The sequence below is a fragment of the Medicago truncatula genome, chromosome 2 (assembly GCF_003473485.1).
Source record: "Medicago truncatula cultivar Jemalong A17 chromosome 2, MtrunA17r5.0-ANR, whole genome shotgun sequence".
Lineage (NCBI taxonomy): Eukaryota > Viridiplantae > Streptophyta > Magnoliopsida > Fabales > Fabaceae > Medicago > Medicago truncatula.
Window position 1 is genome coordinate 45,918,043 of NC_053043.1, and position 55,921 is coordinate 45,973,963.

Sequence of the window (55,921 nt, forward strand, 5' to 3'; positions counted from 1 at the left end):
TGTTGATCGTTTGTTTTCTTATTGTTATTGGTTTTAAATTGGTTTAGCATTTATAGCATTCTCTCTAATTATGCTTCTGATCATGCTACCCAGTTTGGTGGCTCAGTGTTGTGCTCTAAAGAGATACATGCAAGTCTTCATCTTAATTGACTTGCTCATGTTTGAAGTATTTGGACGGAGAAAAATGCTTGTGTTTTTCGTGATAAAGGGCTTTTGATTCATATTGATAAGGTGAAAATGTTAGTCTTTTGGTGGCTTAAACCTAATTATTCTAATTTATCTTTATCTTTTGATTTGCATGTCTGATGGATAAATCCCTTAGTTTATCTTGAGCTGCCCACTTAGCACATCAATTATTTTTGTTTAACCGGTTTAGATTTCTGGTACTTTTGTATCACTTTTTGTTGATATTGGCTTCAAATTTGTGGTCTGGAAGAACAGAGAAATCGTGACACGATTTTGGCATCGTGACACGATTTCAAGTGACCGTAAGCAAGTTTGCAGGACGCCAAATCGTGGCACGATCTTGGGAAATCGTGACACGATTCAGAAACTTGCTGGTTAAGTATCACTGATAAGGACTTGTCTGCCTTGGGGCCGTTGCAGATCGTGACACGATCTAGGGAAATCGTGGCACGATTTCTTCAGAGGAAGACTAGTATATATTGTGTTCTTGTGCTTTTTTGAAGTAGGACTTAAGAGAGAGCTTGTATGAGCTTTGTACAGAGAACTTGGATAGCAAAGGAGGGAACCAAATGGGTTGAGTGTCTTTGTTGAGAGTGTCTCTTAGGTTGAGAAAAACATTGTAATCACCTTGGGTTTTAGGGTTCATAGTGTGAGAGTGGGAAAATACCAAAGGGTAGAATCTAGGGTTTGTTCATGTGTAAAGCTTGAAGGCTAGAGTCTTGTAACCTTTTGTAACACTTTCTCATATTGGATTGGAGAGCTGCTCTCTCCCCCAGATTAGGCCATATTGGCTGAACTGGTTCAACAATCTTCTCGGTGTTTTGTTCTTTCTTTTACCGCTTATCTTGTTTGTGCTTTGGAATCTCTTGTGTGGTTTTGCTATACACTAGCTTAGGGCTGTTTTGTTGTTGTTGGCTTGGAGACCATTTGTTCTCATTGATTATCACTATCACTTGCTCCACACATCTTTGGTTTATTTCATTGGTGTGAAGGTTTCTTTGGAACCGGATTCACAACACTTTTGTTTGCTACTATTATATGCACATCTTGTGATATTCATTCTGGCTTCTAAAAAAAATAAAAAATCGGTACACGTCAAATTGCCGAATGTACTGTAAAAATTCTCTCATTTAGTACTAAGTTTACCAATTCATTTTTAAAGCAAGAAGGAAAATGCTGCAATGGATTGGAAGTCATATAAAGCACAAAACATCCAATGCTGAAATAGTAAATGTTTTCTCAATCATAAGACTTTGTCTGTCCTTGATCCTAAAATTCTACATGTCTGACATGTGTCTCCTAAAAAAAACCATGTTCTCACTATCTTTTTATTATAAATAGACTCTCCTTGTTCTTCCTTATCACTCAAGCTAGCTTCAAATTGTAAGCAATACAAAAATAGTCAAAAATCATGGGAAAGAAAGCGCCTCTTTTGATCATGCTTCTTATTCTTTGTCATGGTGTGTCCATGATAATGGGAATGTGGGAGGCAGAAGATAGAGAAAATGGACCTTCAACGCCAGACAACAAATTGTTCTTGTTGCAAAACTCAAAGCTTGTGGTGAAGACTGATGCAGGAGAGATGAGAGTGTTGGAGAGTCATGGTGGTAGAATATCTGAAAGACGCTTGCACGTTGGTTTCATTACTATGGAACCAAGCTCACTTTTTGTTCCTCAATATCTTGATTCTACTCTCATCGTATTTGTCCATACAGGTATCATATCATTAATCCATTTAGATTTTCCAATGTACGATTTGCATGACTAAATAACTTAGGAGTAACATGGGTAGATATTTAAAATTTACGATAAAGTGAAAAATAGAAACTTAAGATCGCTTGTGAAAGATGTATTCTCAGCTATAAATGTAATTTGAAAATTTATGAGTGAACTTGAAAATGGATTTCAGGAGAAGCAAAGGTGGGATTTGTAAATGAGGATGAATTGGCAGAGAGGGATTTGAAGAAGGGAGATGTGTATCAAATTCCTGCTGGTTCTGCATTCTATTTGTTGAATACTGGGGAGGCTCAAAAGCTTCACATTATTTGTAGCATTGACCCATCCGAGAGTTTGAGAATTGGTATTTTCCAGGTATATATATGCATTTGTATAATCAATCAATACCTTTATATATAATACGATTAATCTTTCGAATGAATTAATATGGCTTGTTTATATGTTGTAGTCTTTCTATATTGGAGGAGGAGCTCCAGTGTCGGTACTTTCCGGATTCGAGCCTCGAATCCTTGAATCTGCATTTAATGTAAGGAAACTAACAAACAATTTTACTATGTGTCAGTGCCGTGTTCGATGTTTATGTCTCTCTTAGTGTTTCATAACTAGCAAACGTACTAATGTGTTAAATAATTAACTCATCACAGGTATCAGGATCAGAGTTGAAGAAATTCTTCACAAGGAAACATGAGGGTCCAATTGTACATGTGGGCCATTCACATGCAAGTGCTTCAAGCATATGGACTAAATTCCTTCAACTAAAAGAGGATGACAAACTAAACCACATGAAGAAAATGATGCAAGATCAAGAAGAAGATGACGTTGAAGAAGAAGTAAAGCAAACAACAAATTGGCCTTGGAGGAAGCTTTTGGAATCTGTATTTGGAGATGAAATAGAAAATATGAAAAAGGACAAGGTTGCACATAAATCCCCTCGCTCTTGCAACCTCTATGACAGAAAACCAGATTTCAAGAACAGTTATGGTTGGAGTGTTTCTCTAGACGGTTCTGATTATTCACCACTTAAAAGTTCCGGCGTTGGAATTTATCACGTCAATCTCAAACCGGTACGCTACCCTATTCTATGTATATGTTTATTTGTAAGGATCTAGGTTGTGTGTACCTTTCTCGGCCTTTTGGCTATGATCAAGTGTAGGTTGTGTGTAGTCATAATCCCGTTATTGTAATCGGTCAGCCAGATCTTAAACGTTTAATCAAGATCAGACGGTCTAGATGTGGCAGACAGCTGGCTGCGTTAGTCACATTGCACACAATTCAAATCCAATTCGCAATATTCTTTCAAATAGATGTCCTTGACAACGAGTTGGATAGGAACATAATTCTTTTTGATGTTGTCGTAAAGCAATTGAGGTTGATGTCTGTTAGATATAGGACTCCTAAGGGCATAAGTTATAAAATATTAGTTGTTTATTTAATATATTAATTAGTAACTGTTACATAGTAATTGTTATCTGCAGAATTTCTATGAAACTGTTATAGTGAGTTACTATTATAAATAAAGATGCAGAGGAAAAGGGAGGGCATTGGGTATTTTGTATGTGGGTTGGTTTGGGAGAGACTAGGCTCTCTAATTCCTAGAGGTTGGTACTTTTCTGCAGTTACTTTCTTATATCAATAATAATAGATCATTCCTTTATTATTATGCAATAATCTCCCAAATACCATAGAATTATCATCTGCATTTATTCACATCTGAACCAGAATCTATCAATGTCCTTCACAATATAAAGGACTGCGATGTATCTGTTACCGTGACTAATATTTAAAACCTTGCTTCTCACAATTAATCAATAAAATATACTTAATATAAACTATATAATATGTCAACTATTTTTTTTTTTATTGCATAACACATATAATTAATTCTTTTGCATTAATTCAATCTATGTGACAGGGATCCATGATGACACCCCATGTAAATCCAAGGGCAACAGAGTATGGCATAGTCTTAAGAGGTTCTGGTAGAATTCAAATAGTGTTTCCAAATGGAACCAATGCAATGGACACACATATAAAACAAGGAGATGTTTTCTTTATACCAAGATACTTTGCATTTTGCCAAATAGCATCAAGCAATGAACCACTTGATTTCTTTGGATTCACAACTTCAGCTCAGAAGAATAAGCCACAGTTTTTGGTTGGTGCCACGTCACTTATGAAGAGCATGATGGGACCTGAGCTTGCTGCTGCTTTTGGAGTGAGTGAGGATGCAATGCAAAACATCCTTAATGCACAACATGAGTCTGTTATAGTACCTGCCCCAAGGGTTGCACCTGCATTACAAGCTGGACAATAAAATTCCTAATTTCTTTGAACCACAAAGAAATCTTAATGAATAATGATTCATATACACAAGGGTTTATGGGTGCTTGATGTGAAAACTAATAATTTTGCATTTGCTAAAAATGGAGCAAGAGAATAGAGATAGAGAAGATGAGACATTATTTATATTATTCTTTTCTCATAGAATTTCTATTACAATGTGAGTCTTATATATTTATAGGAAAATACAAATGAACTGAATGATAGATGCTTCAACTTTTAAGAGTTGCTGAATCTAGAGGTTCACATTATGTGCTCATTTTGATCTACAATGCATGTTGTCTATGATTCATGATCACGATTATTAGCATATTGTTTATGATATTCACCATCACAAGAAAATGCCATAAAATTAACCATCAACTGACATACTGATCTTAAGGATCAATATCATAACTCATACGATTATGTTATAAATTTCAACCAAAACATGATTGCAATCATTCATCAATAACATAAACAAAGTAGCGGGAGTAAGCATATTCTTACAGTTTCAAAGAGAACAAAATGATATGGATGAGGTTTGGTACACGATTTGGTTTGGACAGGGAGATGAGATGCGATCTAGTGAGGGCTGAACAAGACACGAAGCGGGGGTGAATGATTGTCGCGTAATTCCTGTTTTTCAATCACAGAAGCATGATAATTTCCATTATGCCGTATACATTGGAATTTATGCATGAATTCTTGAGTTATAAACTATGTACAACATCCCTAATGCACTTCTCTAGCTTATATACTAGTCAAATTATGGCTCACGGACAAAAGGAAAGGTAGAGAAAATAGAGAAACTCTCTAATATTCTCAAAGAAAAAGTATTTGAATGCATCTAGCTATGCTTGAGTATCTTGAATATGCCAAAACAGATGAGCCTCATTTATACTACTCTAGTTCATGTTCCTAGAAAGTTCTAGAGATATAAAAATGCTCATAGTTATCATGACTTTATTTAGTAGTATTCTTGAAAGTTCTAAAATATTCTCCACATCTTGAAAGTTCCATAATGTTCTATATTATTCTCCATCATTTTCTATCATTCTCTCCGGGTTGGATGAGACTCGTCCTCGAGACAAGATTTTCTTGCTTCATCCTCAAGACAACAATTGTAACCTTCCGACATAGAATGAAATGAACCATTTTCTAAAAAATTGTCTTCGATTACCATTTCAGAATTCTTTTGTTGCGGAGTCCAAAGTATTCCGAGGACAAAATCAGTACCAACATTTTCCCAAGGTGGCTTAGGAACTGGGCAAAGCAGACATAACTTTATTTTATCCTTGAATGGTTTATTTCCGAGTGAAAGTCCAAGTAGCTTGAATTCCACTTTTCTATCATTGAATTCATTAATGTGTAGAGGTGCCAACTTTATTTCAATCACATCTTTCACGAAAGTGCAGGTATTGGCATAACCATCGTATAATGCACGCGATCATATTGACAAGGCCTCCAAGTATGCATAGAAATAGCATCACCATAAATTTTCTTTATAATTATTGCCAATGGAAAATGAGATAATGGAGTGTTGAGATACTTTTACCACATTATCCTTGTTGAGCCATTGCAACTTGTATGGATCTTGGTGTTCAATCGATCGGGACTTTAACTTTTCTACTATATAGTTTGATGCAACGTTTTCACCACTTTTGTTATCAATGATGAAATTACAAATCATGTCTTTGGCTGTTGTTATTTGCAAGCTTCTTTCAACCTCCAAATATTCACCATATTAAACTGGAAGATGTTCTTCGTCATATATTGGCTCGTTATTCTCCTCTTTTTCAAACAATTCATGAATGTCATCGGGAACATATTCAACATCATATATTGGATTTTCTTTTCCCTCTTATTTAGACATTTCAAAAATATCAGCACCAACACATTCTTCATCATAGATTGGTTCTCCCATTGTATCTTCTTCAAACGATTCATTGATGTCTTCTCTTTATTCTTCAAAAATATTGTTTATCTCCCCATTAACGATGGTGACTACTTTACGATTCACACAATCTAAGGCTATGTATCCATACCCTTGACACACGAAACATTTAGGTATCTTGGTATTTTTTTTCTCTTTGGTTGTGTTATGGTGAGGTTTAAATGAGAAAATAGGTTGATGAGTTAGTGGTTTATGAGAGTCAATTTTGTTTTTTGTGGAGGAAAAAGATATTTTTTGGATAATTGTTTTTGACCAAAATTGTCTTGATAATAATGAGGAGGTAAATACTTACAGGTTAGTTTCTGACACATTTTCTCCCATGTCTTGATCTTGCTTTTACCTTCAAGCTCTTGTTTCCTTTTAACATTTTCCCACCAAATTGAAGCGTGTTTCTTCAGCTTAACAACAACGATCTTTACTTTTTGCTCCTCCTAGAACCTCCTTGTACTTAAATACACGTTCAACAGTTTGTAGCCAACCCACAAACTCATTGGGGTGTATCTTCCCTTCAAAATCTGGAATGTCTACTTATAAGCCCCTTATAAAAAAACACATTTTTTTTAAAACAAAAAAAGTTTATAATTTTTGTTTTATTTTATTTTAGGAGAGAATAATTATAATGTTTATTTTTTAAAGCATTGCTATTTTATACGATCAGTATGAGTAAAAAATTACAATAAGTGCTCTAAGAAAATAAGAATTAAAAGAAAAATTATATTGGGTTTTTATTTGAAAATATATAAGTCAAATAGTTGTGATTGAGCTTCAACGAGCTTCAGTCGTACATTAATGGAGCTTCAGATTGGAAAATTGGAGAAAGAGAATAGAAAAATCGTTTGGAGAAAGAGAGTCTGAAAGGAAAGTTTTTTTTTTTTTTTGTTGTCCGAAAGGAATTGAATGGGCTTAGAGAAAAATGGACTTATGTTTCATTGTGCCTTTATTTTTTGTAAACGCCATAAATATACACTATTCTATTTTAAATATAAAAAAATACACTATTCTTTTTTAAAAAGAACATACAAAATTATTAATTTACTTTTCAATTGTTTTTATTAATCTACTTATTGGAAACAATTATGTCTAGCAAAATATATGAGTGAAGACACTTTTTTTTTTTTTAATAATGTGCATAGCTTTATGGTTCATTTTGGATTTTGTCTTCCTTTATTTTTTAATTCTATAAAGATGTATGATTTTTTATTTTTTTTTTATCACAGGGACTATATTTTTTCGTTTTTAAATATTGTCAGGAACTTTTTTTTTTTTTTTTGACAAATATTGTCAGGAACCTAACTGTCCCTTTTATAAATAAAAGATAGAAAACTATTATATTGATTTTACACACACAATAAATGTGGTTGTGACATATTCCACACACAGGGTCTGAGTATTTTGTCATTATTTGTGTTATATTCTTTTTTTAATAGAAATTTGTGTTCTAATATTATTTATCAAAATTGAGTCAAAAAAATATTATTTTTCAAAATATTTTAACATTGAATATTTATAAAAAAAAAAAAAAAATCACAATCAACGGAAATAGTTTGATATTTCATTTGAACTTAAATTTAAAATTATAGTATCCATGTTCACAATATAAAGAAATAAAAATAATAAGATACGCAAAATGTTTCATTTTTTAAAATTTCATGAAGGAATTTAAAAAATAAAAATTTAAACAAATCCGCAGCAAAAGTTAGAGTTACCTGCGGATATTCTTGCCATGAAAGGATCCGCAGAAAATGTTCTAAGTGAAACGAAAATAGCAGGTAAATCGATGGTAGCACTTGGGTGACATTGTGGTTGGTGACATTGGTGACATTGGCCAACCACAATGTCACATGTGGCTTTCTTCTTTTTCTTTCACAAGATTTTTTTGTTGTTTTGCACACTTGTAATATTGTGGTTGGTAATGTCACCAATGTCACCAACCACAATGTCACCCAAGTATTATCCGTAAATCGATAGTTTCTAGTAGTGAGAGTATTATCCGTAAATCTTGAATTTTTCTTATAAAATCATTCTTGATATCTAACATTTTCCATATAATAATACGCATATACCAACTTGATAGTTTCGTAAAAACAAAAAAACTGATAATGTATTTTACAATTCCCCATTCTCCATTTCTTTCTCTTAGGTGTGTTTGTTTCAAATTTACCAAATTTATTCATAGGAATAACATTCTTTGGAATATAAAGATGGAAATTTTATTCCCAGGTATTTAGAAAAAATATGTTTGGTTGACTTTATAATATTCCAAGGAACCTTAAAAATAAGGATTATATTAGGTAAACAAACATATATAATTTTACTCTCATCTTCATGAGAACTTTATTCCCACCATTTTCTTTGGAAATTTTTTTCAATTCCCAGGAACATTATTATATACCCGGGAATGAAATTTAGTAAACTTGTAACAAACATAGGCATATGTATTTTCATGATTTTATTTTCAGGAATCTACAAATATAACTTGAAACAAACACGCCCTTAGACTTTATTTGCGAGTTTTGAAGAGAATGGAGGGGAGAGGTTTAGAGAAAAAAAAAGGAGCAAATGGAAGAAATAAATGATATTGAGAAGGGAATGCTTTGGGGGTTCATTTTTCTTCCTAATACAAAATCCTCCTCATTTGGGGAACTAAAAAATTGTATTGGAGACGAGTTTACATGAATTTTTTAAATATATTAATCATAAACATTAATTTATCATTCTATCCAAAAATTAGTCGTTCAGAAAATGTGAAAGATTTTACCATTTTCCCCTATATTTCCAACCCTCCAACGCCTTCTCTTCCCCTCTCCTCCAAACTCCCAAATGAGGTGTGTTTGTTTCAAGGATTAAATATAGATTCTTGGGAATAACATTCACTACAAGAAACATTGCATTTCGCCAGGGGCAAAATCCCTGAGAAAATGACAGAATCCCTGGGAAAAGGGACGTTTGTGAGGGCATTTGCCAGGGGCGGAAACCCTGGCAAAACAGCTCGTCGCTAACATTTTGTGAGGGGTTACACCCCTGGGAAAAAAACTAGGGGCTAAACCCCTGGCATATGTCCTGGCTTTTTCCTTGTTTTAACCCCTGGTATATTCCCTCACTTTTTTTGCTGCAACTGTGCAGTCTGCTCTGACTACTGACTGACGCGCTGACTGATGGGAGGTCAAATCAGATCAGTATTTACCAGGGTCTTGCGAGGGGTTTAGCCCATGGCAAATGGTATATTATTATTATTTTTAAAAAGTTTTATTTATAAAACCGAATTTTTAATTAATTAATTAAATATTTTAATAATAATTTTAATTAATAAAATGTATTTAAATTAATAAAAAAATCAATTTTTTCTTTTAAAATTGTTTTTGAAATACAATTATTTGTTTAAAAAATCATTTTAATATATAAAATTTATTTTAAATAATAAAAATATAAAAAAATTGTTTTTGAAATATAAATTAAAGGTTTAATCTTACTAACATTGAAGTTCAATTTAATTCATGACATTCTCTCTGGATCATGAGGCCTCTCTCCTTCTCCCAAATCTCTCTACGACCACACAAATTGCAGATTGAATAGAACATGATTATTGGTAGCTGCAATTAATCTACCAACTTTGTGACAACACCAGCATCAACTTCTTTAAAAGTGTGCAGATCAAGCACCTCACCACAATGGACTTGACATAGATTCAAATTTGAAGATACATAAAAAATTTCATCTTGAAGGTTTTTGTTTAGACCTTTTCTCTTCTCTTGTTTCATTTATTTTTCAATTCATTCTCCTCCTGTCCATACTTTCAGTAGTTCTATCATTAATATGACACCGAAATATGCTTCCTCTCAAATAAAATAAAATAAAAAGATTCAATTGTGGTTATCAATTATTATTGTTGCTGCTATTGTGTGTAAAAAGGAAACACTAAAGAACAAACAATAGTGATAAAAAAAATTGATAAAAAAATAGAGAGAACAAACAATATAAACACTAAAAAAAAATTAGGGAAAGGGATTTTTAACTTCTATATATCAGGGAGAGAAGAGAAATTGGAAATAGGAGCCATCAGTGGTGACTTATCTGTTTGCTCACAGTGACTTAGTGAGAGACATTATTTGCTCACCCACGGTAGCAAGAAAGTAGAAGTGTAGAAGGAAGTTGAAGAGTATTAGAATTTTTTCTAAGTATGGAACACTACAAATGAACACGGTTTGAAAATATATAGGGGAAAAATAACACAGGGGTAAACCGAGGGGCTACCCCTCGCATAAGACAGTCAAATCCTAGCTAGTTATAGGTGGCAGAACAGTCACAATTGTAGACCAAAAAGCGAGGGAATGGTGAACATTACCGAGGGGTTAACTCCTGGCAGGTCAGCTTTACCTGCTGTTGGTTCAGTAGCAGGGTGTGTTTTTGATTAAGGGTTTAAGAGGGAAATGGAGGGGAGGGTTTACTTTTCATTTTTAAATTATGGATTCTATAACATGTTTTTCTAAAATAAATTAAGTGCGATTTAAGTATTATAAGATCATTTATCATGTTAATATGTTAACTCTTTAAATATTATTTCATAGTGTCCGTAATTTAAAAAAGAAAACTAAACCCTCCCCTCCTAAACCCTCCATCCAAACACACCCCTAAGGTCCATTCTCCCTTTCATGATTCAGAGTCACAAGCATTTAAATTGGTACCAATTTAACTTGATAACTCTTTATTTCAATCACCAAATTATAACTATTAGTTTTGTTTTGAAACAAGTATTTGTTTTAATTGGCACTAGAAACAAATATATTAATAGATAAATCCGCAGATAAATCAATTTACTATGGAAGTATCTATCGCAAGACACTTGGTTACGAGCTAGAAAATTCCTTAAACACTACCTATTATTTCCTGCGGATTTTCTTCACATTTGCTGCAGATATACCTTTCATGCGGATCTTAAAATCCTCAGCAAATATTTACCCATGAAAGTATTGCGTGGGAACCTAAATTTTTGGCAAAATCCGCAGAAAACAGGTTTCCTGCGAAATTTACATTAGAATCTGTAGGCAATTCTGCATAAAATACGATAATTTCTAGTAGTTATATAACCGTAATAGTTATAGTAATCGAGATTCAAATAAGTTAAATTAAGAGATTGAAATAAAAATAGACTAACAGTAGTGATATAATTTCTGAATTTTCTAGTAATGAATATAAATTACGAACATTATAGTTTTTATGAAATTTTGATTTTGATTAAAATTATTTAGAATTTGATTAAAATTATAGGCATAGAAATTATGCATTAACAAATTATACTTTTTTTCTCTTCAAATGACACCGACCACATAACATTGTGACGGTGTATAATTGGAAGTAAAGATTTTTTAGCAAAGATAAATACAGTTTGTTACAAAATGAGGGGAGTTCTACTCCTTCCAAGGCCGTTTCCCAATCCTAAATAGATGTTAGACCCTTTTCTTTATGAGAAATTCTTACGTGAACTCTTACCAAACACATCATTCTTACACCCAACCAATTAAAATCAAACACCTCATTCAAATAATAAAAAGATTTAATATCAGAATTTTTTGTCATTATTCTTGATATTTCTCTCTCCTTTTTCCATTTTTTTTAACTGACAAGAACTATCACCACCATTTATGTTTCCATTTTCTTAATTAAAATCACACTTTTTTTAAATTTAATAACATGTGTCATATTTTTATTGGTTGGGTGTAAGAATGATGTGTTGGGTGAGAGTTGATGCAATAATATCTCTTTCTTTATTTAAATCCACCCGCACAAAAGATTCAATTCTCCTCTTTACCCAAACCCTCTCTCTATATCGTAACTGTTTCCATCACGCACAATGTCTCCGTCGTAACTGGTGACACTGCAGGTACAGGCGTGGGATGCATACATCTCCTCTTCATCTGTGTTAGTTTTTCATCCATCTGTTGTAGCCCTGGTTGCTTCATGATCATGAAGAGTAAGTTTGTTTTTCGCCTTTAATTTCTTTCTGCATATGTTGCTTCGCAGTAATAACGTTTTTTATTTTTATTTTTATATCTGATTTTGCTTTATTCTAGGGCTAATTACATCTCTTTCTTAGAGAGTTTGATGAAGATAGCCATCCTTTTGGGGACTGTGGCACCGATATCAGCTTTCCTATTCTACTCTTTCGTACATGTTTTTCCCCTGGAACCTTGTGGTATTATCACTCTGTACATTTAGTTGCTTCGGGACAAGTTTCATCTTCTTGTTTAGTCTAAAAAACGACGTCCGTTTCAAAAACATTCAGACCAACAGCCGTAACTTCGCTTATTTACTTTTCTTTGTGGCCATTTGCTTATTTACAGCCTATTTTCTGGTTTGGCAACGAGACACTAGCAGCAGAACTAGTCTACTTTGCTTATTGCTTTAGGCTTTTTCATTGTTACAGCACTCTCAGTGCATGCATTAATTCTAGTAGGTTTTGTTCCAATTGTTCAATCTCACAAAGTTTTGTGAGGAATTGATCCCATTTGTTATAGCCGAAGTTTATCTCATTATGCTTCTAAAAATTCAGAGAAAAAAAAAAGTTTTATTTTCTAAAATATAATATTTTTCACAATTCGTTCATGTGTTTGATTATTCATTATTGTGTGAGTTGATTGGATTGTTGTTTTCAAAAGGATTGATTTTGTCATCATGAAAGTATTAGTGGCATAGCTTGTTGTTGTCCATCCTTGTCTGTCCTTGATCAAATGTTTGCCTCCAAAATAGCACAATACATGGTCAATAAGATCCCTAAATTTCTACATTTATGACATGTATCTCCTCCAAAAAAATTATCTTCCACTATCTTTTTATTATAAATAAACTCTCTTTGTTCTTCCTTATCACTCAAGCTAGCTTCATATTGTAAGCAATACAAAAATAGTCAAAAATCATGGGAAACAAAGCGCCTCTTTTGATCATGCTTCTTATTCTTTGTCATGGTGTGTCCATGACAATGGGAATGTGGGAGGCAGAAGATAGAGAAAACAAACCTTCAACGCCAGACAAAAAATTGTTCTTGTTGCAAAACTCCAAGCGTGTGGTGAAGACTGATGCAGGAGAGATGAGAGTGTTGGAGAGTCATGGTGGTAGAATATTTGAAAGACGCTTGCACGTTGGTTTTATTACTATGGAACCAAGCCCACTTTTTGTTCCTCAATATCTTGATTCCACTCTCATCATATTTGTCCTTACAGGTATCATATCATCGATCCATATAGGTTTTCCAATGTACGATCTGCATGACAAAATTACGAGTAACATGGCTAGATATTTAAAATTTACGATAAAGTGAAAAATAGAAACTTAAGATCACTTGTGAAAGATGAATTCCCAGATATAAATGTATTTTGAAAATTTATGAGTTAACTTGAAAACGGATTTCAGGATAAGCAAAGGTGGGATTCATATATAAGGATGAATTGGCAGAGAGGGATTTGAAGAAGGGAGATGTGTATCAAATTCCAGCTGGTTCTGCATTCTATTTGTTGAATACTGGGGAGGCTCAAAAGCTTCACATTATTTGTAGCATCGACCCATCCGAGAGTTTGAGAATTGGTATTTTCCAGGTATATATATGCATTTGTATAATCAATCCATACTTTCATATATAATATGATTAATCTTTCTAATAAATTAATATAGCTTGTTTATATGTTGTAGTCTTTCTATATTGGAGGTGGAGCCCCACTGTCAGTACCTTCCGGATTCGAGCCTCGAATCCTTGAATCTGCATTTAATGTAAGGAAACTAACAAACAACTTCACTATGTGTCTGTGTTGTGTTCGATGTCCTTGTCTCTATCAGCGTTTCATAGCTAGCAAACATACTAATGTGTTAAATAATTAATTCATCATAGGTATCAGGATCAAAGTTGATGAAATTCTTCACAAGGAAACATGAGGGTCCAATTGTACACGTGGGCCGTTCACATCCAAGTGCTTCAAACATATGGACAAAATTCCTTCAACTAAAAGAGGATGACAAACTAAACCACATGATGAAAATGATGCAAGATGAAGAACAAGAAGAAGAAGAAGATGATGAAGTAATGCAAAAAACAAGTTGGTCTTGGAGGAACTTATTGGAATCTGTATTTGGCAATGAGATAAAAAATAAGAAATACGACAAAGTTACCCACAAATCCCCTCACTCTTGCAACCTCTATGATAGAAAACCAGATTTCAAAAATAGTTATGGTTGGAGTGTTGCTCTAGACGGTTCTGATTATTCTCCACTCAAAAGTTATGGCATTGGCATTTATCATGTCAATCTCAAACCGGTACGCAATCCTAGTATTGGTAAATTGTTACATGTAAGGATATATGTTGTGTGCATTCATTCATACTCTCCTTATTGTAACCAGTCAGCCACATCTTAAACGTTCAATCTTGATCAGACGGTCTAGATGTGGCTGACAGTTGACTCGTGAAGTTAGATTGCACACAGTTCAAATCCTATTCGCAATAGTCTTTTGATAAATGGTCCATGACAACAAGTTGGATAACAACATAATTGTTTTTTATGTTGTCGTAACCACAACTCTTGCAATTGAGGATGCATCGTCAACATTTGATCACGGGAACAGTTACTCAATAAAATATACATAATATAAACTATATATGTAATATGTCAACTATATTTATTTATTGCATAAGGCATATAATAAATTCTTTTGCATTCAATCTATATGGCAGGGATCCATGATGACACCCCATGTAAATCCAAGGGCAACAGAGTATGGCATAGTGATAAGAGGTTCTGGTAGAATTCAAATAGTGTTTCCAAATGGAACCAATGCAATGGACACACATATTAAACAAGGAGATGTTTTCTTTGTACCAAGATACTTCGCATTTTGCCAAATAGCATCAAGCAATGAACCACTTGATTTCTTTGGGTTCACAACTTCAGCTCAGAAGAACAAGCCACAGTTTTTGGTCGGTGCCATGCCATTGCTGCCATGCATCTAATGTTGTCCTTCCAATGCCTTTTGAAGTATGATGAGCGTCATTCCAAATGACATCATTACGAGCAGCCCAAATTTGCCAAAGAAGTAAAGCCACTCGACCAGCAGTGTCTCGGCTTTCTGAACAACATATGTCAAAAACAAAATCTAACAAGCGGCTCTCAGTTCCAACTCGCGTTTGTAGCACAGTTGAAAGTCCTGCCCAATACCAACTTTCACGCGCAATCGTACAACCCACGAAAGCATGCCAATCATCCTCAACAGCCGTATCACACCAGGGGCAGATCACCTCACATTGTACATATCGTGATCGAAGTCGGAGACGAGTAGGAACACACCCCTTGCAAATCCTGCATAACAAATTACGTGCTTTATGAGGGGAATTCACCTTCTAGATTCTATGCCACTCTCCCTCAACATGGAACCAATCAGTGTGTAACAACTCCATCATAGCCAGTTTATAACCAGTCTTAACAGTATACCTCCCGTTACGTTCCATCATCCACGTTATTCTATCATTTTGAACTTCCGCAAACAGTGGTGTGTCAAGAATAGCTTGCACCATATCATCTGAAAACAAAGATTCAATCTTATCAATGTCCCAAACTCGTTCCTATAACGCCCTCTTTAATTATTTGATTATTTTTATAGATTTTAGAGTCTATTTAGATTATTGATGTGATTTAAATGATTATATGATGGGTTGTGAATTATTAAGTGGCTTATTTTATTATTTAATAGAATAAGATTTGAAAATAAAATAAATATTGAGATGAGGGGTTGTTTTGAGAATTTAGAGAGTTTTGTGGGAAAAGAGGAAATAAGAAAAATAGGAGAAAAATAGGTTTAGAAAGTTTTCACGTACAACCAGTTTTTGAGGAAAGGGAGAACAAGAGGAGAGAATAACCAAGAGAGAGTTGTTGATCGATTTTCTTAAGGTAAGGGTGGGACTAAGATTCAATCTTCTTAAGCCTATGATTCTGATGATTAGATTTAACATGTTGTAGGGTTAGTTTTTGAGAATTGGAAATTAGGGTTAAGAGTGATAATTGAGGATTGGATGATGGAAACTTATAGAAATGATGTAGGTAGTGTGTACAAACCTTAGATAATCCATAGGGTGATGTTTAGAATCAGTTTTATGCTTAGAACCATGTGTTTTGATGGATTTTCGTAAAAATCGGCATTCTGCCTGAACTGACATTCATCGCTCGCCTCGCAAGCAATTCCCTTCGCCTCGCGAGTTTTACCTTGTAACTCGCCATAGCGAGCAGATCACTCGCCATCACGAGTTGACCAGAGAGAAACCTGATTTTGTGATTTAACCCCTTTAGTCGAGCTTTAGATGATTTTGAGTGCCTGAATATGTATAATAATGATTAGGAAAGTTTTTAGATTGAAGTTGAACATGGGAAAGTTAAAAATGGGATTTTTGGGTGAAAAATGTCAAAATTCCCGAGAGCACCCAGTTTCTTGTTCGCCAAGGCGAACAACCATTTCCTGAACTCGTCATAGCGAACAATGTCCCTCGCCTCGCGAGCTCCTTAAAGACAGACTGCCTTATTAAGGGTTCATATGATTTTTGTCAAACGAGTTGTTAGGAGATAGACCTTGGGGCAGGGGTGAAGTTATTTATAATATTATTGCTGTTCTGAGAGTCTGAGTTGAGATGATTAAATGTTGATGATCATTGTGAAATATTTATATACCTTATGTGGAAAATGAATGATGTTGAAGTTGTTAATTCTTATCATTGATATGGTTATGCTGTGAATTACCTATGTGTTGCCTATGTTGCTGTTGTATATTAATTAAGCTGCATGTGTCGGTTTAAGATGAAAGATGTCGTTCCAAAGTATTGGAGTCTTAAGTTGTTGATGTTGTCTAAGTTGTACAATTTGATTGAGTCTATGCATACTCATTAAAGTTTGGGGCTTGATGCCCTGGAGCCTTTGCTCAATTAAGTTGAGGGCTTGATGCCCTGAGAGTATATTTATGCTCAAATAAGTTGGGGGCTTGATGCCCTGGATTGGTACCACATGCATGATTAAGAGAATTAAGTTGCATAGTCAAAGTCAGAGTCGCATTGTCGAGTCAAGTTGTTAAGTTGATAAGTTGTTGTCCATGAGTTGCTAAGTTGTTATGTTTTAATGAAGTGTTTAATGAAGAATTATTATTATGATATGTTGATGATGTTTATGTTGTTATATATAATTGATGAATTATATGATTAATATTATTGTTTGTGAAATCTCACCCCTTCTGCTTGGAAATGTTGCCCTTCGTATGGGTAACTTGCAGGTGATCGAGAATAAGTTGTTGTTAGTTGCTGTCGTGAGTGGTTTCTCCCTCACGTGTGTCTTAGGTGCTCTGATACGTAAGGGGATGTGATTTTATTGTTGCTTTTCTATTCCTTACGTATTACTTTATGAAGTTTCATGACTATGTTTTTAGATTGGATTTTTATGAGATGTTTATGATGAGGCCTTCGTGACAAAGACTGTTTTTAGATATTGAATAAATTCCGCTGCGAAGTATTAAATATTATGTTATTGAATTCTGAAGGATAATTAGTTAATTATTCCGTTTATGATTTTAAGAAAAGAAGTGTTACATTCCGTTTATGTGGATTACTCTGATTATTTATATGAAATTTTATGTTGGGAAAACGGGGTGTTACAGTTCCTCGTCAGCTATCAAATCAGACACAGGTAAACTATGCACATCTTGACCTTGTGGGGATTGAATCCAGCTACCGTGAACACCTCGAACCCACGGATCATTCATCACGCTGACCTGTTGCCCATCTCCAATCGTCCATCTACAACCATATAAAAGTAACTGACACGAATTCCAAATACTCCGCCAAGCAAAGCTTGGGTTATTACCGAGTTTAGCACCCAGAAATGAAGACCGTGGAAAGTACCTCGATTTAAAAATTCTAGCAACCAGAGAATCAGGTTTAGACAGAAAACTCCATCCTTGCTTAGCTACCATAGCAATATTAAAAGCTTTGAAATTCCGAAACCTCATTCCACCAAACTCTTTGGGGCATGCCACACGTTCCCAAGCCATCCATTTAATCCCTCGGTTGTTACTCCTTCCTCCCCACCAAAACGCATTGATCATCTTCTCAATATCATCTATAACTGAATTCGGCAAAAGATAAATGCTCATTATATATGAAGGAATAGATTGTAACACATATTTGATCATAAATTTCTTTCCTGCCTTCGATAATGCTCGACCCCTCCACGCATTTATTCGTCTCCAGATACGATCCTTGATAAAAGAAAAAACCGACCTCTTATCTCTACCAATCATCGAAGGTAATCCCAAATACTTTTCGGCACCCATCACATGTCAAACGCCAATAATGCGTGACAAATCCTCCTGCGCTGCCCCACTCATATTGCGACTGAAAAACACCTCAGACTTTGATAAATTAATTTCTTGCCCAGATGCTACCTCATAAGTTTTAAGAATAGTGAGTAAACGTTGTGCTTCCACCACATTGGCCCTGCAAAACAAAAAACAATCGTCTGCAAACAACAGATGGGACACTAGTGGTGCACCACAACATACTTGTACCCCATGAATACCACCTCTATTAACTGCTTTATGTATTAGAGTCGAGAGTCCCTCGGCCACCAATATGAATAAATATGGTGATAATGGGTCAGCCTGGCGCAACCCTCGACCAGGCACAATAGGCCCCACCCTGTCAAAGTTCATAAGCACTGAGTAAGTAACAGAACTAACACACATCATCATCCACTTAATTCATTTCTCACTGAACCCCATTCGCATAAGCACGCCACGAAGATACCCCCCATCCACTCTATCATAAGCCTTGCTAATATCAATCTTGAGAGCCAATTCCCCTCTCCATCCGTTTGTTTTCCTCTTCACTGAGTGGATTATCTCGGTAGCTATTAATGTGTTGTCCAGTATGGAGTGGTCCTCAACAAACGCCGACTGCTCCTCTGACACACATTTATCCAAACAACGTTTGAGACGATTAGCGAGCAACTTCGAAACATCTTATACAAAACATTACAAAGAGATATGAGCCTAAGATCCTTCATATTGTCTGGGTCTTCGCACTTCGGGATCAAACATATATTTGTTTTTGTAAGATTTGAAGGAAAGTAACCACGATCCAACCAAGAAACCACTGCCTGAAAAATATCATCACCACACACATGCTAGAATCTCTGGTAAAATGCTGGGTTAAAACCATATGGACCTGGGGACTTGTCTGGTTGCATTTGAAAAAGGGCTTGACGCAATTCTTCCTTTGTAATATTTGATGTAAGCATGATATTGTCATCCATCGAAACACACTGGCTCATCAAATCCAGCACCGGTTCATGGACTCCTGCATTCGCAAAAAATAGTTGCTCAAAATAATCTTGAGGTGTGGGTTGCTAAAAGACACCTTCATGGGTGGCTTCTATCAAAACCCTATATATATAGAGTATTTTGTGTATGTTAATTAATTTTGTGATAGTTTTAAACCTTTGGATTAAATGAAATGAATGGATAAGATTTGATGTCAAATTAATTTTGACACGTGTCATTTGATTCTAACCCATATATATATATATATATATATATATATATATATATATATATATATCTTTATTATATATATTTGCACTATTTTTTTTTGAAAAGTACACATGGCATGCTTATATTGTTAGGTACATTTAATGTTTTATTTGATTTACACAACAAAATGTAATATGCTAGAATTCTAAGGTGTATTTAATGTTTTTTTTATTTAAACTACAAAATGACATGAATTTTGGTAAACGAAAAATTTGATAAGTGGAAGATACTTATTTTGACAAACGTGATTGAATCTACAAATTTGGCAACCAAATGGTAATCAATTTTTGATTTTTTTTTTAAATAATTATTGTGATTAATCATGTAAAAATTCTATGGACTGAAAATCAAATTTAAAATTTATTGTTTTGTTATTGCATCATTTTTGTATTGATACGTCTTATTTTTTATTTTTAATTGGAACTTCAAATTTTACTTTTACTAAAAATCAAAGAAAAAAAATTAGAATGCATCATCTTTGTACTCTAAATAATATTTGATTCACGTCATTTGAAAAAATTCTTTCAATAATATATTAACATGTGTCGATATTTTTTTTTTTTTTTTTTGTCTTAGATGAAGTGGTAAACCACTGAAATTAAACTCACACACAATTGTGAGGTCCCGGTTCGAACCCGGATCATGACGTCCGGCCTTGCAATTTCGGTATTTGCCAGTTGAGCTAGGACTTATAGACTGTGTCGATATTATTTTGTTGAACCAATCATATTGCATCAATTATAAAAATAATTGTAATTATAATGTATATCATATAAATATTTATCTTGCATAGAATCAATAGTCATTTTATCTATATTAAAAATAATTTACACTTAAAAAGGAATTATTTTATGGTGTGTAAATGTAATTAACTTGCACTAACTTTTTTGATTTGTTTAAAATTAAACCTCACAAATGAACATATTTCTTTTGTCAAAAAAAAAATAAAAATTAACATATTTCTTTTCCTCCCTCTTTTCTATATGTTTCAATCATGTCATGAAACCAATTAGATCATAACACGTGTCAATGAAATTTCTAAGCCAATTGAATTCTAATATGTGACATTTTTTTCATCATCATATTATTTAATGACGGTTTGGGATTCAAAGGTAATTTGTTGGTTTCCCCCCTATATATAGTTGATGAAACTTGCATCATTTTCATCTCCTCACTTCTTTCATGCAATTTCTGATAACATGTTTGAAATCAATTCAGTAAAGGAATCATGGTTCTAATGAATTGCATGTATTTGGTTCGTTTTTGTTTGGTTCGTTTGTGATGTAAACGATAACTGAGTTATCTGTTCAATGAATACGGTTCTAATGTATGAATATATATCTTAATCGCGAAAAAAAAAACATGTTTCATATTGATATCATGGCTATTTACTTCAATGTGGTCGTTTTAGTTATATTCATTTTATTTATTTTTGTTTTAATATATATTATTTTATATTCAAACTTAAAAACATGAATAGTAATTTGATCAACTCTTCTCACATCCTTCTCTTTTATTTTTATTATTGTGGAATACACATAAGTTCACGATTCTGATTCCATTTTAATAAAGCACTATAACTAATAATTGTTAAAGAAATCAATACATGAATAATATATCATGTACATGTTCTATTTCCGGTGTTTTTAAAAATGAATCAACTTTCGTGTTTGACTTCTCTTGCTTGAAAGAGAAATATTATATTGTCAAATAAAACATATAATTAAATTAAAGAAATGATTAAATATCAATGAAAATTCATGAATAAATATAAATGAGAAAAAAAATTGTTCAAATAAGGCTTATAAAGTCCTCAAGAACATGTATATTAGAAAATTTCCTTTAATTAGTATTTAATTTAATATCAACAAGAGCAACCCTATGATTCCATGTAAATTGTCTCCCATGTTAATTTCCTCTAGGATAAAAAATTGTTATAGTTAAAAAAACCAAACATATGGTTCATTAAAAAAAATTAACTTAATACCTATCAAGGACTTATTTCGTAAAAAAGACCCGTTTGTTACAATATTTTTTGTAAAAACAAAATGTTTACATGTTAGGTTTGAAAAAAAAAAATCTAAAAATAAATGACTTAAAATGTGTATATACAAAGGTAAGGGGTGTCTAATAATATGGAACAAGTGTAAAGGTTACTCTTATTATTTTTAGCAAACATGTCGTATAAGTTAAGAGTAAAAATTGACTCCTAAAATTCTATTGGATTTGAATAATTATATTTTCAATAATAATCACAACTTTTAGATCAATTCAAACATTTGATTTTATCTTAACCACATTCAAAGTCACAAACATGATTGATTTTGATGAGCTGATACTATAAAATTTCTACACTAACATTCAAAAATAAACATGTTTACATTATATGTCCCAAAATATAAAGTTGTTTTGAGTAATTTATCTTAAAACTCATTTGAGTATTATGCTGTATTCACTATAGTAAACAAATAAAAAATAACTTATGTTTGTAAACTAAAAAGTATCTTTTTCAATAATATCTATAATTCAAACGAGGAAAGTGTTTAAAATGGTCTTTTTTAACTCTATATTCAGTTCAAGGACCGATTAATTCAATGAGATCAATCTCACGAGCATATACTATCAGACTAACAAAAGTGTTTGGAAGGATATTTAGAAAGGAATATACTGGAACATGTCATTATTAGAATAGTTAAAAAAAAAATTAGCAAAATAAGAACGTAAACACTCCTTAACTAATAATTACATAATGAATGTCATTAAATTTCTATTTGATGAACATTAATAATCATTTCAAAGTCAAATAAATTTCCGCAGAGAAAAAAACTTCACATATATATATATATGGTGAACTTTCAAAATTATACTCCCTCCGTCCCTAATTATAAGACCCTTTTGCTAAAATCACGGGAATTAAGAAAGCGGATATTTGTATTAAAGTTGTTTGTAATCACTATTGTTTTTACAATTTTATCCTTAAGAGAGAGAGTTAGTTTATGTTTTCCATATGCTACTTATTGCTGATTGAAGAAAAATATGTATAATAAATAGGGGCATGTATGTAAAGAAATAATTAATGTAGTTGGAAATAACAAAGGGGTCTTATAAAAAGGGACAAAAAAAATTCTCAAAAAGGTCTTATAATTAGGGACTGAGGGAGTAATAAACATTTCAATGCAACTTTAATAATTAATTATACGTCATAAATTATAAGTTATATGCCATAAAATTTTCATTCACAATCATTGTTCATGTGGTAGCACATTAAAAATAAATAAATGTCATTAAATTTCTACTTGATAAACATTAATAATCATTTAAGATCCAAATAAATTTCCGCATAGAAAAAACTTCACATATATATATATGGTGAACATTCAAAATTATAATGAAGATTTCAATTGTATTTCAATTTTTTTTTTTTGAGGGATTAAAATTGAATATTTCAATTTTAATTGTTAATTATATGTCATAAATTATAAGTTATATGCCACACAGTCATTTTTCCCCTGGTAGCACATTAAAAAAAGGTTATAAAATGACATTTGTTTGTGAAAGAATTTTAAATTGATTGTTTAAAGAAAAACTTCAAGAGCATTAAGCACTCAAATATATATAAAAAGTTAATGTGTCTAATATGGAACAAGTGTAAAGTTGACTCTTATTATTTTTAGCAAACTTTAATAAAATATTACATTTTCCTTAAAAGAAAAATATTGCATCGGGGTTTCTTTTAGATCATTTTCTAGATGTCCATATTATATTGATCCAAACATACGACTCAAATAACAAATATTTTTCAATCAAGTAAAAAACAAGGGGGGTTTTCGATCACGAAAACGTGATGTATAAGCTAAGAGTAAAAATATAGTCCTATAAATTCTATTGGATTTGATTAATTATATTCTCATTAACAATCACAACTTTTAGATCAATTCAAACATTTGATTTTATCTTAACCATATTCAAAGTCACAAACATGATTAATTATGATGAGCTGATACTATAAAACTTTCTACACCAACATTCAAAATAAACATTGTTACATTAAAATGATCTACACATATGATTCACATTGATATAAGTTCTTTCACGTCATTATGAATAGGCACATCATAATAAATTAGCCTAAAATGCGATGAGGATGAAACTTTAGAAAAAAGTACGAATAGAGGACAAATAATGGTGGTAAAAATAGATGGACTAAAAAACCATTTTCTTTTAAAACAAATAGGGAGATTAAAAGTGGAATTAAGCCTTATTTTATTTCATTTTTAGTGCCTACAAAGAGTGTATGCTTTGTCTGTGGCTGTTTAGATAATAGAGTGAGTTATTGATAATTTTATGGGTTAACTGAAGCAGTTAGAAATTTTTGTTTAAATGTTTTGCAAAAAAATTAGAGTAAATAAAAAAAATGCCACATTATTTTTGAATTTGTAATAATCATATATGTTTTCAACTCAACATAACACATGTAATTTTCCATAAATCCCATCAAAAACAAAAAATGAAGGAATTTGAAGTAATATAGATTGTATAAAAAATATATAATGAAAGAAAATGACATCCAATAACTAAATTTTAAGATAAAAAATTAAACAAATGACATTCAAATATAAAAAAATAAAAAAAAAGTTTATCATAACGTTGGGACTTGCGAGTGAGCCTGCACTGAGTTAGATCATCGTATTAGGCCAATACCAACCATGTAAGTGAGATTGACACCACATCTTTACACAAAATCTAAAGACCTTGGTATATGAGTCATCACACTTATTTTCTATTCAAAATCTACTATTCAATTCAATATAGAACGTAAACTCACACTTGACTCATTAACATCGTTTTAAGGTGTTTTCTCTCTATAAAATCAAAAAATAAAAATATTAATAGCATCTAAACTAGGCACAAGATATGCAAATAAGAGATAAAAAACAAATATAACATGTACCAACATTTTTTTAAATGATAACACATAGCTGTTATAATTTAATAAGGAAGCAAAAATTAGTAGAATCGATGTCTATATTCAAGATAGGAAACAACATTTAAAGGTCAAAGGCAAAGCAAAACCTTTTCGTTTTTCTCTGTAAGGAATGATGTGGTGGTGTATAAAAAACATTGATTAAGTTCATATTATTTGTTTCTATAAAAAGGTTCATATTATTTGTAGAAGCAAAAAAATAAAAAACAATGGTGATAAGAAGGGTCAAAGAAAAAGGTTTTTATTTATATATAAGGAATGATTGAATTAATAGTACATTAAAAAAAATTATTTAAGTTCATATTATTTGTGAAAAAAAATAAAAATATTTGTGATAAGTATAAAATAAATTACTCATATGTTTTTTATTTACTCATGTGTTTTTAAAAACAACTTTATACTTTTTTTTTTCATTTTCACATGATGTAATTTTTTTATAATTATAATATATATTATAAATTATTTTTGCAGCAAATTTTGGATCTATACGTTAATGTAGTGATTTGTTTGAATTTTTTTTATAGATATTGATTTTAATTTCACCATTCTTCTTACAATTCCGATATTGAACTAAAGATTTCAAAATTCTTTTCAATTTTATTTATTTTTGGGTTTTCAACAATACTCACCATTTGTAAAAAAAAACAAAAACTTACTACTCTAATTTTTTCAGTGTCTCTAAAATCAATTATCTTATTCGATTAGTACACATGTTTGTCTACATTTTTCGTTATTGGTGTCAAACAAGCACATAATAAGAAATAGTATGAAAAACATTGGGAAGAAGAATATAACAAATAGTACGAAAAAATATTGAGAGGAAGAGATAAATAGAGAAAAAAAATCAATGAAAAGCAGAATCCGGACCTTACATATATTATGCATTGTCCATACCAACTTAACTTTGCTCACGAGGACATTAACTAAAAAGTTTATATACATAGTAAAAATTTCCAAATCCTCTATAAATAATCCAAACAAAATGATATATATAGATATATAAATCAACAAACCCTGTTGTTTGTCAGATCATTTTCTATCTCATTTCCATTTATTTTAGATTAAATTACTTAAATCACTTTCGTGTTTTTTTTATTATATATTTTGAAAAATTAATTTTTTTAATCAAAATTAAAATTATTAATCTTCTAAACAGACTTTACAAATATTAATTAGTCGATAATTCATAACAACCTATTTTGAGAGAAAGATTTGTTCCACTTATTTATTTCGTCTTTGTGTTGGGTTCTTTTTTTTTTTTTAAGCAAATATTAGTTGTTTGTAAATTTATAGAGGGAAGGGAAAAATGTTAGTTTATGGGGTCAATTTATGGTCAATTTTGCCCTTAAATCACCCCTTCAAAAAAAAAAAATTCTTTCCCTTTTAGTTAAATAAGACCTTTCCTTATATTTTAATTTTTCTTTCGTTTGTTTTTGTGATTTCATCATCATAGCATGACTCAATTTGTTTTGATTTTCTGTTTATATAAATCAATTCTTACTACTTTTTGAAACACTGTTGAATATTAATTTATTACATGATTGATTTTATTTCTCATGATGATCTTATAAATAATAGCATAAAATAATTATTTTCTCACTCAAGGGTGGTTAAGACCATCTACAATAGGATCTTTCTTCTATTTAGAATCATATTTTTATAGACACCCTCGCTCTCCTATTATTTGTGTGTTACACATGATCACTTCGTTGTAAATTCCGTCATTGTCAATCAAAGTACATTTTTGTTTCTTTACTATGATTTCGATCATATGCAAAGTTGTTACTTAAACCGTGTAATTTTCAATCATTTTTTTTTATCTTTTCGAATTTTAGTTATTTTTTTGAATTATTAACAGGATTGAAAATATACTTTTTTTTTAATTTTTTTTTATAATGAACTGATTTAATATTTCAAATATTAGATAATTATGAATGAATAAATACACTACTGTCAAAATTTACTGATACATATTTATTACTAAGGCCCATTTGATATATTTTTGAAGGGTTGAGTTAGAGATATTTTATTTTTTTTAGTCAAATGGGGTTCAATTATGAACCAGTTGTATCACGCTCTAAACGTACGAATAAAAGGAAACAATAACAAAAGAAGATGAGGAAAAGAAAAGAAACAAACTCAGAGAAAGTCCTTAAGTTAATCTGGTAAAATACCTCTAGAGTTTGAAAGATTAAATCTTATTAAATATTAATTATATAACAACAAGTGATCTTTACATACGAGACTCATTTAAGCAATCAAACGGAGAGGACCGTTATGGATGCTCTAACAATTGATTAACTTATCAATGAAAAATCTCGGTTGAAAGTAATACAAAATAAATGCTTGCTGAAATTATCAATTTTCAAATATTATTGTTATATTATTATCATTATTAATAAATATTGATTTTTAATGTTTTTTTAGATATACTAATTAAATGTATCAATTAAGTTTACTAACTAACTTTATATTTGATATTTTATCGAGTTATTATGAAATTGGTAGGAGTTTACACCACCGTTTAGCAATGACTAATCTTGGTTCGAAAACCTGCAGGACACATAAGGTGAGTTCTCTCATCTCATCCAAATATTTTCAATACGCATGAGACATAAATTGAACTACTATCCACATGCTTAAGAGGCTCTAATCTATTATTACTTTGACAAAAAAAAATTCTAGGGTCATAGTATACATGTTACTTCTATGTGTTCGTAGAAGAGATGAAATTGGATCTGCCAATGAGAGTGGAGAAATTAAATTATGTAAGACTGATAAACTTTCTGGTGTATTCGTGAGAGTATAGGAAACATAATGAATTGATGATGATTTTATGGATTTGTTGAAGAAGTTTGCTACCAAAATATTAGACTTATTAATATATGTACATCTATTTAAAATGCCCAATAAATATGTATTTTGTCAACTCATCAAAATACATCTACATTTTTCTATTGCAAGATCCCATGAAATAACAAAAGTGAAGGAATTTTAAATGATAAAGGTTGAATTTTTTCTTCTTCTTCATGAAAGCGAATGACATTCAAAAACTAAAATTTATGATAAAAATTAAACAAATGACACTCAAAAACTAACGAAACAACTCATCACATTAAACAAAGATCCTACATTGGATTATATTATCACATTAGACTAAGAACAATCACAGAAGTGAGATTCACATCACATATTTTTTCAAAGTCTGAAAGCATTATGTATGTGAGTCATCTCACTTAAATGTTTCTCATATCTACTATTGCATACAATATAAAATTTTAACTCACACTTGACACATTAACATCTCTCCGTTAAGTGTCAGGATCTTTGTGTTTGTAGTCCACCACCAAGAACAACTCTCGCTCTCTCACAATGTCTAACGGAGATGTGATACCACAACTGAGCTTTCTGTGGAAGCTTAAACTGATGTAGATCGACAATTTGGGGAAAGAGGAAACCACACAAGTGATAATAATACCACCACAACTTCATCCAAAATTTTAAGACTTAAAGTATATGATTTTTGTTAGTATATATAATATATACGACGACATTCTAGCCTATGCTTGGCACGGGTGTCCATGCTAGTATATATATATATACTCATCATCGTGATTAGATTAGATACTATTTGCCATGTGTACTATAAAAATTAAATAAGGAAAATGTTTATGATAGAGACAGAGAATATACTATTCGTAAAATAAAGCAAAAATAATTTACCTGAAGGCTAAAATGGTAAAATGAAGTAACCTAAAACATATATATACATATATAATCCTCAGTCATCGCGTTTTGAGAGTTGATTTTTTTCTTCTTCCTTGTTCGTTTTCTATCGCTCTCTCGTTCGTTCTTCACCGTCCTGTCCTGCGGTTTGGTTCCTCTCGTCAAAGCAAAGGTATTTATTTCCATTCATAATAATTTTCATTTTCTTGCCTGTTCTGTGAATTGGGGCCCGCTTAGGGATTTTGAGAAATGGAATTGAACAAACTCTCAGACGCACTTCAAAAAATGCAACATCATCCTTCGTCTTCGTCTTCTGCTGATCTTACCGCCTCGGAAATAGTCAGCAGATTTCGTCTTCGTCTATTGAGTCTTCGTGCTCGAAGGTCACCACCTGGTGAGTGAGTTTAACATTTATATTGTTCTGTTGTTCGTTCGTTATGTTTCATTCACTATTCTCAATATTGTTTGTTAATGGAAGATGATAATAATGTGTTCCACTGTAGAGAATTGTGGCTTAGGGATTTTGAGAAATTGAACAAACCCTAAGCCCCAATTCACACTTATCTTATCGTTGTCTAATTTCTATAACTATCATAATTGGTTCTTCTTTCTTATTCTCTCTCAGACGTACGTCAAAAAATGCCCGCTGCTCCTCTGAAACCCCGCAGAATAAGCTCCCGCAGAAGAAGCGCAACTAGTCAATATCTGTTACCAACTGGTGAGTCTGTTCGTTAGTTATGTTATGTTGATTCACTATTCATTCCTTACACTTCAATTGTAGCTAATTTAATCCATGATTAATTGTTCCTTTCTCTACTTTTCTATCAGATTTTAATGAGATCAAAGATCCTATCGAAAAGGATAGGATAACCAAATGTGCCACTTTGGCAATACAAGATTATAATTCACAAACTCAGAACCACTACCAATTGGTCGTTATTGATGAGTTTATTTCGCAAATGGTTAATGGTTTCCTTTACATTATCACATTTCAAGCCATGAATGCTGACAAGGAATATGCAACTTTCGAAGCCTATGTGTATAGCAAAAGAGATCTCAGACTGGTTATTGATTTCATAAAGGTTATTCAAATCGGGATCAAAGGGACCAGCACTTGGTAATTTATTTTAATCTTATCACCAGATTGTTTGTCATTTTTTCAATATTTTTCTTTGCATCTCAAATTATTTCACAGCTAGCAATGCTTTCCATCCCCCTTTACCATACCATATGTTTAGCCTCATTTTTTCGTAGCTTGTCATTTGGGGTTTTTAATTTGCCATGTTTAGCGTGCGTCCTGTTCTGAATATGTTCATGCTTGACATTTTGATATTTCAGAACAGCATGCCTGTGTCATGCCCCGGGTCCCACTAATTTGCTTACATTGTAATTTTAGCTTTGCTTTGCTTTTTTAAAAACATTATCAGCACATTCTTCTTATTCTTTTTGTAAACTCGTTCTCAAATTTCCCCTGTAATGTGTTTGCATATATTAAAAACGGAAAAGTTAACATCCCCCTATCATGGGGCTTTTAGCCATATACCCTTTTTTCTCTTGAAAAACTAGACAATCCTTGTCTATATATAAAGAAATAAATTTAGTAAGTACATATAGTCGTTTCGATCAAAGTATTTATTTTACGGCCACATAATTTATGCATTTAACCATTCCACCCCAACCTGTGCTCCACCTTCCCCACCGGCCACTGAACATTTTGGCGGCAATATTAGAGTTGCCGGAATCTTATATCGTGGATTTATACTCCCCGCCTTTCTCTGTTTCAACTCTTAGCTTTTCTCTCCATTCCACTCGTTGGTGGTAGTAGAATTGCCTGTTTGTGTGGCCTTCCCCCCATCTGCAAACATTGGACCGTTTAATTGTTGTAGGTAAGTTGTTGGTAAATGAATGGTGGGGCACGTCTGCGTGAACAAGGCTGGAGGAACCTTTGTCCAGATAGGGGTTGCGGGGTGGTGGAGATCCGCTGGACAGTGACTTTTGTCTCTTATTAATCTTTTCAGCAATGGGTGATGAACTGTACAGGCCTGATGCTTGGGCTGTGAATATATATTCTTTGTCTTAGAAGGAATATTATTTAGTCTACCATTTTGCACTCAGCTACTTTACATTTCATGTGAATATCAATTGAGTTTTTTGTTCAACGAAAAAGGGGATAAGGCTAGTCTGGATGTTAGCTAACTCCTAACAAAAATATCTATTTGCTTTTCTTCTTTTCATAATTTTTTGTATTTCCAGTTCTGTCAATTCAGTCTATATAACCTTTACCTTGATTCTTGGAGAGCCTTCTATATGATTTATATGATTTAGCATATATGCTCATTTGGTTCTTGTTTACATAATTATGGGTCTTTTAATTGCGCTTGTTTTGTTCAGGTACAAAGGCATTCTCTTGCAGCTGGTAAGTGAGGTTCTTTATACAACATTTTTCATATATATATATATATATATATATATTGTGCTCATGATTTTCGGATCTTTATTCTTGGGAAGGGAAAAAATGAGTAAAAACCCTTAAGAATTTGGATTCGGGGGTTGGTTACGCGAAGGGAAGGTGCTAGCACCCTAAGCGTCTGTTGACATATATATATACGAGTTAGAATCCATTGACACCAGGTGCAAGTCAAATGACTTATACCAAATCTCAACAGCTAATTTTAATTGATCGCACGTTCAAATTATATCAACAAAAGAAACTAATAAAACACATTGCAGTGTATCCGTGAACCGAATATTATGAAACATCAATAATCTCGCAAACCTTGATTCTGCATTGTAGGTTCTACGCAACTAATTGTTTCAATCAAGACTTAGGCTAACACCCCTTTAAGTCATTGTTCTGAGATTTAGATTTTGAACCTTCCATCATTGACCAAGAAATTAGAAAATAACAGTACAGATTCGTGAGTGATCTCTAATTGGCCATACAACAATATATCAATTCACAGTTTGGAGACAATTTTTAAAATGGTATGCAATATAAGCTTATTTTTATTACTGTATCATTTAATTTAATAAAAGTAATTTGAAACAAAATAATGTTTTTTTTTTTTATTGTAGTTTGGATGCAATTTAGTGACATTATTCTGAATAAATATGTTTGTGGTTTGCCAGGTCAATGCATTGTTATATGCTGGGGCTGGAGTTCAAAACCCCAGACACCCCCTCTTATTCACTATAAAAAGTGAATTTTAGCAACTAGGCTAGTTGACAAAAAAAAAATGTTTGTGGTTTCTCTAAGTATGTTAATTTTTTGACGGAATCAACTTTTATATTTTAGTCTCTTTAAAAACTTTCTTCAAATTTTGGTCTCTAAATTTTATGTTACCAATTTTAGTTTTTCTTTTTCACAAAAGTTCACATTGCATATTTCAAGTGATATTTTTCTATGACGTGTCATTGAAAAACCTTAAAATATCATTAATAATTTTAACTATTTTCATAAAATCTTTATTAATATATGAATGACTTTAAATTATATATTAAATTGTTAAATTAAAGATTAAATAGTGTTAAGCAAGGTAATCAAAACCGGACCGGACGTTAAACCGATGTAGGCATGGGTTTAAGGTTTTGGGGTTCAACCGGGGTTGAACCGAGGTTCAACCGGAATTAATTAAATAATATTTTTTTTATTATAACATTCTAGTAAAAATATAATTTTTTTATTACATATATCAAAACTCAAAAAAAAAAAATATATATGAATACTCACCTATCGAGCCCAAAGTCATTATTATTTTTTAACATATAATATATATTTCTTTTTATTTTTTAACATATAATATATATTTCTTTTTAAATGACATTTTTCATGGGCTTCGTTTATAAGCCCAACCCATCACTAACCCTAAATTATCACATTCAATATTGATTTCTTGATGAGGACAATCAGCCGCCCCTTTCCCTTTTCCAATCTCTCACTCTCAGATTCCAATTGATTCACTATTCTTCTCCAATTTTCTTTTTTCTGATCTTACATCTTCACTTGTACTTCCATGGAAACATCACCATAATGAATTGCTTTGCTTGCTTTCCCTTCTTTACTAATCTTTCTTCTGAAATCTTGTTTCTTACTGATCATTATCAAACCAATATATTTTCCTGTCTTGAATCTTGTAGCAATTGATAATTGTACAAATCTTGAAACAATTTGTGTGGAATGAGAACATATCAATAAGATTCCCGTCCTTCCGAGAAAAAACGAAACCACAACCGGTCAGACTTGCAAAACCGCCTGAACCGGCGGTTTCCCGGTTTATTCCGGTTTTTGGCCGGTTTTTCGGTTGTTTTCCCGGTTCTATGAACCAGCGGTTTTTAGGGTCACTCGGACCGGTCAGTGTTCCGGTTCCCGGTTCAACCGATTGAACCGGCCGGTCCGGTCCGGTTTTCACTACCGTGGTGTTAAGTCATTAAAGTAATGACATTGAGTTCGTTTGTTATAACTTTTTTAAGAAAAAAATCACTTATTTTAAAAAAATAATCATTTTTAAGAGTTTTGCATCCATTTGTTAGAACTTTTTAAAAAAATCAGAATCTAGAAAAAATCTAAAAACAACTTCAAATGTGAAGCTGGTAAGAGCAGCTTCTCAAAAAATAGTTTTTTTTTTTAGAGGAGAGAGAAAATATTGTTTAATAGATTGAACTAATTTTGTAACAGAAAATCCCTTTTATATAGTTGTATCCAAACAAACTAGATTATTTGATTAAAAAAAATTATTTTTATTACGGTAAACAAACACAATAGATTCTTATTATTTATAAAATCTCTAAATTATTTTATGTCAAAACCACTTATATTTTAATCCGTAACAAACGGACCCATTGTTAGAGGACTTTTTTTTGGACGAAGAAGTAATATATATGAATGCACCAAGGGACATTGTCATAAAACGAGCATCAATGTTAGGTTTCTTGGATCAGATTTGTTTATGTTTTTATTTTTATTTTTGTGTGTCTCAATTTGTTCTTCCGAATTAATTTTGTATATTTTTTAATTTAGGAGGATGATGCTCCAATTGTCATGGACGTGAAAGATCATAAGGGAGGTGTTTATGAAGAAATTTATAGCCTTGTTAAATCTACTCAACAGCTCAGGATGCCAGATGTGGGAACTCTCGTGATAAAAAAAGATGTCAAGGTAATGGAATTGAACAAACCCTCGGTCGCACTTCAAAAAATGCAACATCATCCTTCGTCTTCGTCTTTTGCTGATCTTACCGACTCGGAAATAGTCAGCAGATACCGTCTTCGTCTATCTCGTCTTGGTCCATTTGCTCGAAGGTCACCACCACCTGGTGAGTGAGTTTAACATTTATATTATTCTCAATATTGTTTGTTTGTTAATGGATATGGTTGAATGAATTTAATGGAAGATGATAATGTGTTCCACTGTAGAGAATTGGGGCTTAGGGATTTTGAGAAATTGAGCGTCTCTTTGAACAAACCCTAATTTCTATAACTATCATAATTGCTTCTTCTTTCTTATTCTTTCAGACGTACATCAAAAAATGCCTGCTGCTCCTCTGAAACCCCGCAGAAGAAGCGCAATTCGTCAATCTCTGTTACCATGTGGTGAGTCTGTTCGTTACTCGTTATGTTGATTCACTATTCATTCCCTCCCTGCAATTCAATGGATATATATATTCATTCTGTTAGCATAAGAAAGAAATTAACTTGTTGGAAGATGATTAATGACATGATAATGTGTTCCATTGTAGTTAATTTAATCGATGATTAATTGTTCCTTTCTCTACTTTTCTATCAGATTTTAATCAAATCGAAAATCGAATCGAAAATCAAATCGAAAAGGATAGGCTTATCAAATGTGTCACTTTGGCAATACGGGATTATAATTCACAAACTCGGAACGACTACCAATTGGTCGTTAATGATGAGTTTATTTCGCAAATGGTTAATTGTTTCCTTTACCGTATCACATTTCAAGCCATGAATGCTGACAAGGAATATGCAACTTTTGAAGCCCATGTGTATGGATTTGGAAAAAGAGATTATGATTATTTGAATCTCAGAAAGTTTTTTAGAATCAGGATGGAAGGGACCAGTACTTGGTAATTTATTTTAATCTTATCACCAGATTGTTTGTCATTTTTTCAATATGTTTCTTTGCATCTGAAATTATTTCATACATAGCAGCAATGCTTTCCACCCCCCTTTACCATACCACATGTTTAGCCTCATTTTTTCGCAGCTTGTCATTTGGGGTTTTAATTTGCCACGTTTAGCGTGCGTCCTGTCCTGAATATGTTCATGCTTGACATTTTGATATTTCTGAACAGCATGCCTGTGTCATGCCCTGCCCCTCCCACTAATTTGATTACATTGTAATTTTAGCTTTGCTTTGCTTTTTACTCGGTTGTTTCCCTTTCGTTCCCATTAATTATTTTATGATCTTTTTCATCTGTTCCTATGCAATTTGGGTTTATATTTAATAACATTATCAGCACATTCTTCTTATTCTTTTTGTAAATTCGTTCTCAAATTTCCCCTATAATGTGTTTGCATATATTAAAAACGGAAAAGTTAACATCCCCCCTATCATGGGGCTTTTAGCCATATTCCCTTTTTTCTCTTGAAAAACTAGACAATCCTTGTCTATATATAAAGAAATAAATTTAATAAGTACATATTAGTCGTTTCGATCAAAGTATTTATTTTACGGCCACATAATTTATGCATTTAACCATTCCACCTAAACCTGTGCTCCACCTACCCCACCGGCCACTGAACATTTTGGCGGCAATATTAGAGTTGCCGGAATCTTATATCGTCGATTTATACTCCCCGCCTTTCTCTGTTTCAACTCTTAGCTTTTCTCTCCATTCCACTCGTTGGTGGTAGTAGAATTGCCTGTTTGTGTGGCCTTCCCCCCATCTGCAAACATTGGACCGTGTAATTGTTGTAGGTAAGTTGTTGGTAAATGAATGGTGGGGCACGTCTGCGTGAACAAGGCTGGAGGAACCTTTGTCCGGATAGGGGTTGCGGGGTGGTGGAGATCCGCTGGACAGTGACTTTTGTCTCTTATTAATCTTTTCAGCAATGGGTGATGAACTGTACAGGCCTGATGCTTGGGCTGTGAATATATAATTCTCTGTCTTAGAAGGAATATTATGTAGTCTACCATTTTGCACTCAGCTACTTTACATTTCGTGTGAATATCAATTGAGTTTTTTGTTCAACGAAAAAGGGGATAAGGCTAGTCTGGATGTTAGCTAACTCCTAACAAAATATCTATTTGCTTTTCTTCTTTTCATAATTTTTTGTATTTCCAGTTCTGTCAATTCAGTCTTTATAACCTTTACCTTGATTCTTGGAGAGCCTTCTATATGATTTAGCAGATATGCTCATTTGGTTCTTGTTTACATAATTATGGGTCTTTTAATTGCGCTTGTTTTGTTCAGGTACAATGGCACTCTCATGCAGCTGGTAAGTGAGGTTCTTTATACAACATATATATATATATATATATATATATATATATATATATATATATATATATATATATACGAGTTAGGATCCATTGACACCAGGTGCAAGTCAAATGACTTATACCAAATCTCAACCGTTAATTTTAATTGATCGCACCTTCAAATTATATCAACAAAAGAAACTAATAAAACACATTGCAGTGTATCCGAGAACCGAATATTATGAAACATCAATAATCTCGCAAACCTTGATTCTGCATTGTAGGTTCTACACAACTAATTGTTCCAAGACTTAGGCTAACACCCCTTTAAGTCATTGTTCTGAGATTTAGATTTTGAACCTTCCATCATTGACATGAAATTAGAAAATAACAATACAGATTCGCGAGTGATCTCTAATTGGCCATACAACAATATATCAAATCCACAGATAGATTTTGAACCTTCCATCATTGACAAGAAATTAGAAAATAACAGTACAGATTCGTGAGTGATCTCTAATTGGCCTTACAACAATATATCAATTCACAGTTTGGAGACAAAAATTGTTGCTTCAATTTCCACTTTGAGGAATTAGGTTTCCGTGACTGCTATACCAGAGAAGATAAAGAAGAGAGAGTTGCTTGTGTCTAGTATTAAATTTGTTTTCTAATATGATAGGTTGGATATTATAGACCATTGGATTCAATGGTTGAGATTGTTAATCACAACATTTACATCTGGTGTCATCGGATCCTTTATTTCATTTTCAAATTTTCAAGATTTAGAAATATGTTTGTTTTTATGTCATTATTTTTATTTTCATTTCCATGTTGAAAATGTGTTTAGTTTAAGCATTTCTTTGAAAATTAAAATAATACTTTATATATAAAATTGTTAAAAAATATTAAAACGTACTATTTGGTATGCAATATAAGCTTATTTTCAGTATTCTATCATTTAATTTAATAAAAGTAATTTGTAACAAAATGGTGTTTTTTTTTATTGTAGTTTGGATACAATTTAGTGACATTATTCTGAATAAATATGTTTGTGGTTTGCTAGGTCAATGCATTGTTATAGTTATATGTAGGGGCTGAAGTTCACCCCTCTTATTCCCTATAAAAAGTGAATGATAGCAACTAGGCTACTAGGGATGGGAATAGGTCAGGCCGGCCTACAGGGGTCTACGGCCTAGCCTACGACAGGCCAGGCTTTTTTCTTAAATAGGTAAGGCCTAGGCTTTTTTAAAAGTTTATTTAGCTTAAAAGGCCAGGCCACAAGCTATTAGAAAAGCCTTTTAGGCCTATTAGGTCGGCCTACTTATTTAAATATGAAAAATATTATTGATTATTATATTATATACTCTACTTTGAATTAAATTATAAATTTGTCAACCTTTAAAATAATTTAAACTTATTAGTTTACATTATTTTTTTGCATATTAAAATGTATTATTATAAATTAGAATTGAAATATGATATAATATATTGTAAAGTTCTCTAAAACTTCAAGAGAGTTTAATATCACTGATCTATTAGTTCGCTAGTCTATTTAAACTTGAATCACATTACTTATTTAAAGATGTTCATATGAAATAGGCTTTTAAATAGTCTAGCTGGCCTAATCAGGCTTTCATAAGGCCATACTCAAGCCTAAAATGTAAGCCTATGATAGGCTGCAGACCAGGCTTAGGCCTTACAAAAATATTACAGGCTAGGCTTAGGCCTTGCAAAGCCTTGCTCGGCCTAGCCTATTCCCATCCCTATAGGCTAGTTGACAAAAAAAAAAAATGTTTGTGGTTTTTGTAAGTATGTTAACTTTTTAATTTTTTGATGGAATCAACTTCTATATTTTAGTCTCTTTAAAAACTTTCTTCAAATTTTGGTCTGTCTAAATTTTCTGTTACCAATTTTAGCGTTTCTTTTTCACTAAAGTTCACATTGCATATTTCAAGTGATATTTTTCTATGACGTGTCATTGAAAAACCTTAAAATATCATTAATAATTTTAACTATTTTCATTAAATCTTTATTAATATATGTATGACTTTAAATTATATATTAAATTGTTAAATTAAAGATTAAACAGTGTCAAGTCATTAAAGTAATGATATTGTTAGAGGAATTTTTTTTTTTATGGACGAAGAAGTAATAGTATATGAATGCACTGAGGGACATTGTCATAAAACGAGCATCAATGTTAGGTTTCTTGGATTAGATTCGTTTATGTTTTTTTTTTAATTTTTTTACTCAATTTGTTCTTCCGAATTAATTTTATATATTTTTTAATTTAGGAGGATGGTACTCCAAGTGTCATGGACGAGAAAGATTATAATAGAGATGTTTATGGACTTGTTAAATCTGCTCAACAACTCAGGATGCCAGATGTGGGATCTCTCGTGATAAAACAAGATGAAGGCGAGGAAGCTGCTTGAGCATTGCCTGGTGAAATCAATTAAGAGGTTGTCTTGGTTAAAAAACGGAGTCTTTTTGTTTGTGTTATAAGTTGTATGTTAACTTTCTAGATTGTATTTTGAGATACCTTTCTGGGTCGAGTTACGTACTTATTGTTGCCTAATAAATAAAATTTGTTTGATGTTAACACCTTCTATCATATTGGAAAATTGCAAAGAGAGCGGAGAAGATGGTCAAGAGCCAAGGTGGAGCATTGGAAAAGCTTGATTCCTTATTAAGTCATTCATGCAAAATATTGCCATTTCCATATCTTTGCTGCAAGTTAAATAACTATATATAAATTATGAATCTATTGTGAATACTTGATCTGGATGGTTATATATAAATTTTGTTTCATTATATCGATTTTTCTATTCTCATAATATTTTTTGACTTGCACACTGAAATTGATATTTTGATTTAAAAAGTGCTAGATATAGAATTTTTATTTAATGTACATGAAATTGGAACATTTGTAGATGCTAGTTGTGACTTGTGAGACAGTGAGATGTGTTTAATATTACATACACACTATCAGAGCATAATGCTCTTTATCATTTAACTGAGCGGGACATCGAAAGTTAAAGGATAAAATAGATCTTTCATTGTTTGTTAGACATCGAGATGTACGAAGAGCAATAGATGAAGTTATAGCTGAAAAATTAGGAGTATATATATATATAATCAATAAAGGAAATGCATTAGTAGATTAACTGATGAAACTTAATCCTTGCAAATTTTTCTAACTTGATTCTTTCACAAGCAACTTTTCACAAAATCCTAACTTAAAATAATTGAAATAGTTGTACTGTTCAAACTGCCAAGTCATTGTAGATTGATAATTTAAAAAATACTTTGATACTGTAGTTTGGCTTTATCAAATGCATGTATCGATTTAAGGATACCTCCTATATGTCTTTAATCAATTTAAGACGTATTCTTGTTTCAAAAATGTTATCCAAGGCCTTAATTGAATTGATTCTAAACAATCCTGAATCGATTAAAGATATGAAAAGTAATTAACAGTATTTGAAATGCAAATCGATGAATTTAAAAAGAGTCTACCTATTATGCGTTTAAATATGCATGATTAAAATGTGATCTTTTCACACTTTTCCTAGTTCAATTGATCGGTCGATATTTGAGATCAACTAAGAACTAGACCCCCTTAATTTAACGTAAGAACGACAATCATCAAAACCTAATAAGTCTAAGACTATTAGAATCATGTAGTTAATGTCATGGTCAAAATAGTAAAATGGTGTTATTGTTAGTGACACAAATTGATTTGTCTGTTTCGTTGTCACAAAAAAAAAAAAAAATTTGTCCTTTACCAAAAATCAACTTTGACGATTAGATTTGAACAATAAAGTTGGTTCAAAGATGAATTTTAATATCGTCACAAAGAGTACCAGAAAAAACCAAGAGAAAGAAGTAGCAGTTACATCATAAGTTCAAAATTGCATAATGAAATAAAAAGCAAAGAACAAACTCTCCAAAAGAGCACAAAAGGAGATTAAATATTAATAGCCCACCACATATGATAGTTAAAAACAAAAGTTAGGTGATATGCCTTCGGCCACTAGAAAGATTGTAGCTTAATTTTCTCAAAGATGTTGAAGAGAGTCCCTCTTTTGATTGAAAACTCTAGAATTTCTTTCAAGCCAACTAATCCATACGAAAGAAAGTCAAATCAAATTAAGAATATTACAAACATTCTTAGTGAAGCCGCCAAACAATCCAAACCAAAGTAAATGTTTCGAAACTTGAGTCGGGTGAACCGTAGTTAAGCCTAACCAGTTATAAATACTAAACCAAATTTTGTCAAAGAAGTCGTAAGATATAATTTCAGCACATTGCTTTTGCAGAGGTTATACCGGTAATTTGTCTCTATCCAATTTGAAGGAGTATAGCTCTATTGTTCTGGCTAATAACTTGTTTTTTTTTTTTTTTTTTTTTATAATCTTTTTTAACTTATTTATAACTTAATTATTCTATTTATTTATCTTTAATAGGTTTGCTGATCGGATTCTTATACCACTTAGTGTTGCGGATGAGAATGACTTGGTTCTGGAAGACGGCTTTGATTTTCTCAATATCAGAGACTCACGATTCTTGTTCACTTATCGGGGAGTTCCATGGCTTCCCGATGTTACACTTTTGATTGAGCGTGAGTAACCTTGTTTTCTAATGTATTATAATGTATGTATTTTGATTTAACATCAAAAAAGTTTTGTTGATAACAAACTATGGTTCAGATCGGTATCTGTTTATTTAAATACACTCTTTTATGCGCAGCATTTTGTTGGGCTTGGTGTGTCTCTCAATTATTGAGAGCTACATACTCATTCCAACATTTCCGTCTGGGGCCGGCGTTATCCATTCAATGTATAATTAATGGAGTTCCAAACTATGCTGCTGATGGTGATATGAACAATATAAATGATGTGCTGGGTGTCTACGAAGCAGCATGTATTGCCCTAAGATTTGCCGTACGTAAGACACCGACAAGTTGAAATACCATACTTAAGGGTAAGTAACACACTGTTTTTTGTCTACAAAAAACTCACTCAGGCGTAGGAAGCCTAATCTACATTGCCATTAATATTTTATATAATATGCTATCCTTTTTGGCACTCCTTATAGGAGTTGTTTCTTCAGAACACCTTCCATTTTTGTTCCTTTTCCTATTTGGGCTAATAAGTTTATATTTGGGTTAAAAATCATATCAGATTTATCCAAATTAACCCTTTGTCCGGAGGCTTCTTGGTAAAGCTTTAGAATTTACATGATAACAGTCACCTCTTCAGGTTTAGCCCTACAAAAAAGGATGCTATCATCAGCATACAAAAGATGAGTAATTTCAGGGGCATTTGTAGCTATAGAAATGCCATGAATTAGGCCATCCTGCTGACTTTTAGTAATTAAACCAGAGAGGACTTCTGCACAGATAATAAAAATGTAAGGGGATAGAGGGTCTCCCTGCCTGATTCCTCTACTAGGATGAAAAAGATCAGTAGGATGACCATTAATTAGAATGGAAAAAGTGACTGTTCTGATGCAAATCATAATAACTTGAATAGATTAATAGGAAATCCCATAACACTTAAGGTATTTTCAACAAAATTCCATTGAAGGCTGTCATAGGCTTTAGCAATATCCAATTTGATCCCAACATAACCATTATTTTTAGTCCTGGGTTTTTGAGATAATGAAAGGCTTCAAAAACAATTAGAGTTATCAGTTATAAGCCTACCCGGAATAAAAGCACTTTGGTTATCAATAACAATATTGGGCAGGATTTGCTTAATTCTATTAGCCATTGTTTTTGTAATAATCTTTAACAGAACATTACAAATAGGATTATTAATCTTGGGGATGAGACTTATAAAAGTATAATTAATATCATCAATACTGTCTTTGTTGTTCAAAACATTTAAAACATGTTGCATAATGTCAGGACATATAATCTCACAATATTTTTGAAAAAACATAGCTGGAAAGCCATCAGGACTAGGGGCTGAATTGGCATTCATAGAGCTAATGGCTTCTAAAACTTCTGTTTCAGTAAAAACATTATAAGCCTACCCGGAATAAAAGCACTTTGGTTAACAATAACAATATTGGGCAGGATTTGCTTAATTCTATTAGCCATTGTTTTTGTAATAATCTTTAACAGAACATTACAAATAGGATTATTAATCTTGGGGATGAGACTTATAAAAGTATGATTAATATCATCAATACTGCATTTGTTGTTCAAAACATTTAAAACATGTTGCATAATGTCAGGACATATAATCTCCCAATATTTTTGAAAAAACATAGCAGGAAAGCCATCAGGACCAGGGGCTGAATTGGCCTTCATAGAGCTAATGGCTTCTAAGACTTATGTTTCAGTAAAAACATTATAAGCCTACCCGGAATAAAAGCACTTTGGTTATCAATAACAATATTGGGCAGGATTTGCTTAATTCTATTAGCCATTGTTTTTGTAATAATCTTTAACAGAACATTACAAATAGGATTATTAATCTTGGGGATGAGACTTATAAAAGTATAATTAATATCATCAATACTGTCTTTGTTGTTCAAAACATTTAAAACATGTTGCATAATGTCAGGACATATAATCTCACAATATTTTTGAAAAAACATAGCTGGAAAGCCATCAGGACCAGGGGCTGAATTGGCCTTCATAGAGCTAATGGCTTCTAAAACTTCTGTTTCAGTAAAAACATTATAAGCCTACCTGGAATAAAAGCACTTTGGTTATTAATAACAATATTGGACAGGATTTGCTTAATTCTATTAGCCATTGTTTTTGTAATAATCTTTAACAGAACATTACAAATAGGATTATTAATCTTGGGGATGAGACTTATAAAAGTATGATTAATATCATCAATACTGCCTCTGTTGTTCAAAACATTTAAAACATGTTGCATAATGTCAGGACATATAATCTCCCAATATTTTTGAATAAACATAGCTGGAAAGCCATCAGGACCAGGGGCTGAATTGACCTTCATAGAGCTAATGGCTTCTAAAACTTATGTTTCAGTAAAAACATTATAAGCCTACCCGGAATAAAAGCACTTTGGTTAACAATAACAATATTGGACAGGATTTGCTTAATTCTATTAGCCATTGTTTTTGTAATAATCTTTAACAGAACATTACAAATAGGATTATTAATCTTGGGGATGAGACTAATAAAAGTATGATTAATATCATCAATACTGTCTTTGTTGTTCAAAACATTTAAAACATGTTGCATAATGTTAGGACATATAATCTCCCAATATTTTTGAAAAAACATAGCAGGAAAGCCATCAGGACCAGAGGTTGAATTGACCTTCATAGAGCTAATGGCTTGTAAGACTTATGTTTCAGTAAAAACATTATAAGCCTACCTGGAATAAAAGCACTTTGGTTATCAATAACAATATTGGGCAGGATTTGCTTAATTCTATTAGCCATTGTTTTTGTAATAATCTTTAACAGAACATTACAAATAGGATTATTAATCTTGGGGATGAGACTAATAAAAGTATGATTAATATCATCAATACTGCCTTTGTTGTTCAAAACATTTAAAACATGTTGCATAATGTCAGGACATATAATCTCCCAATATTTTTGAAAAAACATAGCTGGAAAGCCATCAGGACCAGGGGCTGAATTGGCCTTCATAGAGCTAATGGCTTCTAAGACTTATGTTTCAGTAAAAACATTATTAAGGAGATTGTAGTCCTGACTAGAAACCCTATTCTTGACAACATCAAAAATGTTTTGGGAGTAAGCATATGTAGAGCTTGTAAAGTTGTCCTTTACCAAAAATCAACTTTGACGATTAGATTTGAACAATAAAGTTGGTTCAAAGATGAATTTTAATATCGTCACAAAGAGTACCAGAAAAAACCAAGAGAAAGAAGTAGCAGTTACATCATAAGTTTAAAATTGCATAATGAAATAAAAAGCAAAGAACAAGCTCTCCAAAAGAGCACAAAAGGAGATTAAATATTAATAGCCCACCACATATGATAGTTAAAAACAAAAGTTAGGTGATATGCCTGCGGCCACTAGAAAGATTGTAGCTTAATTTTCTCAAAGATGTTGAAGAGAGTCCCTCTTTTGATTGAAAACTCTAGAATTTCTTTCAAGCCAACTAATCCAGACGAAAGAAAGCCAAATCAAATTAAGAATATTACAAACATTCTTAGTGAAGCCGCCAAACAATCCAAACCAAAGTAAATGTTTCGAAACTTGAGTCGGGTGAACCGTAGTTAAGCCTAACCAGTTATAAATACTAAACCAAATTTTGTCAAAGAAGTCGTAAGATATAATTTCAGCACATTGCTTTTGCAGAGGTTATACCGGTAATTTGTCTCTATCCAATTTGAAGGAGTATAGCTCTATTGTTCTGGCTAATAACTTGTTTTTTTTCTTTTTATAATCTTTTTCAACTTATTTATAACTTAATTATTCTATTTATTTATCTTTAATAGGTTTGCTGATCGGATTCTTATACCACTTAGTGTTGCGGATGAGAATGACTTGGTTCTGGAAGACGGCTTTGATTTTCTCAATATCAGAGACTCACGATTCTTGTTCACTTATCGGGGAGTTCCATGGCTTCCCGATGTTACACTTTTGATTGAGCGTGAGTAACCTTGTTTTCTAATGTATTATAATGTATGTATTTTGATTTAACATCAAAAAAGTTTTGTTGATAACAAACTATGGTTCAGATCGGTATCTGTTTATTTAAATACACTCTTTTATGCGCAGCATTTTGTTGGGCTTGGTGTGTCTCTCAATTATTGAGAGCTACATACTCATTCCAACATTTCCGTCTGGGGCCGGCGTTATCCATTCAATGTATAATTAATGGAGTTCCAAACTATGCTGCTGATGGTGATATGAACAATATAAATGATGTGCTGGGTGTCTACGAAGCAGCATGTATTGCCCTAAGATTTGCCGTACGTAAGACACCGACAAGTTGAAATACCATACTTAAGGATAAGTAACACACTGTTTTTTGTCTACAAAAAAACTCACTCAGGCGTAGGAAGCCTAATCTACATTGCCATTAATATTTTATATAATATGCTATCCTTTTTGGCACTCCTTATAGGAGTTGTTCCTTCAGAACACCTTCCATTTTTGTTCCTTTTCCTATTTGGGCTAATAAGCTTATATTTGGGTTAAAAATCATATCAGATTTATCCAAATTAACCCTTTGTCCGGAGGCTTCTTGGTAAAGCTTTAGAATTTGCATGATAACAGTCACCTCTTCAGGTTTAGCCCTACAAAAAAGGATGCTATCATCAGCATACAAAAGATGAGTAATTTCAGGGGCATTTGTAGCTATAGAAATGCCATGAACTATAAGACTTCTGTTTCAGTAAAAACATTATAAGCCTACCCGGAATAAAAGCACTTTGGTTATCAATAACAATATTGGGCAGGATTTGCTTAATTCTATTAGCCATTGTTTTTGTAATAATCTTTAACAGAACATTACAAATAGGATTATTAATCTTGGGGATGAGACTTATAAAAGTATAATTAATATCATCAATACTGTCTTTGTTGTTCAAAACATTTAAAACATGTTGCATAATGTCAGGACATATAATCTCACAATATTTTTGAAAAGACATAGCTGGAAAGCCATCAGGACTAGGGGCTGAATTGGCCTTCATAGAGCTAATGGCTTCTAAAACTTCTGTTTCAGTAAAAACATTATAAGCCTACCCGGAATAAAAGCACTTTGGTTAACAATAACAATATTGGGCAGGATTTGCTTAATTCTATTAGCCATTGTTTTTGTAATAATCTTTAACAGAACATTACAAATAGGATTATTAATCTTGGGGATGAGACTTATAAAAGTATGATTAATATCATCAATACTGCATTTGTTGTTCAAAACATTTAAAACATGTTGCATAATGTCAGGACATATAATCTCCCAATATTTTTGAAAAAACATAGCAGGAAAGCCATCAGGACCAGGGGCTGAATTGGCCTTCATAGAGCTAATGGCTTCTAAGACTTATGTTTCAGTAAAAACATTATAAGCCTACCCGGAATAAAAGCACTTTGGTTATCAATAACAATATTGGGCAGGATTTGCTTAATTCTATTAGCCATTGTTTTTGTAATAATCTTTAACAGAACATTACAAATAGGATTATTAATCTTGGGGATGAGACTTATAAAAGTATAATTAATATCATCAATACTGTCTTTGTTGTTCAAAACATTTAAAACATGTTGCATAATGTCAGGACATATAATCTCACAATATTTTTGAAAAAACATAGCTGGAAAGCCATCAGGACCAGGGGCTGAATTGGCCTTCATAGAGCTAATGGCTTCTAAAACTTCTGTTTCAGTAAAAACATTATAAGCCTACCTGGAATAAAAGCACTTTGGTTATTAATAACAATATTGGACAGGATTTGCTTAATTCTATTAGCCATTGTTTTTGTAATAATCTTTAACAGAACATTACAAATAGGATTATTAATCTTGGGGATGAGACTTATAAAAGTATGATTAATATCATCAATACTGCCTCTGTTGTTCAAAACATTTAAAACATGTTGCATAATGTCAGGACATATAATCTCCCAATATTTTTGAATAAACATAGCTGGAAAGCCATCAGGACCAGGGGCTGAATTGACCTTCATAGAGCTAATGGCTTCTAAAACTTATGTTTCAGTAAAAACATTATAAGCCTACCCGGAATAAAAGCACTTTGGTTAACAATAACAATATTGGACAGGATTTGCTTAATTCTATTAGCCATTGTTTTTGTAATAATCTTTAACAGAACATTACAAATAGGATTATTAATCTTGGGGATGAGACTTATAAAAGTATGATTAATATCATCAATACTGCATTTGTTGTTCAAAACATTTAAAACATGTTGCATAATGTCAGGACATATAATCTCCCAATATTTTTGAAAAAACATAGCAGGAAAGCCATCAGGACCAGGGGCTGAATTGGCCTTCATAGAGCTAATGGCTTCTAAGACTTATGTTTCAGTAAAAACATTATAAGCCTACCCGGAATAAAAGCACTTTGGTTATCAATAACAATATTGGGCAGGATTTGCTTAATTCTATTAGCCATTGTTTTTGTAATAATCTTTAACAGAACATTACAAATAGGATTATTAATCTTGGGGATGAGACTTATAAAAGTATAATTAATATCATCAATACTGTCTTTGTTGTTCAAAACATTTAAAACATGTTGCATAATGTCAGGACATATAATCTCACAATATTTTTGAAAAAACATAGCTGGAAAGCCATCAGGACCAGGGGCTGAATTGGCCTTCATAGAGCTAATGGCTTCTAAAACTTCTGTTTCAGTAAAAACATTATAAGCCTACCTGGAATAAAAGCACTTTGGTTATTAATAACAATATTGGACAGGATTTGCTTAATTCTATTAGCCATTGTTTTTGTAATAATCTTTAACAGAACATTACAAATAGGATTATTAATCTTGGGGATGAAACTTATAAAAGTATGATTAATATCATCAATACTGCCTCTGTTGTTCAAAACATTTAAAACATGTTGCATAATGTCAGGACATATAATCTCCCAATATTTTTGAATAAACATAGCTGGAAAGCCATCAGGACCAGGGGCTGAATTGACCTTCATAGAGCTAATGGCTTCTAAAACTTATGTTTCAGTAAAAACATTATAAGCCTACCCGGAATAAAAGCACTTTGGTTAACAATAACAATATTGGACAGGATTTGCTTAATTCTATTAGCCATTGTTTTTGTAATAATCTTTAACAGAACATTACAAATAGGATTATTAATCTTGGGGATGAGACTAATAAAAGTATGATTAATATCATCAATACTGTCTTTGTTGTTCAAAACATTTAAAACATGTTGCATAATGTTAGGACATATAATCTCCCAATATTTTTGAAAAAACATAGCAGGAAAGCCATCAGGACCAGAGGTTGAATTGACCTTCATAGAGCTAATGGCTTGTAAGACTTATGTTTCAGTAAAAACATTATAAGCCTACCTGGAATAAAAGCACTTTGGTTATCAATAACAATATTGGGCAGGATTTGCTTAATTCTATTAGCCATTGTTTTTGTAATAATCTTTAACAGAACATTACAAATAGGATTATTAATCTTGGGGATGAGACTAATAAAAGTATGATTAATATCATCAATACTGCCTTTGTTGTTCAAAACATTTAAAACATGTTGCATAATGTCAGGACATATAATCTCCCAATATTTTTGAAAAAACATAGCTGGAAAGCCATCAGGACCAGGGGCTGAATTGGCCTTCATAGAGCTAATGGCTTCTAAGACTTATGTTTCAGTAAAAACATTATTAAGGAGATTGTAGTCCTGACTAGAAACCCTATTCTTGACAACATCAAAAATGTTTTGGGAGTAAGCATATGTAGAGCTTGTAAAGTTGTCCTTTACCAAAAATCAACTTTGACGATTAGATTTGAACAATAAAGTTGGTTCAAAGATGAATTTTAATATCGTCACAAAGAGTACCAGAAAAAACCAAGAGAAAGAAGTAGCAGTTACATCATAAGTTTAAAATTGCATAATGAAATAAAAAGCAAAGAACAAGCTCTCCAAAAGAGCACAAAAGGAGATTAAATATTAATAGCCCACCACATATGATAGTTAAAAACAAAAGTTAGGTGATATGCCTGCGGCCACTAGAAAGATTGTAGCTTAATTTTCTCAAAGATGTTGAAGAGAGTCCCTCTTTTGATTGAAAACTCTAGAATTTCTTTCAAGCCAACTAATCCAGACGAAAGAAAGCCAAATCAAATTAAGAATATTACAAACATTCTTAGTGAAGCCGCCAAACAATCCAAACCAAAGTAAATGTTTCGAAACTTGAGTCGGGTGAACCGTAGTTAAGCCTAACCAGTTATAAATACTAAACCAAATTTTGTCAAAGAAGTCGTAAGATATAATTTCAGCACATTGCTTTTGCAGAGGTTATACCGGTAATTTGTCTCTATCCAATTTGAAGGAGTATAGCTCTATTGTTCTGGCTAATAACTTGTTTTTTTTCTTTTTATAATCTTTTTCAACTTATTTATAACTTAATTATTCTATTTATTTATCTTTAATAGGTTTGCTGATCGGATTCTTATACCACTTAGTGTTGCGGATGAGAATGACTTGGTTCTGGAAGACGGCTTTGATTTTCTCAATATCAGAGACTCACGATTCTTGTTCACTTATCGGGGAGTTCCATGGCTTCCCGATGTTACACTTTTGATTGAGCGTGAGTAACCTTGTTTTCTAATGTATTATAATGTATGTATTTTGATTTAACATCAAAAAAGTTTTGTTGATAACAAACTATGGTTCAGATCGGTATCTGTTTATTTAAATACACTCTTTTATGCGCAGCATTTTGTTGGGCTTGGTGTGTCTCTCAATTATTGAGAGCTACATACTCATTCCAACATTTCCGTCTGGGGCCGGCGTTATCCATTCAATGTATAATTAATGGAGTTCCAAACTATGCTGCTGATGGTGATATGAACAATATAAATGATGTGCTGGGTGTCTACGAAGCAGCATGTATTGCCCTAAGATTTGCCGTACGTAAGACACCGACAAGTTGAAATACCATACTTAAGGATAAGTAACACACTGTTTTTTGTCTACAAAAAAACTCACTCAGGCGTAGGAAGCCTAATCTACATTGCCATTAATATTTTATATAATATGCTATCCTTTTTGGCACTCCTTATAGGAGTTGTTCCTTCAGAACACCTTCCATTTTTGTTCCTTTTCCTATTTGGGCTAATAAGCTTATATTTGGGTTAAAAATCATATCAGATTTATCCAAATTAACCCTTTGTCCGGAGGCTTCTTGGTAAAGCTTTAGAATTTGCATGATAACAGTCACCTCTTCAGGTTTAGCCCTACAAAAAAGGATGCTATCATCAGCATACAAAAGATGAGTAATTTCAGGGGCATTTGTAGCTATAGAAATGCCATGAATTATAAGACTTCTGTTTCAGTAAAAACATTATAAGCCTACCTGGAATAAAAACACTTTGGTTATTAATAACAATATTGGGCAGGATTTGCTTACTTCTATTAGCCATTGTTTTTGTAATAATCTTTAACAGAACATTACAAATAGGATTATTAATCTTGGGGATGAGACTTTAAAAGTATGATTAATATCATCAATACTGCCTCTGTTGTTCAAAACATTTAAAACATGTTGCATAATGTCAGGACATATAATCTCCCCATATTTTTGAAAAAACATAGCTGGAAAACCATCAGGACCAGGGGCTGAATTGGCCTTCATAGAGCTAATGGCTTCTAAGACTTATGTTTCAGTAAAAACATTATAAGCCTACCCGGAATAAAAGCACTTTGGTTATCAATAACAATATTGGGCAGGATTTGCTTAATTCTATTAGCCATTGTTTTTGTAATAATCTTTAACAGAACATTACAAATAGGATTATTAATCTCGGGGATGAGACTTATAAAAGTATGATTAATATCATCAATACTACCTTTGTTGTTCAAAACATTTAAAACATGTTGCATAATGTCAGGACATATAATCTCCCCATATTTTTGAAAAAACATAGCTGGAAAACCATCAGGACCAGGGGCTGAATTGGCCTTCATAGAGCTAATGGCTTCTAAGACTTATGTTTCAGTAAAAACATTATAAGCCTACCCGGAATAAAAGCACTTTGGTTATCAATAACAATATTGGGCAGGATTTGCTTAATTCTATTAGCCATTGTTTTTGTAATAATCTTTAACAGAACATTACAAATAGGATTATTAATCTCGGGGATGAGACTTATAAAAGTATGATTAATATCATCAATACTGCCTCTGTTGTTCAAAACATTTAAAACATGTTGCATAATGTCAGGACATATAATCTCCCCATATTTTTGAAAAAACATAGCTGGAAAACCATCAGGACCAGGGGCTGAATTGGCCTTCATAGAGCTAATGGCTTCTAAGACTTCTGTTTCAGTAAAAACATTATAAGCCTACCTGGAATAAAAGCACTTTGGTTATCAATAACAATATTGGGCAGGATTTCCTTAATTCTATTAGCCATTGTTTTTGTAATAATCTTTAACAGAGCATTACAAATAGGAATATTAATCTTGGGGATAAGACTTATAAAAGTATGATTAATATCATCAATACTGCCTTTGTTGTTCAAAACATTTAAAACATGTTGCATAATGTGAGGACATATAATCTCCCAATATTTTTGAAAAAACATAGCTGGAAAGCCATCAGGACCAGGGGCTGAATTGACCTTCATAGAGCTAATGGCTTCTAAGACTTATGTTTCAGTAAAAACATTATAAGCCTACCCGGAATAAAAGCACTTTGGTTATCAATAACAATATTGGGCAGAATTTGCTTAATTCTATTAGCTATTGTTTTTGTAATAATCTTTAACAGAACATTACAAATAGGAATATTAATCTTGGGGATGAGACTTATAAAAGTATGATTAATATCATCAATACTGCCTTTGTTGTTCAAAACATTTAAAACATGTTGCATAATGTCAGGACATATAATCTCCCAATATTTTTGAAAAAACATAGCTGGAAAGCCATCAGGACCATGGGCTGAATTGGCCTTCATAGAGCTAATGGCTTCTAAGACTTATGTTTCAGTAAAAACATTATAAGCCTACCCGGAATAAAAGCACTTTGGTTATCAATAACAATATTGGGCAGGATTTGCTTAATTCTATTAGCCATTGTTTTTGTAATAATCTTTAACAGAACATTACAAATAGGATTATTAATCTTGGGGATGAGACTTATAAAAATATGATTAATATCATCAATACTGCCTCTGTTGTTCAAAACATTTAAAACATGTTGCATAATGTGAGGACATATAATCTCCCAATATTTTTGAAAAGACATAGCTGGAAAGCCATCAGGACCAGGGGCTGAATTGGCCTTCATAGAGCTAATGGCTTCTAAGACTTATGTTTCAGTAAAAACATTATAAGCCTACCCGGAATAAAAGCACTTTGGTTATCAATAACAATATTGGGCAGGATTTGCTTAATTCTATTAGCCATTGTTTTTGTAATAATCTTTAACAGAACATTACAAATAGGATTATTAATGTCGGGGATGAGACTTATAAAAGTATGATTAATATCATCAATACTACCTTTGTTGTTCAAAACATTTAAAACATGTTGCATAATGTCAGGACATATAATCTCCCCATATTTTTGAAAAAACATAGCTGGAAAACCATCAGGACCAGGGGCTGAATTGGCCTTCATAGAGCTAATGGCTTCTAAGACTTTTGTTTCAGTAAAAACATTATAAGCCTACCTGGAATTAAAGCACTTTGGTTATCAATAACAATATTGGGCAGGATTTGCTTAATTCTATTAGCCATTGTTTTTGTAATAATCTTTAACAGAACATTACAAATAGGAATATTAATCTTGGGGATAAGACTTATAAAAGTATGATTAATATCATCAATATTGCCTTTGTTGTTCAAAACATTTAAAACATGTTGCATAATGTCAGGACATATAATCTCCCAATATTTTTGAAAAAACATAGCTGGAAAGCCATCAGGACCAGGGGCTGAATTGGCCTTCATAGAGCTAATGGCTTCTAAGACTTATGTTTTAGTAAAAACATTATAAGCCTACCCGGAATAAAAGCACTTTGGTTATCAATAACAATATTGGGCAGGATTTGCTTAATTCTATTAGCCATTGTTTTTGTAATAATCTTTAACAGAACATTAAAAATAGGATTATTAATCTTGGGGATGAGACTTATAAAAGTATGATTAATATCATCAATACTGCCTTTGTTGTTCAAAACATTTAAAACATGTTGCATAATGTCAGGGCATATAATCTCCCAATATTTTTGAAAAAACATAGCTGGAAAGCCATCAGGACCAGGGGTTGAATTGGCCTTCATAGAGCTAATGGCTTCTAAGACTTCTGTTTCAGTAAAAACATTATTAAGGAGATTGTAGTCCTGACTAGAAACCCTATTCTTGACAACATCAAAAATGTTTTGGGAGTAAGCATATGTAGAGCTTGTAAAAATATTTTGAAAATGTTTAGAGAAAGTGTCATGAATTTTGTTACTGTCCTTCCAATTGTTCCCATCTGAATCTTGAATATTGTGAATAAAATTCTTCCTTTTCCAAGTGTTGGCTTTATGATGAAAGTACTTGGTATTCAGATCTCCAGATTGTAGCCAATGCACTTTGAGAATTGAGACCACCATAATTCCTCTTGGTGTAAGAGATCATCTAGTTCAGCTTATGTTTTTCTGATTTTGAGCATAGTGGTATGATTAGGAATAGCATTTTTGAGAGAGCCCAAATAGGTTTGGAGATGTTTGATTTTAATTGGGATATTTCCAAATTTAGATTTGCCCCAAACAGTCATCTGGTCCATAGTATATTTGAGTTTCAAAGCACTATCTCCATTAGTAGAGTACCAAGCTTTTTTGACAATTTTGTTACTGTCTTGATCCTGTGTCCATAATTGTTGTGCTCATAATTGTTCAAATATATGAGGTTTAGGATGTCTGTAATATAGATGGCACCTTTTCATCACCTGCACAATCATTAATATAGATGTAGTTTTACAATCCTCCAATGACATTTTTACTATTATTTTATGGGTGCTGCTAACCAGTGCCCCCGGGGCACTGGATAAGGACAATTAATATGCATTAAATAAATGAATCTCATTTAATTCATCTCAAATAAATGTAAACTATGTCAATTAATTAAAACAAAAAATAGTTATATTTAATACTGCAAATTTTCTTTCCTTTACACAGTTAAATACCACACGAGCGCGTGCTTCTCATTCTTTTTCTTTGTGATTTTAATTTCGGAAATCATTCCCATTATATCCAACCTTCATTTCTTAATAATTTTTTTCCTGCAAACTTTACTCAAGGGATTTTTTTTTTACGTGATGTTAAAACAATAACATATAAAAACAAGAAAAAAAAGTTTGAATAATACCTAATAAATTCGGAATTCCAATAAATTGAGCGTATAAAAGAAATAGCGTAAAAAAAAAAGGAAATTTGAATAATAACTGCGGAATAGAATTTAGTACTGATGATGACAGAGAGATAATAGATAGCAGTCATATGGTTGTGTAAACAGATGGAATGGAAAGGACGCGTCTCTATAATAATTGTTGTGCCTTTGAATATTGAAAGAGTATTGAATATAGCTTTTATTATTTTTAATTAGTTGACATATATTATACTTTAATTGAGATGAATTAAGTGAGATTCATTTATTTAATTACTATTTATTGTTCCTTATCCAGTGCCCCGGGGGCACTGGTTAGCATTGCCCTTATTTTATTAATATTGTTTTTTTTTCTTCATTAATTGCAGAACTGTTCTACTAATAGTCAGTCATTCATAAATTTTTGTTATTTTCAAAACTTGGGACATACTTATAATCAGTTTTATTTTTCAATGTATTTACAGATTGCAGAGATCCAAGGGGATCCTTTTTCGATTCATCCGGATTCCTCGATACATTCTATCAGAGCCGCAATGGAAGATTTCGGTTGTTTAGTTGGTGCATTTGAATATGATGCCACTTTTGACCTTTATCTTGGTGTGAGTAAAATAACTTTTCTTAGCTTTTGAATGCAATGTTATTTAATATTATTTTCTAAGTTAATTTTTTTTTTCTTAGCCACCAAATGTCTATTTCATTGCACCTGCTGAAGGAGGTGTGAATCGACCTCTCCATTATGTTTTGATATGTGGTGTGGGTAGTCTGGATGATGCGGATGATGGGAGACCATTTCTGCAAATCCAAAATTCTTTTGGCACCAATTGGGGCAATGGTGGTTATGGCTACATAGCCAAGGATTTGTTCCACCATATCCATGGTCTGAGGGGGGTTACACTTTTCAGAGAGGAAGGGAGTTGTCCTCCACTTTATCTAGTGCACCCACAAAGTCTCTGCTTCATAAGGTGCAGAGAGGCTCGTAAGCATTGCTCCAAAATCTTCATCCAACAAGGCTGCTTAGAAGACTTATGTAATTGGTTCATGCTATGTTGTTTGCCTTTTTTACTTTTGTTGCTTATATTTCTATGAAGCTATACTATGAATATCATTTGTGAAACTTAGAAGACGTAATGTTTTAATGCTGGTGAATCGAGTAGACTATGAACACCTAAATGTATATCCCACATTAGCGAGACATAGTTGTGTGTATGGCTGTATGCTCATATTCTAGACTTTTTTTTAGACTATATATATAATATGTGATGTTTTTGACGTTGAACATATTTTTCTGATACTTCCACCCAAAAAAAATGGTCATTATATTTATGAACTACTAGCACTAGACAATGCAGATCCTATTTAGATAAACAACTTAATTTAGAGCTTATAGCATAAGCGTTTGAAAAAGAATCGTTGTTTTAATGTAGGACTATTGTTGCTTCTTTTCGATTTTTCTAGTATATTACTCCCTCCGTTTCAAAATAAAATGAGTGTCGTTTTAACCAATTTGCACACAGATTAAGGAATGGAATAAAGTAGTCAAATGTCATAGCAATTTTACTAAAATAACCTTACTTTACAAGAAAATGACAAACTTAAAGTTGTATTGAAAATTGTGTGAGAGAAAAAAATTTGAGTATTTATTGAAGGTAAAGTTGGAAGAAAAAAATTAAATTTGCATTGGAAATGTAAAGCGACATTCATTTTAAAATAATGTTTTTTTGCTAAAGCGACACTTATTTTGAAACGGGTGGAGTAATACTTTTAGCAACCATTCCTAACTCTTCGTTTTTACTTCATCCAATGTATAGGTTAAAAAAAGAACAAGATGTAGTACATAAACTTTTATCGACACAAACATAACATCTTTTATTAGTAGGCATAAGA

General features: G+C 32.2%; 2 protein-coding genes, 1 long non-coding RNA gene and 1 pseudogene across 3 annotated transcripts; all 4 read left to right on the forward strand.

Annotated features, from left to right (window-relative positions):
• The first annotated feature begins 1,577 nt into the window (after positions 1-1,577).
• On the forward strand, positions 1,578-4,237 carry LOC11416066 (vicilin-like seed storage protein At2g28490). Its single transcript, XM_003597118.3, has 5 exons — positions 1,578-1,901; positions 2,096-2,277; positions 2,372-2,449; positions 2,568-2,987; positions 3,836-4,237. The coding sequence occupies exons 1-5, from the start codon at positions 1,598-1,600 to the stop codon at positions 4,235-4,237; spliced, it is 1,386 nt and encodes a 461-aa protein (XP_003597166.2). The 5' UTR covers positions 1,578-1,597.
• An 8,844-nt stretch (positions 4,238-13,081) lies between these two features.
• LOC11422136 (vicilin-like seed storage protein At2g28490) lies at positions 13,082-15,189 on the forward strand (annotated as a pseudogene).
• A 13,381-nt stretch (positions 15,190-28,570) lies between these two features.
• On the forward strand, positions 28,571-38,746 carry LOC11419096 (uncharacterized). The gene is made up of 10 exons (XM_003597120.4): positions 28,571-28,681; positions 28,781-28,903; positions 29,135-29,227; positions 29,338-29,626; positions 30,901-30,925; positions 33,527-33,821; positions 34,021-34,098; positions 34,292-34,595; positions 35,946-35,970; positions 38,248-38,746. Exons 2-10 carry the CDS (start codon positions 28,795-28,797, stop codon positions 38,386-38,388), a joined length of 1,359 nt encoding a protein of 452 aa, XP_003597168.3. The 5' UTR covers positions 28,571-28,681; positions 28,781-28,794; the 3' UTR covers positions 38,389-38,746.
• A 2,146-nt stretch (positions 38,747-40,892) lies between these two features.
• LOC120575819 (uncharacterized) lies at positions 40,893-55,315 on the forward strand. The gene is made up of 2 exons (XR_005644028.1): positions 40,893-40,939; positions 54,502-55,315. It is a non-coding gene; the product is annotated as an uncharacterized lncRNA (long non-coding RNA).
• The last annotated feature ends 606 nt before the right edge of the window (positions 55,316-55,921 follow it).

Coding starts and splice junctions, on each gene's coding strand:
- LOC11416066 (XM_003597118.3), top strand. CDS start 1,598: ATGGGAAAGAAAGCGCCTCTTTTGATCATGCTTCTTATTCTTTGTCAT. Junction 1,902..2,095: donor CATCGTATTTGTCCATACAG/GTATCATATCAT, acceptor AATGGATTTCAG/GAGAAGCAAAGGTGGGATTT. Junction 2,988..3,835: donor ATCACGTCAATCTCAAACCG/GTACGCTACCCT, acceptor TCTATGTGACAG/GGATCCATGATGACACCCCA.
- LOC11419096 (XM_003597120.4), top strand. CDS start 28,795: ATGCAACATCATCCTTCGTCTTCGTCTTCTGCTGATCTTACCGCCTCG. Junction 29,228..29,337: donor TCAATATCTGTTACCAACTG/GTGAGTCTGTTC, acceptor CTTTTCTATCAG/ATTTTAATGAGATCAAAGAT. Junction 34,099..34,291: donor TCAATCTCTGTTACCATGTG/GTGAGTCTGTTC, acceptor CTTTTCTATCAG/ATTTTAATCAAATCGAAAAT.